We start from the raw sequence: 72,089 nt of genomic DNA on the forward strand, positions 1-72,089 counted from the left end.
GAAATATTGTGTGGATTAAAGGAAATAAATTAAGAGCTGAGTTATATAAATCTTGAGGGCTCGTTGCACCTGGAATCATTTTCATGGCAGTACATACAATTGGTCTTTCTCCTCTTTAAAGTATCCTGGCTGCAGAATGAAAATTGCTGTTTTGAGTAAGTACTATACAAATCTTTCGTTTGGCCACTTGAAAAAGGATTTTTTTTTTTTTGGAAAACATTTTTTTTTCCTGAGATTTACAAGAAGTACCATAGTATTTTTGGTAGAGGTTACCAAATTCTTCTGTCACACATCTTTAATCCAGGGCCAACCTTCTCTCCTTGTGCATTTTTCTTTAACTTTCACCAAATACATTTAATTTAGCCTATGCTTAATGTTCTCAGAAAATTTGGGGAGTTGACACAGACTGAGTTTGGTAGAGACAATCTGGATATGGTATACAAAGTTTTAGGCATTTTAAAAGAGGTGGTTTTGAGGACACTTAACATACTGAATTTGTCTGTAGGACAAGAGAAATAAACATTAGTTTCCCTTCATACTATGTTTAGGGAGAAAAATAAAAAGATAATAATATTGTCATTTTTGATCTCCCACCTAACCATAGCATACTTCTAAGTATTCTATGTACATTATCCAATAATGTGAGCATTTATTGGGCATTTAATATGTGTCAAACTCTAGCTAAAGCCCTTTAAGTATATTAACTCCCTGAATCCTTACCAGGAATCTGATTAGGTAAGTATTTTGTTATTTCACTTTGCAGAGGAAGAAACTGAAGCAGACAGAATTTAGAGCTCTTAAGCAGTTTCTAGCTTGCTTGCCTATACTACTCTATTCTCTTACTCAATATCTATAATATCCTGCAAGATGGGCATAATTATTCTTTTTGCATACACATGAGGACAGAGGAAGTTCAGCAACTGAGTTGCTTCCCCCAGAATATAGCACTCTATAGCTGGTAGAGCCAGAATTCAGCCCAGGACTGAAAAATGCCAAAGCTTGTGCTTCTCCGTCACAAGAGCTATGCTTTTTCTGGAAGCCTAAGTCAACACCTTTAGAGAGCTTGCCTACGATTGTGTGACTGGGAAGACTCTGGGGCCACAATCTGAAGTCAGTGTGGCAAGGGCACTGCGGTCTGTCCAGAGCGGTAGCCCATACACATGGTTCCAATTGGCCTCCGTACCCATGCTGCAGGGTCAGTGCTCAGAATGAATTGGGAATTTCAGAGTGGTTTGCTTCCCAGAGTGGACATGCGCCTTCAGACAGCCTCTTTGTGGAAATCCCGCTGGGACTTCCACATAACATACATATTTGTAATGCCTTCCCCTGCCTCAGGCTACAAGGGTGCTTTGTAGTCAGAACCTAGCTCATTTTAGTATCCCATCTGGTCTTTGGTGGAGCACATTGGAGAAAGTGAACTATAGATTAACCTCCAAGCCAGAAAATATTTTTATGGTTCCCATTTCCATAGGGTCACAAGGGTGTATGAGAATAGAATGCTTGGCAGGAAGTAAAAATCCATACTCTCAGAAATATTCTTCTTTCTAGTTCTGACTCTATCTCTTTAGACTCAGCTGCTTGTAAGATAAGAGACTACAAGCAGAGACCAGCGTGGAAAGCATCACACTGTTCCTATGGCAGTGGGTTGAAGAGAAAAACCTGCATACCCCAAGCTCTTCATGTTCAAGTCATATAGACATACAATTTCAATAATTGCCCGTGTAGGAGTATTATTATATTACGGGGCTTTCTATCAATTTGGAGGATTAAAATGACAAAATATAATAAAACATACATTAGCGGTATTCTTTATATTCTTTTGTGAATACAAATGTGCACACTGTTGATATGGCTCTTGCTAGTTTACATAATTTTCCAAATTTGTGAGCACCATAAGGTTTGTGCTCCCAACTGTCTTTCTTAGGAGGAATCAGCTCATGGATTGAGTGCCTAGTTTTCCCTCTTTTACAAGGTGGAGATTAATGTAGTTATCTACAAGTTAAATCTGGCAAACGCAAATAAGCCAAGTCATGTGACTCTGGCTCCCTTGCAGTTGAGATCATGAGCCCACCATGACCAGAAATCTTATAGATTGACCCAGAGTTCTTGACCCTGGGTGTGTAGGTCCATAAGCTGATGAAACTGATAGCAAAATTTTGTGTCTGTTAATTGTGGGAGAAAGGGCTGTAGCATTCACCAGAGTCTGCACAAGGCGTAGAGCCCACAAAGTGGGAGACAGATACATGAAAATCCCGCTAACATTCCTTTCTTTCTGTCAGTCAGATTCCAAGGTGACGAAAGCAACAACATAACAATAAGAAACACATATAAATAATTTCTTTTTAAAAAATGTTTCCTCTGGCTTGCCCAGGTAGCACAGTAGGTTGACTGTCCGACTCTTGATTTTGTGTCAGATTCTGAACCTGGTTGTGGGATCCAGCCCTGCATTGGGTGCCATGCTGAGTGTGAAGCCTGCTTGGTATTCCTTTTCTTTCTCCCTCTCCCCCTTTCCCCTGCTCTCTGTCTCTCAAATATAAATAAATAAATAAATAAATAAATAAATAAATAAATATTTCCTCACAGATAATGTTATTATTCTTTTTGTATGCAGAAGGTTTTGGGTGTCAATATGGGGATGTCTACTTCTTTTTCATGTGAAAAACATAACATAAAAATTCTGCAAATAATACATAAAGTAAGTCTATCACTGGCATAGAACCCTTCAGCTATTTCTTAGCTGGAAATGAAACATATTCATTGATGTTTCTATACAACATATTTTGAATGATTCAGACATCATTTATAAATAGCTACTGAAGGGTGCCTGGGTGACTCAGTCAGTTGAGCGTCCAACTCTTGATTTCGGCTTAGGTCATGATCTCAGAGTTTCATAAGTTGGAGCCCTGCGTGGGGCTCTGCATTGACAGTACGGAGCCTGCATGGGATTCTCTTTCTGCCCCTCCCCTGCTCCTGCACTCTTTATCTCTCTAAAAATAAATACACTTGAAAGAAAGAAAGAAAGAAAGAAAGAAAGAAAGAAAGAAAGAAAGACATAAATAAATAGCTACTGATGATATATAGTAGAAAACTACTTCGAATTTTGAATTTGGATCTTTTCCTGAGCTGGCGATATGTGGTACGATCCTCTCGTGAGGCTGAGTAGGGGCAGTGAGGTGCATTTCCCACCAAGGGCAAACAACCAACACACTTAGACTCTGTGCCCATATAAACATTCTGTTTTTCATATTTTACATATGAAAATACAAAGATCAGAGGAGTTAGGTGACTTACATAAGATCACACAGGTAGTGGTTGTTGAGAAGGAGAGTCCCAGGCAAGGCTGAGTCCCTGGCTGAGTTCAAAGCATTCCTTAGGACAAAACTTGGTGATAAGCCCCTGTCTCTGGACATCCTGGCTCCTGCTTCCTTTAAGACCTTCTGGGGAAAGCCAGCCATGGACCACAGAAAGATAGAGCATTTCTCTTGCAGTGTGATTTTCATCATGGCCATTTCCAAAGCATTTGAACTGGAATTAGTTGCTGCATTGAGCCACCGTGAACTTGCATGTCCCTCCAGGGAGACCCCAGCCTTAAGAGATGATTGCAATTGGTCCCAGGAGGAGCCTTCAATTCATCATTGGTCTTTCCAATTTGTGCTGTCCATAGGAATCCAGGACAGTAAAGAGCTAAATAAAACCTGCTGTCTGAATGGGGGAACCTACATGCTGGGGTCTTTCTTTGCCTGCCCCCCTCCTTCTATGGCTGGAACTGTGAGCATGATTCACACAAAGACAACTGTGAGTCTGTGCCCCCATGACACCTGGCTCTCCAAGAGACATTCCATGTGTAAATGTTGGTGCAGCCAACTTCACTGCTTTCCTCAGACATTTCTACCGGGATGTGAGGCCCATGAGATGGATGAGCACTTCCTGGTTTCCAGGACTCCAGAATTAATAAGCATCTTTGGGCACCACTTTTTTGTTAGCTGGCATCTGCCTTGCTATACAAAGTTACTGTTGGGGTGCCTGGGTGGCTCAGTCGGTTAAGTGTCCGACTTCAGCTCAGGTTGTGATCTTGCATTTTATAAGTTTGAGCCCTGAGTCAGGCTCTGTGCTGACAGCTCAGAGCTTGGAGCCTGCTTCAGATTCTGTGTCTCCCTCTATCTCTGCCCCACCCCTGCTTGTGCTCTGTCTCTCTCTCAAAAATAAACATAAAATTTTTTTTTTAATTCAAAGTTACTGTTAAAGGACACTTGCATATGCAATATTTGTCATACAATTCCATAACCTGTAAAGGCTGTCACTCCAATTCCCTAACTGGGAGATAATCATTTGTTAGTTGCCTCGAAATAGTGGACAGATTTTCATCATGGTCCCTAACATTTCCCTAACATTTCTTAAAGTACAAACTACTTTCCTCTGCCCTGCCCTCTCCAAAAAACTTTAAAAAAAAAAAAAAAACAGCCATATCTACATTGTGACCAAGTTCTATGTTTCTTAGTACATGTATCTCTACCAAGGGTTTTTTCTTCTTATTTTCCTTTAAACAATTGAACTCTATCTTCAGATCATTAAAGGCTGCTCCTAACATGGAATTGAGGCTAAAGCTTTGGGTAGAGAGTTGATCAAAATCAATCAAGAACTCATCTTTAAAAGGAAAGGAAAGGAAGCCTCTGTAAAGTGAGCAGATGAGAGGTCAGGGGGCAGATATTAGAGGTGGGGGACAGGACACTGAAGTATTGGAAGTGCGCATGTGTACCAGGGATGCTAGAAAAGAGGAAGCAAATGGGAAAGAAATTGGGCAAACAAAAATGGATTACCTGGTTGACGATTAGATGGGTCTGAGAAGCAAATTAAAAAGCTAAGTTGGAAGGCAAGTTTCTATCATCTATAGAAAGCTATAGAAGACAAGGACACCCCTTTCTTCTCAATGCGTGGCAAAGAGATTGAAGTGGCTTTGGAAAAAAAAAAATTCTATCTAAATTTCCCCAACAAGGGAGCTTAATAAATTATGTTTTCTCCATACCTTGCAAGTATTTTAACTGTTGTAAAAGAGAGAACACTCACAGCATATTTGGTTGTAAACCAAGTGATATAACTATGTATTGTAAAACCCATTGTTTAAATACATTGTGCATGTAAGTATGCCCAGTAAAACTGGAAAAACTTTGAAAAAAAAATTTTTAAAGATCACACAGCTGGTAAATGATAGAGTTGGGATTTAGCCTGAGGTGATTTTGGATCTCACACTCTTGTGCTTCTCACTGCCTCACCCAAGTGTGATGCGGCCCCCTCCACTGGAGGGTATCTTTCTTCTCTCTCCAACAATGCTGTAGTCATTCTGTCAATATCCATCTTTCTGGTTCTCTTTTCCATGTATCCATTGGTGATAACTGTCTTCTTCTGACTGACATATCCTTTCTCCAGCCATATCAACACTCGTAATCAGCTACGGTGAAGTCCGCACCCCAGAGCCACTCCCTTCTCTCTAAGTTAGGTATTTGTAGTCTGCAACTTTGGATTCCTATTTTGGAATTTTGCTACTAGAAGATGTTTGTTCTTCATCCCCAGGTTCTTAGGTTTACTTCCCCCCCGTGCTTCCTCCACAGAAAAGTAACACTAGAGACAGTTTGGGGAGGTGGAACAAAAATGAACATTCTGTGTAGTCAGTAAAAAAATGAGGCAAAGACAAGAGCTTCAGGCTTTAATGAAAAGAGAGAAAATGAGAAATGAATTAATAAAAATTGGGGGCCTTATATAGGTACTCACTTAGCAAGTAAATCAATCAACAGACATGACCCAAGGTTGCCCTTGGCAGCAGAGCTATAAAGATGAATTGAGGGAGCTTGCAAGCGTGTAGGGGGAACAATCACGTAGATATGGTCATACTGCTGTGTGGTCAATGCTCGGAGAGAATGGTGTACATAGTGCAAATGGCATGCAGGGCGCCAACTCCAATAGTTTTAAAAATTAAGAGTGGGGACTGAAAATTGACCGAGATGACACCTTATGTTTGTATAGTACTTTATAGTTTTAAAATGTGTTTGCATGCATTATTTGTTTGCTCTTCCTCAAGCACTTAGAGATAGAACAGATTATCTCTAATAAATGAAGAAACATAAGAGACTTGCCCCATCTCTTGTTCCTAGGTCCACACCTTCTGTTTCCCATGACACCATCTTCCCTTTATGGCATTTAAATGTGACGCCACTGGTGCTAATTAGAAAATGGGAGAACCTTGGTTGTTGTTTTATTTTCCTTTTTAAAAAAGAATAAATATTAAATTGGTTTGGACATGAACACTTCTTAACATTTTCCATAATGCCTGCACAGTGCTTATGACAAAATTGCAGCCTGACTAGCGGAGTGATCTTGCTGATATTGAATGCGGATGAAAAAGCCTCTGCCAGTCAAAGCCTAATGTGTCTAAAGGATAGAATTTGTCTTTCCTTTGAAATTTTAAGGAATCTTTTTCATGGTTAAAGGTTAAAGCTTGTCTCATTGGTTTCCTTTAAAAATATGTTTTCTAACTTGGGCTCTGTGTGTTATTATAACAAATAAAAACATTGGGAAAAGCTCTGGATGTGCTTTTTCCTTTAGATAAGTGTTATGCTACTAGACCATATGACATCATACTTGGCTCTAATGTTTGGAAACCAGACAGTATAAAAGATGGCAAGTTCTAGTAGCCATGTCATAACAGGGGATGAAATATAAAACAAGACTGACAAGAAGTTTGAGGAAACTGACTATTTTTTAAATTGTGCATTTATCATGACAGTTTTGGGGTTAATCTCTGGAACCAGCACAAGGGTGAATGAGGTAATAGTTGCACATGTTATGGATAAGATAACCAAAGGGGGGAAAAGCCCATTTCCAGGCTAATGTGCAGCTAAGATTATGTGCCTGATGGCTGGAAACTGTTGTGTGGTTAGGATAATACACTGTTCAAAAAAAAAAAAAAATGATGGTGATGGAATGGTGAGCAATCACATTGGATCTGAAGCTTTCTGAATGGGGGCAGGAAACAGAGTAGGCTGGAACACAGCAAGAGAAAGATTTGGGAAGCAAGAGAATAGGAGGTAAACTGCAAGACCCTCTCCCAGAAATGACATTATAAGGGTTGGTAATTAAAACTTCACTGAAAAGTGAAATCTAATGATAAAACCAGCTTAATGCTGTTCACGTGTACATTAGGGTAGGAGAGGAGATTGCAACATTGATTCCCATTCCTGACTACCCAGATGTTATTCCCATCACAGAAATGTTCAGAGGTCTTGTTTGGACCCACTTTGTTTTATTCCGTGGCTTTGAGGAAGGGGAAAGAAAGCACTGCAAAGGACGTGTTGACTGAAATGCACCATTAATTTCATGTCTCTTTTGTAAAAAGCACTTTTAAAGTGTGCCAAGATATTTTAAGTGTTTCAACAACATGCTTTTGTGACAATAGAGAAATGAGGGTGCACTTTCATGGTATCAATAAAAATATCTTAGTAATTTACGGAGTTGGACTAAACTCTAAACTGGGTCACAGGGAAGCTCCTTCAGTGTGAACAGAGATAGCAGCAACCTCTATTTTGTTCCTGAGCCACTGAGATCAGCGTAAACATGCTCTCTGATTGCTTTTGCAATCTGAAGTCTTGGTTGCCAGGGGGCTTGAGTTTCTGGAGGGCCTCCATTTTTGGAACTCTCTTCTTTTCCCTCCCCAACAGACCCCAAATTTACAAGCTTTGAGGTCTTAGAAGGAAAGCAAAAAAAGGCATATTTGTTTCTTTCTTAACTGGTGTAGGTTTCCAGATGGTATTAGAAGCTATGACTGGCTGAGAAGAAACATTTGTTTGTGTCTCAGTCTTGTCCTTGGGTCCACAAATTTGGCAAATGGCTCACTTTGAATATCTAAGCAAATAAACAAAGCATTTTCAGTATTTGCTGACACTCATTATCCTATCCTCAAACTTTGCCAGATGCAAACACCAAAGGCCAGTATCTCTAGGTTTTGTTCTATTCGGAATCTCTTTAGAAAATTGCACCAGTGAGAACTCCATGTCTGATTCTTTGTATTCATATATCTGTGGACATGGGATTCTACTGGTTGCTTGCTGATGAGTTAAGTTGCATATGTCTTGTTGACTGAATCCTGCAATGTCATGCCAGTGCAGCACTTTCACATGAATGTCACATTACTTGAAAGTTTCTACAATTCCAGTCATGGTGGGAGGCAGTCTAATAGACAAAGATGTTTTCGAGAGAAAAGTATCCACAATATTATGGAGGTATTGAGGAATGCACGTACCACTTTTCAAGTCTGTTGCTGCAAGAGAAATAATGAAGGAAGCAATGAGGCTTGATGGAAAGAGATAAACATGGCCTTCAAGGTCCACGGGTGTATGGCTTCAAATTCTGGCTCTGCCATTTCCTTACCTAGAGCACACTCTACGTCTCAGAACCTAGGTTTCCTTATCTGAAAGTGGGAAACCAACAGGCTTCACAGAGATGTTATGAACAGTAAACAGGTTAATACATGAAAAGTGCCCAGCACTGGGCCTGATATATGAAAGATGCTCAGCAAACACTGGTTCCTTCCTCCAAATAAGCAATAAAAGATCCACAGCTGGGGGTATAAGGAAAGCTCTGCCGATGGCCTTGGAGAGGAGTATTATAGGATGCATAGAATTTCAGTCTACGTGGTATGAGAAGCACTGTAGAGGAAGGAAGACGGAATAGTGTTAAGGAAGGAAGTGATTTGGGGAATACTATGCATTTCCATTGACTAACTAATGAGGGAGCTCTGTGTAGGGATGAGGCCAAGGAAGGCCTCCAAATGCAATGCTAGGAATTATCATAAAATTCTGAGAGCAAGAAGTATCAATGAGATAATTAGGGGGCACTGTATAATTGGAGCCATTCCAAAGGAACATTCATCTGGCAGCAATATATTCGTTGGATTACAGTGGGGAGGGACAGAGGCAAGGAGACTGGTTAGGACAATTGCAGAGTAGTAGCAAAGAGAAGTAATGAAGAGAAGTGATGAAGGTGGACACCGGTGTGGACCAAGAAAGGGAGGAAAAGGGCATGCAGGTGTGAGATGAGCGAAAAAGGAAATGGCATTGCTCCTTTAACTCCTGCCTAGAAAACACCCTTTCTACTCACTCTGTGTCTCTCTGTATTTTTCAGGATAGAATCTGGTTTGTTTTCAGGTTCCCCTCTCTGACTGTCAGGTCGGGAGTGTGCTGAGAACTGCATTTTGCTCATCTTGGTTATTTCTAGACTCTACCACAGAGTCTGAGAATATAGTTAGCCCTTGCAAAGAGTTTGTTTAGTGCAGGAACAAATGTTGAATAGATGTGGAAGAGAGACAAAAAAAAAATGGAATGGCAAGGGGAAAATAAAAAGAAAGGAGAGTAAAAGATAAGTGCTAAATTGAGGGGAAGGAAGTAAAAAGAAAGATGAGTGGGATGTTTTGGAACAGCTTGAGTTCATTCACAACCAGGACGTGGAATTGCAGCCATTAAAAATTAGATTAACACTTCCCTTCTTTTTTTCCTTTACGCTGAAGCCTTCACCCCATGCACTGCCCTTAATAAATAATACTTGATGAAGATGGTGATGATGTGTCCTCTTCATGTTAATCCAGGCAGTTCTCAGTTTATGAATGGGTTGGGTTCCAAATGTCTGTTGTAAGTCAGTTGTTTGGCCGTTGGAATGTATTTTTCCTTTGAGACAGTCAGCATAACAGTTAGCGGTTAAATTCTGCTTCACAACAGGCTATTTAATCCACAAAGTGTCGGAATTACAGTGCAAATGCACTGCAGAGTAGTAACTCCTTTTAGGCATATTACATACTCCTTGATGGTTTGCAAAGTGCTTTTGCATACGTTACAAAAATGGATTCTCTCTGCCTAATATTTTTTCCATGGAAAAATGTGTTCCAAGTTTTAAATGAGGAGGCCAGGAACACATCCTCCACCCACTCTGGTCTCCATGAAACGACTTGGCTTCCACAGACAGGCTCCCACACTGTCCTTCCCAGAGGCGCCCGCTCCAGGGGAGACCCTGAGACAGGGAGGTAGAGAGGGTATATGTCAGCACAAGAGGGCCCATGATGAGCATCGCCATCCCTGGCTTTCTAGTCAGAAGAACCAGTCTGTAGCTGGAACGTTCCACTCACCAGCTGGTAACCTTGTGTGAGTGTTCAGTTTCTCCTTATATAGAGTGGGGATAGTGATGCCTACCTCATGGGGCTTTGTGATGACTAAAATGTGATAATGAATGAAGGAGCACACAGCAGACACTCAAAAATGTTCTCTGGACCCCCCTCCCCACATGCCCACCACCACCAAACTCTGAAGCAAAATGGGTAAAAAGGGGCTCCTTCTGGGTCTATAGAGCAAGGGTTAGGAGCTAAGAGGCTCTTGTGGGGTGTTGCCCTGATGAGTAACCGAAAGGGGAGCAGTGAGGACTCAAGGGTGGTAATTGTCCCAGACACTAGTGGCAGCTGTGACAGCCATTTCTGCATCAATATTGTGTGGAGCTCTTTTAGAAGGGGAACCAGCTCGGGACACCTGGGTGACTCAGTCGATTAAGCATCGGACATAGGCTCAGGTCATAATCTCAAGATTTGTGGGTTTGAGTCCTGCATTGGGCTCTGCGCTGACAGTGTGGAGTTAGCTTGCTTGGGATTCTCACTCCCTTTCTCTCTTTGTCCTTCCCCCACTTGCATTCTCTTTCTCTCTCAAAATAAATAGACTTGAAAAGGAAAAAAAAAAAAAGGAAGGGGACCCAGCTCTGAGCTGGGTAGTATCCCTGTCACTGATATACCCCCGAATCTTCAGTCACTTAACACCGTAGAAGTTTAGCACTGGTGGAAGAGGGAAACAAAAGTGCTACCGGAGGATGTGCATTGGAGATTGGGTCAAGCCTGGAAGGGGGCTCCCATCACTTCTGCTCATAGAGCATTGGCTCACGTCATGTGACCATATGGGACTGCAAAGGAGTGGAAAGTGTAGCTTGTTACTTGTCCGGGAAGAAGCGGAAGTAGCTTTAGCGGTCAGCTAGCAGTCTTTGCAGCAGATGGGGGTAAGGGTGCTAAGTAGCTACTTGTTGGTACAAATTGTTTGCAAGTGACTAATTATAAGTAAACAAACAAGAACCACAGGACTGCAACTCAAGATAAACAAATGAGTCAAGCTGAATGAGCACTAGAGGATTTCCAGTAAGATAATGGCCTCAGCACTGTGGGGTAAACCTTGACATGTGCTCTAGTTTTCCTTCTTTGGCAGAAATAAAAGAGATTAAACAGATCAATATTAAACAGTTTTCAAAGTAAATTAAAACATAAAGATAATGATCGTTTAAAATGCCTCTACCAAGAAACTGTTTAAAATAATGCCACACTCAGTAATATAATTTAAGGTCAGGTATTTTAATGTATTGGCTCTGTGTGAAGACACAAATAGTCACTTTTCTTGGCATGGAATTCAGTGTATCACAGGCAGTGAGAGTTGCAAATTATGTATGCCCCTTTGTCCCTTTTTGCCTGGGTTTGTAAAACGATATTCTTTTCTAGAAGAAAAGTTGCTCAAAAACCAACTTAAAATTCCATCTAAATGCATCTCATTAAAAGTTCGGAAGCATTTCTTTTGTTGCATTGATCTAAATACTGGTTTGAAAGCCAATGACTAAAGAGCAGTAACTTTGCTTATTCCCAAAGAACAGGGAATGAGGCCATTGAGGGAGGGAAAATAGCTCTCTCTATGTTATAACCTAAGACATTGCAGTTACCCTGCAAACACGGGATCACTTGGGGCATTTCTCAACTTGGGAAGCATTTGGCTATTGGAGTGACTCTCACTCTTGGCTTCTTGGTAGAATCACCTGGGGAACTTTGAAACATTCTGATGCTCAGGTCATACCCTAGACCAATTAATCTCAGGAAGTAGGACCCAGGCACCAGCATGTTTTAAAGCTCCCTAGGTGACTCCAATTCACAGCACAGTTTGGGAAGCGCTGGTCTATTAGATAGGATTACCTGCTATATGAAAACAGCAAGTTCTAGTTAATCAGCTCAGATTTAATCATTTAAATCACATGCCAGACACCGTGCTTGGCCTTGGGGGCTAAGACATGGGTTCTGGCTTCAACTGTGTCATTGCTCTGGGAGAGAGGCTAAGCTTAGCAGGGCTGGAGGATGGGGGGGTAGGGGGCGGTGGTGAAGGGCTATAGACTGGGGGTAAAATTGGTTCAAATGTGCATCAGTGAAAGGAAGAGAAGATCATAGCAAATATCTGATAATAGTCATGCTTTGTAGCTGAAGAAACTGGGACATACATTTAGAAGGACTCATTAGAGGAAAATTTTATCTTAGGAGGGGATTAGAAGCTAGGACACCATTCTTGTGGATAGCACACCATTACTTTTGCTTATCTACTCCAGGCTCTCCTAAGGATTTAAAAACAAATAAACAAACAAAACAAAAACCCAAAACCAAATCAAGAAGCCTTTTTATAAAATTGCTTAAAAAGAACAATACACTTCTAGATAAAATTTACATAATATAATTTGTTTAAAATACACTGTAAAAAAGAACACTAACTTGTAAAAGACATAGTTTTCTCTTAAATGGTTAGAATTGAAGAGCTTTTGCCAGGCAGCAGGACAAAATTTTATTGTATAGGCCAATGGCAGCATTCTGATAGGGTTTTATTCTATAATATTCCAAAGATAATAAGATACCTGATAAATGATAAGCCATGGGTTCTTTTTATTTTTATGTTTTCATTTTATGTTTATTTCATGGGGTGGGCTACTCTACACCTTTCCCCAGGTAGGATCTGTAATTGCACTTGTTCTTGTTATTAGATGAGTAGGTGTCTGGAAAGGGGTGGGTATTGAGCCCCAGGTCTGCTCAGGATCCCTGGGACTGTGTTTTCTTGTCTGTGAAATGGTGATAGTAAATGGTTGAAAAGCTAGAGTATTATTATTAATTATTATTAATAGAGTGTTATTAACTCTAACAAATGTGAAAGGACCATACACAGGTTTTTATACTCATTAAGTGAATGCTAGTAGGTGCATGGGTAGTGGGAACGTGTTTCTTCTCTGAAGTGCATTTAGAATATCTACTTGATATTATGTGCTAGTTCCCCTTAATGAACTTTGCTCATTCCTTTCTCCATGATCTGGAAGTAGTCGTGGTAATGTCCAATAAAACTGAAATGACAGAGTTCTACAGAGTTCCTACAGTATTGATGGGGGTGGGATATCTAGGTATTAGTGAACAAAGCTAAATCAGGAAAGAATATAACAGTAATTTAGCAACAATTTTACATATCTCACAATAATTTAAAGCATAACACAATTTGTAGTACAGTTTCTAGAACATAACTGGATTCTCAAGTGTTGTCAAGACTACCATGAAATCAAAAGTTCATTCTATAATTCAATATTTTTAACAAAATCCACTTATCTTGATGATGTATAGATTAGTTAATGATAACTTTAAAAGGCAATTCTTTCTAGGTTCTGGGAATAACAGGTAAGCATAATTTGTGTATGAATTCTCTGTGATTTGACTCATAGAATAACAGACCTTTCAGTCTGATGCTGGTGTTTTAAATTTAAACATCAAGTCAGTTTACACATCTGGCCTTACTTGGTGGTTTTCTAACTTGCCAATGTTATATCTTAAATGTACTTATATTAATCATAGTTCAAAATAGCCACATCATTAAATAATAATTTTTTTGAAAATATATGTTCTTAGAAATGGGACATACACCCACTTCAGTTTTTGTTGTCAAATCACCGGCTGAGAAGGGGGTAGGGAGGAAAAGAATGCCAGATCTGCATTTCGGGCCATCAGCTAACTCCCAGAGTTGTTTCATGTGAGTCTCGATTTGGTTGCCAAAGGAAAGATGGAGACGCATGTGGCCGCACTGTCATACTCCCCTGCCAGCTGCAAACCTCATCACAGTTCCTGTGAAGTACATTTCCACAGATCAGGTTTCTGCCAGGGAAGACTTTAACAATCTCCTACTCCACTTTCAACCAACAACAATTAGTATTAGCAAATGGTTCAGGCCACTGCCTGGGATTACATATGATTTCTATTCAAAAAAAGACAAACTTTTACTCAAACCAGACCCACATGCTGAACACTTGAGCTCCCCTCTTAGATATAATAAAATTGAGACAGTTTCTATCTTTCATTTAAATAAAAAATCACTCTCACATTTGAAATCAAGTTGGCTGTCTTCCCTTGCTGGGTTAGCCATCTGGTAAGGGGGACTTTTGGAGGACTTATGTTCAGGCCAGGCGTTTAGGGGGAAAAAAATCATTATCCTTTTGTCCTTTTGTGCCTTACTCTTTTAATGTGGTTAAACTTTTTTTAAAGGTTTTCACAGCAGGGTTTTTTTTTCCCCCTCTTTCAGATAACACATATGGCAAATAAGTTAAAATCTTAATACATTTTACAGTCAAAATTTGCTTTTTCAGAGTTGCGGATCAGAAAAGCACAAGCCTGATTGAGGTCACTAAGGCTCATTGTAAAACAATAGAGATTCAAAGCATTCACTTACTCCATGTCTGTGGTTCTTTTAACACAGCTACATTATTTTTCAGGGTAAGGTATTTTTCAGGTAAGGTCAGTTTTTCCTTGCCGTGTGTTTCAAAGGCTTAGGATTTCCCCAAATAGATGATAACCCTAGCATGTCCAGGCATTTTACTGTTCTTCTCAGTTAAGTTCTTAAAAAAAAACAAAAAACAAAAAACAAAAAACAGGTCTTGATGGCTGCTATCTATCCAGTTACTCTTCTGGCGTTTTCTGCCTGAGTAGAGTCTGATTATATCAAACAGGAAATCTGTTCAGGACAACCACCTCATAGGAACCATTGTTCCTATTACATTTCTGGACTTTAGAAAATCATAGATAATTCAAAGTTACAAGTTTCCTGGAATTGAAGGTTGCTAAAGAGCTCATTCCTGTTTTACAGATGAGGTAATTAAATATCAAATAAATAAGATGATTTTTTATAAGCCCACCCAATCCAGAGTGGAGGGGGGCCTAGAACGTAAATACACCTTCTGCCTTTTATAACTTTACTCATTTTCCCACATCAAAATACAGATGCATTGCATCTTTGAATAGATTTTTTTTTATGATAGTGACAATTTGCGTGCATTTTCATAAAATGTTCATCATGAAACTGTGCAGATCTCAATTAGGAACCTAATTTGCCTCTTGCAAGTCATGAAACAAATAAATGTGGATATGAAACATAATCTTTATACCTGGTACCCTAGGGTCATGGGGAATATTTTATTTTGCTCCTTTGTTATTTCTAAAGAAAACATCCTGGTACATTTAAACATTTTCAGTTTAAAATCTTAAAATCAGTCAGTTTGATACTCGTTTTCTCAAGGGGAAGGAAGGAGAAAAAAATCAGCGGTGAAGTCGATGGCACGGAAAACCTATAAAATGGCTTTTAATTAAAATGTCATTTTGGCCAGGCTGAACTAAATTTCCCGAGATCTTCTTCTTTGTATGACATAGGCGGCAGGGGAGATGCTTGAGAGATTTGGAAGTGGAAAGGAAGCTATTTTGTAGCGCACACACACGTGATTGCTGATCTGCTGACTCACCTTGACATGAAGCAGTAGCTGGGTCTGTAACTGCTCTGCCTCCCCCGGTCTTCCATCAGCTTCTCTGTCTCCTGAGCCTGGCCTGTGTGTTTAGCTCTGTGACTGAGGGGTTTCTGTAGGACCTTGGATCCGTTTACTGTTGACTGTAACATGTTACCACAAGCATAGTCACGTAAAATAATTTCTTGCAGTTCTATACGTTAGATGTCTGACCCTGCATCTCACTGGAATAAAGATCTTTTTAAAAATCCTGTGTTTGTTCTGATAGGGAAAAGAAGTTTGCATAATTGAATTTCATGATGGTAGTATTGTTTCTGCCAAAGCTGGGAAAAAGTAAATGGTGGGGAAATTTTTAAGTAAATCTTTTTTTCCCATTATTTTTTTCTTTAAAACCCAGGATGCAATATGAGAATATTGCAATATTATGAGATTAAACACCTGGAATATAAAAGCATTTATGTTAATAATAGGCAAATTAGTATATTATATTATATTATATTATATTATATTATATTATATATTATATCATATTATTATATTATAATAATAATAGGCAAAATAGTAAATAGATAATCCTGGGAAATCAATTCGAACAAGTTGGGGTCTGGGAGTAGTTACTCTTTTTCATTAAACAACGACATTCTTCATGAAAGAGGTAGGGTTTGAGATTCATTTGTAATGAGGGGTGCCTGGGTAGCTCAGTCTGTTAAATGTCCAACTTCAGCTCATTTCGTGATCTCATGGTTCGTGGGTTCAAGCCCTGCATCGGGCTCTGTGCTGACAGCTCGGAGCCTGCTTTGGATTCTGTGTGTGTGTCTCTCTCTCTCTGCCCCTCCCCCACTCATGCTCTGTCTCTGTCTTTAAAAAATAAACATTAAAAACGATTTAAGATTCTTCTCAATGAATGAAGACAAAAAATTGTTTCTGGCAGCAAGCTCTTTTTCTCTAATGTATTGCCAATCCACTAGGAACAGCTAGATTTTTTCCTGTCCCCATTTTACCTGCTCGTCTGAATGTGAGTAGAAAGTGAATGCAGTTATGCAAGTGCAATCAAATCACGTAGGTAGTTTCGAAAATATAGTAGTGTAGGTATAGTCACAGAACTCCCATGTATAATTGGCAGAGACAAGTCCTTCGCATAGAATCTTGCAGAGAAACATTGGTACTCAGAATCACCTGGAAATTTAACCGTCTGTAAAAATTTTGAAACTTCGTGGATACCCACGAATCCAATACACATTGGAAAAGAGCATGTCCAATTTATCTTTTTGTCTAACTTCATTCAAAACTGTTGCATTTGTTGATCAGCTGGTGTGCCGATGCAGATCCCAAAAGAACATTGCTTCCTCCAAGAACACTTATTTAACCACCCACATCCTGGCCCGCGGCCCACTGGCACACTTGCCCCCTTTGTGAATCAGGAATAGAGTGTAAACTCAATCTGCTACACACACAATGGCACATTCCTGGTGCTGGGCTGTCTAGACCATTTCCTTCACACAGTGGCTCAAGGGTCTTTTTACAGAGCAATTACTGGAATGTTAAATTGCGGGTAGTGGCTTCTTCAACACATTCCTAACCCGGTTCAGACAGTGGCGTTTTAAGTGGCCTTCTTCCACAGATTAGTATGGTCATTAACGTGCCTCTTCACATTAGCTCTAAAAGTGAGTTTTCTGGCAGCTGAAGCTCTTTACCTCTCACCTGTTCTTTCCCTAGAAATGGAGAGGATGTTGTCTCTGCTCCTTGCTTTTTTGGTGGTTGTTTTTCTGGACTGAGATATAAGTATTCAGGGAAAAATAGAATATTCAAAGCACATGCCAGATACCTAGATACTCCAGCTCGCATGTGAGTTTTGAACTAGTTTGAGGAAATCCAAGGGTTTGAAAGGATAAGTAATGTCTCTGAATTCCTGAAACTATGTCCACGGCCCCACATTTATTAGCCAGCCTAATTCGTTTCCATTTGCCTCATTTTCTCATCTCAAAAAAAAAGCTCCTGACCAATAACAATAACAAAATAGGTGTTAAGAGTGAGGCTAAAGAGATCAGAACAGAGGAAATACACTCTGTACGTGTTAGATATTATGTAAGGTGCAAAATAATACATATTTCTTAGAGCTAGAAACTATGGATCACTTTATGTTTGGTTTAGGAAAGCCTATGTTCTCTTAGTTTTATAAAAATGTCGTCCTACATTTTCTTCTATTGTTTTTATTTCTTTTGCTTTGTTTGTTAACCCAGCTGTAACATATTCTTGGGCATCTCTTAAGATAGGCATCATATCCAATGGTCTCAACATCATTCATTGAATCCTCTTGTAGTTAATTTAAAAGATACTTTTACCACATTCTAATTCCCCCCTAAATAACTGGATTTGTTTCTGGTGCATTGACTTTGCCAATACCATAATGTTTTAATTATCGTAGCTTTCTATTGTGTTTTCATATTTTGAATATCAAATAAAAAACCTCTTGTCTATTCTTTTAGAGATGAGCTTTAGAATCAACTTATCATATCTGTTAAGGAATCCCATTTAGGTCTGGTTAAGATTATGTTGAATTTATAGATGTATCTGGACCAATTGGAAATTTCATGTTATTGAATCTTCCCGTGTAAGAACATAGTCTACTTAGGTGTAGACTACATTTAGAGGAGAAACAAAAAAATAAAACACCTCCACAATGCTTGAAATTGGCCAAACCACATGTCCCTTTTGTGACTTTTTCTAGGAGAGGTCAACTTATTAAATGTATTAGTTTTTAAAATTTTTTAAAAATAAGATGATTGCTTTGGCCACTTGAGTGTATAATCTCAGTCCTTTTGTATCACAGAATACTACTCAATAACTAGTTGTGACTAGATGGGAAGAGTTAAGTATTATTTCCAGACCTGTCAGCTTCTACCTCCAGTTTTACAACATCTCTCCTTGTGGTCAGTAGGGGGTGCTCCTGCAGCAACATGCCCTGTTTCAATGCCACTGAATCCTAACGAATTTCAAACCTTAGGAAGTATTGGTTTATAAATTATCAAGTGCAGTTCTCACACATTCTAACAGACTCACATCTGTGGGCATTTTATGTAGAAGACAAGTAATGGGAGAAGGTGAGATCTTCAAAGTGTCTTGTAATCGAAGAAGGCCTGTATTATATAAGCACAGAAGGCAGAAAGGGATTATAACAACTTGTGTTTGGGCTAACGAGTGGAGCCTCTGCTTTTAGAGGCTGTTCTTTGGAGCCCTGGTGCCAGCAGACTGCTTTGTGAGCTGTCAGTTTCCTGATCTTAGTCCTTTAAGGGCAACATTTTTTAAGTGGTGCTTTAAATAGGGGAGACCAGCTCAGGAGAGCAATGAGCTGGAGCTATGGAAGGAAATGGGTCTGGTTGCAGACAATCCTATGGGAAAATTTTTGATTCTATCTACCAGCTTTGGAACAGTTCCCCTCACTGTTGATGGTGGTGATGTTGAAACAAGCGTGTCACTCTCCACTTCCCCTACCAATGAGCCCAATGCTTCTTCCTTGTGTTCCCAAACCATTCAGAGTTTATTTCTGTTTTGCAAATATCACATTTGGTGATATTTACCTGTGTGTTTGTTTATGTCCCCTTGTCAAGCAACATGAAGGCAGGATCACACTATGTTGTCTAGCATAGTGTTTGGTATACTGTAGACAGTCAATAATTATTCGTTCAATGGATGATAGAAGGAAAGGAGGGCAAGTAGAAAAAAAGGAAAAAAAAGGTGTCATGGAGTAGTAAATTAATATTAGAGGGTGGGGCACCTGGGTGGCTCAGTTGGTTGAGTGTCCAATGTCAGTCCAGGTCATGATCTCGCGGTTCTTGAGTTCAAGCCCCACGTGGGCTCTCTGCTGTCATCCTGTCAGCACAGACCCTGCTTCAGATCCTCTGTCCCCCTCTCTCTGCCCCTCCCCCACTTGCACTCTCCCAAAAATAAATGAATATTAAAAAAAAATTAGAGGGTAAGTGAATTTTTAAACTGATACAGAATCTGGTAATAACAACAGTAAAAAAATTCACACAGAACATTGCTGGGTATAATCCAATACAAATGATAGCAACAAAAAGCAATTTGGTTCTTTTTTAAAATATATTTTTAAAGTTTATTTGTTTATTTTGAGAGAGAGAGAGAGAGAGAGAGAATGCAAGTGGGCCAAGGGCAGGGAGAGAGGGGGACAGAGGGTCCAAAGTGGGCTCCATGCTGACAGCAGAGAGCCCGACATGGGGCTCAGGCTCACAAACCATGAGATGATGACCTGAGCTGAAGTCAGACGCTCAACGGACTGAGCCACCCAGGTGCCCCAGAAAGCAATTTGTTTCTAATGAGGTTAGTAATAATATTTGCAATAGCAAACATGTAACATAACCATAAACCTCATTGTAAAGTGAAGAGACCCTTTGGTATTTATGTAGATTCCAAAGTTTAATTGCATAATGTAAAAGTGTTCTTATAATAGCAAGGTTCGGGAATGTAGAGTTTCATGTACAATTTTATTAAAATCATATATCCTACTGAAATTCAGATATGACAATGTTAACTCATAATTCCGGTTGTGACTCTTGCTTGAATAGATTTTTTTTCTACTACCTCTCTCTCTCCCTCTCAATAATGCATCAGCTAGCTATTCGTTGAGGAGGTTAGTTCAGGTATTTACATTCATGGGTCCTTGGGTTACCTTTTTCAATAATACTACTAACTTTTCTTATCTTCAAACAACCGCAAATGAGGGTATTTCTAGAGTCATCATTCTTCTGGATAGGTTCATTATCCAATTATCTACTCTATATGAATTTTTCTTAGAAAACCTAAAGTTAAACTGGGTGATATAAATGCTGTTTTGAGTAGAACGACTTTTTAAGGTGCTCCCACATAAAAGCTTTATGTTTAATAATTTGATAAAAATAATTGCATCATTTTTTCTGTATTCTGTTGATTGCATATATTTGCTTGAATAGACAGTTAAAACTATGAAAATCACTTGGACCAAAGGTTCATACTGACACTAACGTAGCATATGCAATGTAGCCAAAACCCACAGTATTTTATTTTAACATGTTAAGTACTTTAAAAAGCGGAGAGTATGATCAACATGATCATTGATTCTCCTAAGTACCCTTTGGGTCCATCTCACTTTGTTCATTTAGTGTTGATTAAGAAAATCACTGGGAAATTAAAGGAAGCTAATGAGGAAGCAAGCTCTGGGAGATTAAATGATTTTCCTAAGGATTATAAATCTGAAGATAGGTCCCTTTTCTTCCTTTTGTTTTTAAACTACCGGCCCAAATGCTCACTTTACATGGGATTATATATACTTTGTGAAAATTGTCATACGTTCTTGATATATGGTATCTCATTAATTTTATGTAATGTACTATTTACATTATTATTTATTATCTATGTTATTTGGTATAATATATTCAACTCAAACACAACTATAATTGACTTTTTAGATATCTATAATGATGCAATGAACGGAAATTAGGAAGGCAAAGTGAATTTCACTTTTTAGAAAAATTTCATTGAATCAGATTTTTTTTTCCCCTTGGAAGTTGCCTTGCATAATTTCTTTATATATTTTGGATATTAACCCTTTACTGGATTTATCACTTGCAAATATCTTCTCCTGTTCAGTAGATTGCTCTTTTGTTTTATTGGTTTCCTTTGCTGTGTAAAAGCTTTTATTTTGGTGTAGCCCCAATAGTTTAATATTGCTTTTGGTTCTCTTGCCTCAGGAGACATATCTAGAAAAATGTTTCTATAGCCCATGTCAAAGAAATTACTGCCTATGTTTTCTTCTAGGAGTTTTATGGTTTCAGATCTCACGTTTCATTCAGTCTTTAATCCATTTTGAGTTTACTTTTGTGTATGGTGTTAAAAAGTAATCTAGTTTCAATGGTGCTGGGAGAACTGGACAGCAACATGCAGAAGGTTGAAACTAGACCACTTTCTCACACCATTCACAAAAATAAACTCAAAATGGATAAAGGACCTGAATGTGAGACAGGAAACCATCAAAACCTTAGAGGAGAAAGCGGGAAAAGACCTCTCTGACCTCAGCCGTAGCAATCTCTTACTCGGCACATCCCCAAAGGCAAGGGAATTAAAAGCAAAAGTGAATTACTGGGACCTTATGAAGATAAAAAGCTTCTGCACAGCAAAGGAAACAACCAACAAAACTAAAAGGCAACCAACGGAATGGGAAAAGATATTTGCAAATGACACATCGGACAAAGGGCTAGTATCCAAAATCTATAAAGAGCTCATCAAACTCCACACCCGAAAAACAAAGAACCCAGTGAAGAAATGGGCAGAAAACATGAATAGACACTTCTCTAAAGAAGACATCCGGATGGCCAACAGGCACATGAAAAGATGTTCAACGTCGCTCCTTATCAGGGAAATACAAATCAAAACCACACTCAGATACCACCTCACGCCAGTCAGAGTGGCCAAAATGAAGAAATCAGGAGACTATAGATGCTGGAGAGGATGTGGAGAAACAGGAACCCTCTTGCACTGTTGGTGGGAATGCAAATTGGTGCAGCCGCTCTGGAAAGCAGTGTGGAGGTTCCTCAGAAAATTAAAAATAGACCTACCCTATGACCCAGCAATAGCACTGCTAGGAATTTATCCAAGGGATACAGGAGTACTGATGCATAGGGGCACCTGTACCCCAATGTTTATAGCGGCACTCTCAACAATAGCCAAATTATGGAAAGAGCCTAAATGTCCATCAACTGATGAATGGATAAAGAAATTGTGGTTTATATACACAATGGAATACTACGTGGCAATGAGAAAAAATGAAATATGGCCTTTTGTAGCAACATGGATGGAACTGGAGAGTGTGATGCTAAGTGAAATAAGCCATACAGAGAAAGACAGATACCATATGGTTTCACTCTTAGGTGGATCCTGAGAAACATAACAGAAACCCATGGGGGAGGGGAAGGAAAAAAAAAAAAAAAAGAGGTTAGAGTGGGAGAGAGCCAAAGCATTAGAGACTGTTAAAAACTGAGAACAAACTGAGGGTTGATGGGGGGTGGGAGGGAGGGCAGGGTGGGTGATGGGTATTGAGGAGGGCACCTTTTGGGATGAGCACTGGGTGTTGTATGGAAACCAATTTGACAGTAAATTTCATATATTAAAAAATAAAAAAAATAAAAAAATAAAAAATAAAAAAATAAAAAAAATAAAAAAGTAATCTAGTTTCAGATAAAAAAATTATATATATATATATATATATATATATATATATATATATATATAATGGAATATTACTCAGCCATAAAAAACGGGATCTTGTCATTTGCAATAACATGGATAGATCTCGAGGGTAAAATGCTAAGTGGAATAAGTTAACCAGAGAAAGACCAATATCAGATGATTTCACTAATATGTGGAACTCAAAAAATAGACCTGTTATTTGCCAGAGAGGAGGGGGTGGTGAGAGGGGTGAAATAGATAAAGGGGATCGAGAGTATACTTATTGTGATGGGCACTGAGTAATGTGTAGAATTGTTGAATAATTATATTTTGCACCTGAAACTAATATCACACTGTATGTTAATTATACTTCAATAAAATAATTTCAATGCTGCAAGTATTTTTGGAACATCTGCTCTGGAGGTACAACTTGCTCTATAGTCAGACTGCTAGGGTTCATTCTAACTGTTTCATATAGAGTTGGGGTACCTCACATATGGGACTTAACCTCTATAAGCCTCAATCACCTTATCTGGAATATTCTTTAAGATAATTACAATCACCTCGTTTAAGGTGGCAGGAGGATTAAATGAAATAATTCATGTAAAGCAATTAGTATAGTGCTTACCACATGGTGAACTCTCAGTAAATGGTAGCTATTCTAAAAATAAAAAATAATGGTAGCTAGTCTTACCATTATGTTAGGTCCATGGGCTAACATAAAAGATGTTTAAGACACTGCCTATATTTTTGAAGAGATTATAATATTAATAATATTTTTTTCTATTATATTAAGAACCTGGGCTCTGTGTAGTAGGTTGAAACATTACACATGATCAATATAAAAAATATTCCTACTGGGGCGCCTGGGTGGCTCAGTCAGTTGAGCGTCCGACTTCAGCTCAGGTCATGATCTCACGGTCCGTGAGTTCGAGCCCCACGTCAGGCTCTGTGCTGAGCACTCAGAGCCTGGAGCCTGTTTCAGATTCTGTGTCTCCCTCTCTCTCTGACCTTCCCCCATTCATGCTCTGTCTCTCTCTGTCTCAAAAATAAACGTTAAAAAAAATTAAAAAAAAAATTCCTACCTACAAAATGTACCTTTCATGTAGATATATAAATTATAATTGATATGCTTGTATTTTATTTATTTTATTCCTTTTATTGTAAAATAAAACAGGTACAGAAAAACACACAAAATGTATAGCTTGGAAAATTATTATAAGACAAACAGCTTGAAATCTCCACTCATGTTAAGAAATAGAATATTACTAGCTGTGATGATTAATTTTATGTGTTAACTTGACAAGCCACAGGATGCCCAGATTAAACATTGCTAAGAGGTGTATCTGTGAGGATGCTTCCAGACATAGTTACATTTGAATCTATGGACTCAGTAAAGTAGATCGCCCTCTTCTATGTAGGTGAGATCCACTGAAGGCCTGAATAAAACAAAAACTGGAGGAAGGAAGCATTCCCCCTTTTCTCCTGCTGAGACAGGAGCTAAGACATCTCATCTTCACCAACTCATAGACTGGGATTTACACCATTTGCTCCTCTGGTTTTCAATCCTTCTGACTGGACTGAATTATACCACCAGCTTTCCTGGGTACTCTAGCTTGCAGGAGGCAGATGGGCGAAGCTTCTCAGTCTCCATCATCACATGAGCCTGTGTATGCATATGCATATGTATATGTACATGTGTATCTATACCACCTATGCCTATAACCATAATCTATATGTCCTACCTGTTCTGTTTCTCTAGAGAACCCTGACTAATAACAGCAGCCTCTCCAGAACAACTTTCATGGAGCTATCCCAATCATAACACCCCCCTCCCTCTACAAGTAAGGAAGATCCTGATATGTGTGGTAAAGACCCCCTTGCGTTTTCCTTTGGTTTTAACACTCAAGTGAGCAACTTTGAACACTATGGCACAGTCTTTCCCATTTAAAACAATTGATACATCTTCTACACCTCTTTTAATCTATAGTAGTCTACAGGATTCTCAGCCATTTCTTACAATATATCTGTGAAGAACCCAGAGCATCTCACCTTTCCAGAGTCAACAATCTGAATTTTGCTGAATGCATATTCATGGTGCTGTTCAACGTGTTTCTCTGTCCTTTTGTACTCTTGCAGACTGGCAGCTGGATCCAAATACTTATTGAGACTCAGGTTCAATTCCTTTGGCAATATGATGGTTTTCATCAGGAGACACATAACGTCTGCTATTTGCTCATTTTTAATCTTTATAGCAGTGGATGTTCAAAGCGTAGATATATTATTTTATTGGGGTTACAAAAAGGTAATATTTAATTCTATTACTTCTTTTTCATTTACTGGTTGGCATAATTTTGTAAGAAAATGCTTTCTTCATCTACTATTTGGCTACCCAATGGTACATACAGTTCATAAAGGAGTGGCAGTATAAATGTTTGATTGTTTTCTTTTATTTACTCAATTTTTAGATAATGGAGAAGTTATCTGTTATTCTCAGGAGATGACCAATTAGTTTATTGTAAATATTGTTACAAAATATAAATATGTTTGATGGGTTTTAACTGATTATCATTTTTACCCTTCTTGATATTCATTGTCCTGTATTTGGCCGGTGGGAGCTTCTTTCCAGTTGGCTCTAGAGTCTTCTGATATTATAGAATGGTCTTCTTTTGCTCTTTGGTATGTCAAGATATTTTAGGTCATCTTATATATGCTTCTGACCTGGAATTGGCCATTTCTCCAAGAAGCCCCAATGTCTTTTAATAGGAAATGATACATAAAAACCACAATCTTAGCTCTAGGATCACTCACTGGCTTATCATCATTTCTAGGCTCTTTCAGAGAATTCATTCTAATATTTCCAATTCAAATATAGGGCTACAGGGTTTGTGCTTTACCTTTCCTGTATTATATCTGTATTTTCTTCTGTCTACACTGAAAATCTTGGTTATCAAAGATTGAGGAGATGATAGAATTCGATAGTACTCAGTTCCTTTATCCCATGTTACACAGGGGATAGTTTCAGAATAACAAAATTTATATTAAGGTCCCTATTATGATAATGTAAAGCCATTTAGATTTATTGCCATATGCAGTCTCTATTCTTCCCCTACCTTTTTTTTTTAAAGGTAATTATGTTGTATCTATATTATCAGGTCATATGTTCTTTATATTCTAGGATACCTTTCTTATTAAATCTTAGTTCTGTAGGTAACGGTGTATTAAATGCTCATACCCCCCTCTGACATATGTCAATGTCCTCGTCGTTTTAGATGTCTGAAGCTCATTCTCTCATAAATTCCAAAGAAAGATCCATGGGAATAATATTCCTTGAGTTCCTACATGTTGACAACAGTTTGTCTCTGGCCTTTATACACCCTCATTCTCTCCCCTCGAGTGTTACTTCATTTTTTTTTTTTCTGGTATAATGTGCTACTGTCAAAAATTCCAACGATAATCTATTTTTTCCTTATAAATCCTCTGCTATTTTTACATAGATGCAAAAATGTATTTTTTCCTGTTTTCTAAAGTCCATTAGTTTCACTAAATTATGTGCAGATATTGGTTGTTCTGAGTCAATATTCTCAAGTACCTGTGTTCCAATATGTAATTTCATTTTGTTTTAATTTTAGGTAAGTTTTCCTGAATTATACTGTTTGTGTTTATTCATTTTCTTGTTTTGTTTTTCTCGTTAGCAGAAACTTTTTGACTACCGACAATATTTATTCATATCTTTTTTCCCTTTCCCTTTTTAACCTCATTCTTAATCTGCTTTTTAAAATTGGGGTAAGCGGGGCACCTGGGTGACTCAGTCGGTTAAGCGTCCGACTTCAGCTCAGGTCACGATCTCGCGGTCCATGAGTTCAAGCCCCGCGTCAGACTCTGGGCTGATGGCTCAGAGCCTGGAGCCTGCTTCCGATTCTGTGTCTCCCTCTCTCTCTGCCCCTCCCCCGTTCATGCTCTGTCTCTCTCTGTCCCAAAAATAAATAAACGTTAAAAAAAAAATTGGGGTAAAATACACATTGCATTCAATATACTATCTAACCAGTCTAAGGTGTGCAATTCAGTAGCATTAACTACATTCACAGTGTTGTGCAACCGTCACCACCATCTCTCGAACGCTTGCATGGTCCCAAACTGAAACTCTCTACCCATTCTTCCCCTTTCCCTTTCCATTTACTTCTGATTTTCAAAAGTTTCATTCTCTTCACTTATATCTCTTTAGGCACTTTTTTGTTGTGTTTATTTATATTTGTGATCCTTTGGCTCTTGTCTTCATTTCTAAAATGGTATGTTTCTTTTATTTTCAATTTTTTTCTTTAAATCTGTCACCTCATTTCTGAATTTTTCTTAATCTGATTTATGTTGGTTTTGCACATCTTGTGTCATCATTTCCTTAATGCCTTTTTGCTTATTTGGAAATGCTACATTATATACTGACCTGTTTTTCGAGCATGTTTATAGAATACTGTAATTATTTATTTATGGGACTGTGATTCTACCTCTTTTTCTCTTTTTTCTTATAGTAACCTTCATGGTTTCTAAGGGATTTGACCTTCATGGTTTCCTGTTGCTTTTTTTTTTTTTTTTTTTAATGTGAATTCAGTTTTCCAAAACCTCTGGAGGAGGCTTGGTTCAAATAGATTTTCTTCTTTCTTTCTTTCTTTCTTTCTTTCTTTCTTTCTTTCTTCTTTCTTTCGTGTTTATTTTTTGAGAGAGACAGACAGACAGACAGAGCGTGAGCAGGGGAAGGCAGAAAGGAAAGGAGACACAGAATCTGAAGCAGGCTCCAGACTCTGAGCTGTCAGCAGAGAGCCCTACACGGGGCTCGAACTCACGAGCTGAGATATCATGACCTGAGCCGAAGTCAGATGCTTAACCAACTGAGCACCTATGCACCCCTCAGATAAAATTTTCTAGATTTAAAGGGCACCCTCAGAAGGCCTCGGTTAAACGCCTGGGTCTTGATGCTCAGGTCATAATCTCATGGTTTGTGAGATCAAGCCCCAAATCGCCTTGGGTTCTGACAGCACAGAGCCTGCTGGGGAGTCTCTCTCTGCCCCTCCCCTGCTCACACTCCCATGATCTCTCTCTCTCTCTCAAAATAAATAAATAAACAAACAAAACCCAATAAAGGGCACCCTCTTTCATTGTTTTTATGTAGTATTAAAAAATACAGTGGCTTGCTCTCTGAGGTTTCTTGGCTCTTTTGCTCTCTCACACTGTATCTAAATCTTCTTTCCTTTGTGTCTATTGTTCCTCTTCTGCTCAATTTTGTTCCATGCCTAGCACTTTCTGTTCACTGTGAAGCCCAGTGCTGAGAAGGATCTGCCTGGTCACTGTTAAGGGTTCATAAGATTGGAGTAGATTGCATTCAATACTAATAGGGTAGGCAAAATCCCTTCCATTTTGGTCTTCTCATCTCGGCCTGCTTTATTTTTTGGTATATGGAAAACATTTTTATTTTCCAGTGAATACCTGCTGCTCCTTTTCTCTGGTTTTTCAAATGCTTTGTTTCCTCCCTTTGGTTTCTCCCACAAAGATGGTGGTAGCACTCATATTCTGTGCCTACTCGTGGTTTGTCTTCCCCTGCATGTCTTTTGGGGTGTGTGGAGATACCTTGCCTGGGTTTTTGGGGAAATGTTGTTCATGAGATTTTTGGTTTTGCTATCTATTTGCATTCTCTGTTTTATCTGGTTATTTGAGAAGATCCAAAACCTCTGTGGCCACACTGGCACCAGTTTCCCAACATCCTCATGTATTCCCTTACAATTTGATTATTACTACAGCTTCAATTGAGATTAAATAAAAGCTGAAAAAAATTTTAAATATAGTCCAATTAATAAAAATGGTGATCTGAAGAAGGAACCTCAAGCAGAGTCTGGCTATGCAGGTAGTTTATTTGAAAGTGATCCCAGGGAGTAAGGGTGCAAGATAAGGATAGGAAAGTGGAAGAGGGAAAACCAACATAAGAGTGTGTTATGGAGATAGCTACATTGAAGGCAACTAACTGAGGCTGAGCCCTTTCACAGAGCTTTATGAAACGCATCTCAGAACTGTCTACCTGGGTGATAGAAGAACAAAGTATTTTTTATATATCTTCCCCATTTCCTACCGGGCAGGGGTGGTCTCTCAGGACAGGTCCCCCCACTTCAGAGCTGTGCATGTGTCAATACAGAGTGGATTCTCCTGGGCACCATAAGCCAGGTTCAGAGAAACCTGGACAGGAAGAGAGATCTGCTGTTGACAATGCGATGCATTGATTCCAACATACTGTGGATCTGGTCAAAACCTGTGTGGAACCAGCTGGTGTAGCAGTGGCTGGATTAAAAGATAGGATCATGAGGATATTGAAAGTGTCTCCCTCTCTCTCTGTCCCTCCCCCACTCATGTTCTGTCTCTCTCCCCCTCCCTCTATCAAAAATAAGTAAACTTTAGGGGCGCCTGGGTGGCGCAGTCGGTTAAGCGTCCGACTTCAGCCAGGTCACGATCTCGCGGTCCGTGAGTTCGAGCCCCGCATCAGGCTCTGGGCTGATGGCTCAGAGCCTGGAGCCTGTTTCTGATTCTGTGTCTCCCTCTCTCTCTGCCCCTCCCCAGTTCATGCTCTGTCTCTCTCTGTCCCAAAAATAAAATAAAAAACGTTGAAAAAAAAAATTAAAAAAAAAAAATTAAAAAAAAAAAATAAGTAAACTTTAAAAAAAAAGTGTTTCAAAAGGTGTTTACAAAGGTTGGGCGTAAGTTTAGTAAAATATCTGAAAACACAGTCTTCTAAATTAATGAATGCATGGCAAATTTTAGAGGAAATATTAAAGTACTTAGGGGTAGATTTCAGTCAATAAAACTCATTTTATCTAATTCTTTATGTAGTCAATCTTACTAATATAATTGTATTTTGAAGCATTTAAATATGTTCATTAACTGAAGTCTTTAGAACCTGTCTATGAGGGAATCACTTAGAAACTTAAGTTACTATCTCCCTTGGTGAATCATAGGAGATACAGCAATGCATGATCATTTAAGATGTGTGGGGGGAAGTGCATGTGTGTATATGTATGTATACATACATCCAATCCATATACATCTATTCTATTCAAATATATTCTTTTATCCAAACATTAGAAAGGGGCAAGAGTACCAAGGTTGTGATTGAAGATACTTTACCAAGCTTTCACACTCATCAGCTCAGGATCATGCCTTCTTCATCTTTCATTTATTTTGAACACATTCCAACCAGGCTTATACTCCCATTCTATGAAACTACTCTTATCTAAGGTCACTATTAATCTTCATGTTGCAGGATATGGTTGCTAAAAGCTAATTGAAGTGATTTAAAATTTAAATCTCTTGAAAGTTGACCAAATATTTATATGTTTCTGTATGTGATAAAGAATATTGTGTGCATACAACTATAGAACTGACAGAACAATAACCGTGGGTAAATTAGACTTACTTTAATTTGATTTTATCTGAGAGCACCTAGGTACGGTTAGTTTTTTAAGATAGTCATTAAAATTCTAGAAGTCTTTAATATTCTTACAGATGGTTGCTATTTATTTGGCAGTGCCCAGTTTAATTTGTTCTTTATCACTAACCAAATCTTTTTATAATAGGTATATAATGCATACAGATTTATTCCACCTATGCAACTACACCTGATTTAAAAAGAATATATTTTGTGCCCAAATAACTTTTTGTTCTTGGGAAAAAATGCCCAGTATTCCAAATTTCAAAAAATGATTACAGTAATATACTTGACATGTTTTGCTTCACCAATGTGGTTTATAAAATAAGATCATATTTATTTTTAGATGAAATTAGAATGACTGTTTAGCCCCCATCTACCCAGACTAGCAAGAAATCCAGTCCTTTTCCTGGGCCTCTCCAACTCAGATAGTCCCTAGAAACCCAAGATTGCTTACACTGGACCCTGAATAATGAATATCTGAGTAAAACTGGGATTCCGCAGAAGAAGGGAGAGGCCAACCAATGGGGTCTCCTAGTCACTATGACCAATGTCTTTTTCAAAATAGTTACACTCAGCTGAACATGAGCAGAGAATGGATGTCACTTCAGCTGCTCCTGTAAGGCAAGCTGATATGGAGATAATTAGAGAAAGAGAGAGAAAATTGAATGATTCTTGAAAGGTCAGTGAGTAATTTCACCTAGCTATCAGCAAGGCCTGTTCTGCCTACAGATTCATTTTCAATAGGATATTTAGGCTCAGTAGCTTTTCTGGCAAAGCTAATGGATTTTGTTTGATTTAGCTGTAATAGCTTGCCCAAATTACCTCAAGCATATTTATGAGATGCTTGGTCAGACTTAAGACCTTGGCACATAACCGAATTAACTGATTCAAACAAGATTTAGCACATAGCCTTGATTTAATTAACACTGTTCCAAATGCGATGTTTAGAGATTTGGCCCAAAGGAAAGCACAAACAAACCTATTTTGAACCAAAGAATGGCACAGACAACTATGAGGCAATAAAACAATAAATATTGGCTACATAAACTAATTCACTAGATTTTACATACATGTCAAACGAGCATAAATTATGTATCATTCTTTTCTAAGTTTTTAAACATACCAAATGACCCTGAATTGGGGCAAATCTTTTGGCTGTTTTGGAACTTAAAACTGGAGTGTTGGATTAGATTGATCTCTTAGGTCTCTAATTTTTCAGGCTTTAAGTCTTAATTTAAAAATAAATAAACAAATAACCTATAATTAAACTGTGACATCTTATTTGTCTTAGATTCCTCAGTGGCCAGCAGCAATGGGATCTTTAGTACATGCTTGATGAACTTAGAGTCCTTTTCACCAGCTTCTACAAGAAAAGGGAGGTTAATTAGAGTCTTTGTCCACAGACATAGTAAACCTACAGATTTTATTTTGATGAGTGCTACTATGCTTTTCAAATATCTCTACATGATCAAATAGCCATTATACTTGCCTACCTAAGTGACAATAAGTAATCAGAGACTACAGATATTCTTACAGCTATTGATTTTAAGTCAACTCAGTTCATGAAATATGAAACAGGTCAAGTAGTGAGCACTTGTAGTCATTTCCTTTATATAATGTATGTTAATTGTATTAAAGCTTCATTCATTTGATTTTCATTTATTTGATGCTTTTGATGGTTTACATAGTGGCTGGGCTGTATTTCTTCCTTAATTAACTCTTTCTTAAGTGTCATAATCAAGATTTCTGGGAGGGGAGCCTGGTGGCTCAGTCGGTTGAGGGACCGACTCTTTGTTTTGGCTCAGGTCATGATCTCACGGTTTTATGAGTTTGAGCCCCGCTTCAGGCTCTGTGCTGGCAGCACAGAGCCTGCTTGGGATTCTTTCTGTCCCTCTCTCTCTGCCATCCCCCTACTTGCACTGTCTGTCTCTCTCAAAATAAATAAACAAACTTAAAAAAAGATTTCTGGGAAATGTTTCTAGCATTAAAGAACAGTTGCATTATTATTTATTATGCATTATTTGTTATTAATTATTCCAGAAAATCTCACTTATGTATGAATAATCATAAACACAGTCAAACCAATTGCTAAAGTATAGGTAACTTTAGAAGGTTATTTTGAATCATTTAAAAAATTTAAATTCATTCAAGTGCATTTTCTTGAAAATAATCTATAATGCAGGGTTTTCACTAATGTTGACTGCTCTTCCTATCTGAACACTGAAATGTTTGAAAATTGTGACGAACTTTACTGTGGCAAAAATCAGAGATAGGTTATCTATCCCTTTTATCATGAGAAATCAAAATGAAAAGAAAGTGCAGAAAAGAAAAAGAAAAAAAGTTAAAAAAATTTACTTTCAAAGTGGTAATTTTTATCTTATAACTGAAACACTTTCCATGACTGATCAAGAACCTATCAGTCTCTTTGTAAGCCAAGATAAACTGTCTGCAGAAAATCTGACTAAGAATTCATCAAAAGGAAGGTTCCTAGGCAAACTCCACCTGTGGGTAGGGGACTGGTGGCGATTATAAAAGGTCCTGCACTGAGTTCTTCTGTGACATTTCTACAAAATTAATGAAATGTAAACTACTGTCTATATTCATCAAACTTTTAATCTGTTCTAAAAATGAGATGACACAAGTGCATATCAGATCAACATTTTGTTCTTAAGATTGTTCTTTAGTGGTGAACTTCCTACTCAAAGGGAATCTGACAGTCCTGAAAGGAAGGGGTCATCCCATTGCTCTTAAACAGGGAAAAATACATGGAAGGCTAATATCGTTTTAAGAAAAAAAATAGAAACAATTTAAAAGTAATACACTTCAAAATAGAGAAAAAAATGTTTTAAGTTAGTTTTGCCACTGTCAGTCTCAATTTAAGATATATTCAGAAACATATTCTTTTCTGTTTTACCCTAGTATTTTATTTACAGAGAAACTTACTAACTGATGCATTAAGTTTTATGATATTGGATCCAGGTTGCTATAGGAAGTAATCAAACATAGCAGGGCTTAGCAGGAAAAAATAATAGTTCATTTTATCTGCCTGTGTTATCAAAAAACTGCTTCTTTAGATGTGAACTGGTCATTAACATTAACATTGGTTTTTGATTCCTGTCTGCTTTTCTGGAGTATCTGTTAGTTTTGCAGGTTGCTTTTCTTTGCTCCTCTATGAAAGCCTGTAAACAGTTCAGTGTAGAAAATTATCTATTTCATAAGAAATCTAAAACCTGAAGCTTCTTTGTTTTTATAAATTACAGCTATAGAACACTTCATAGGCTTAATACATGGGAGAAAGAGTGTCCAGGTCAGGCAACTAGATGTTTTCCAATACTTGTAACATGTAGACAGAATAGTATCAAGACTCTCAAATTCAAAATCATTTTAGAAAAGCATATTTTTATACAGAAAACAATTTTTAGAATATTATTCAATCTTGAATAATACTTTCAAATGTCCAAGTTGCCTCTTTCTCACGGTTATGTTGCAAACAGAACAATATAATGGCAACTTATTATGTTTGTTTACATCTTAGTTTCAGTATCTGCAACACATATTACTGCATTCACGTGCATAGTGTAGATCTTCAATAAAATATTAAGCTGAAAATCATATGCAGATGACAATCTATTTGTTGCCTTCTAATTTATAAACTGCTTATGTACTGCTCCAAGGTGCAGTATACTTCCTCATAAATCCGGGGAAGGTTACCCTTTGAGGAGAGGGATCAAAAGATGACAAGCTGTGGCCCAGTTTGAAGCTCAGAATCCAGACGAGTGAGGATTTTAATTGTGGATGGGAAAGACCTGGTTCTGTCGTGGGCCTGCAGAATGTCTTGAAGTGTTTTTCAATGTTTTGGGTTTGGCAAACCCAAAGTGTGTTTTGCTAAGCACTTTTCTCTTCATTTTAAGCCCATGTGTATTATAAAGGAAATTTAATCCGTATGTTTTTGATTCCTTTACACTTAACTCATCAAAATGTTGTTTTGTAAGAGCTATTTGATGTCTAAGGAGACTTTGAGTCTTTTTATAACTTTTAAAAGGCTTTTTCCCTCCTTAGAAACAGGAAGTCGTGTTTTTCTAAGAGTAAACTAACTAAAAAAACCTAAAGGTTAGTATTAGAAGACTTCAAATGTAGGCTGAATGTTATACTTACTATTGCTTGATTTCTTCTAAGCATTTTTGGTGTTTCACTCATTTAATTCTTGCAACTACCACATGAGGTAGGTGCTGTTACCATCTCTACTTTAAAAGAGAATTTAAGTTACTTGCCCAAAGGTCACACAGCTCCTAAGGATGGAGCTGGGATTTGAAACCAGACAGTCTGGGTCCCTAACCATTATACTAAACATCTAACCATTATACTAACCTGCTTATTTCCATAGTGTTATCCTGGAACTTAAAACTTTGGACCTTCCTTAAAATTAATTGGGTACCAATACTCTACTAGATGCCAAAAAGATCATGTTCTTGCCCCTAAGAAAGTTAATTTTTGTAATGAGCACAAATAGATAACAAAACAAAACACATAAACATGACAGAACACAAACACGCACACACACACACACACACACACACACACACAAAACTGGTAAATGAAATACTACATTTCGTCAATATCATATTCATTCAACATGTATTTATAGAGTATCTACTAATGGCAGTCTCTCTCCTGGTCTCTAGAGAAGACAGTAGCCATGGATCATGTAACTTCATGAATAACGGGTTGTATTCCTCCCCATAGAGGAGACCACTGGGGGGAATGGAAAAAATGCTTGACCTGCTTCGGATATTTTCAACAATGATAGAAAGTCAGGTGGCAACTAGGATGACTTATAACAACCCATCCAGCCTGCGTCCTTGGGAGGACAAGTTTCCTATGGAAACTACAGTCAATTCTGGTATCCACACCTGCTTGCTTTTCTGGTGCCACTGGGTATTGTCTTCTGAGCACAGATCTCCTTTTCATCAACGATGTTAAGAAGCTAATGTTCCTGTTTCTGTAAAATGCCATTTTTAACTCTTAAAAGTCTTAGCTAAGTTGAAGAATAGGATACCTGAAAGACATTTAGGGAATTTCACTCCTGTGAATACAAATTGGCATGCTTTACTGCATCCGAATTATGAATAAAAAATTATAGCAAACACTTGAGGAAACTTAACAGTTAACTCATTCAGTTAATGTTTATTTGAAATATTTATGGGTGTTTTTATTATAAAAATAATACAAACATGTTAAAAACAATTTGGAAATCAAAATTAGGTTAAAAAAATGAAAATCTACCCCCCCACACACACACAAGCGTAGCTGACATATCTGTTGATTATAGATAACCAGTTTATTGTTTTTAAATGGCTATAATTAATTGTCTTGCTTCTAGTTATGTGCTTCAAAAATTTTTTTTCTCATTAAAAGAAAAAGAATAAAATGTTTTATTTTTAAAATAAATTATCATAATAGAATTTGGAAGCTTGAATTTGGCTTTCTTTTCAATTTGAAGAAGGTTATATTTTCTTAGAAGAAGGCCATTTGAGACTCTGAGTAATCAGAATTACCAGGATGTGGTTCTCCATAGACAGAAGTCACCCAGGAAAGTAGAAGATGAAAGTCATGGGAAGAGATGTGTGGTGTGGTACAGAAAAGTCACTCAAAATGATACCTTTTCCTCTGGAAATGGGTCTTGGATTCCAAATCAAAACTCTTTTGAAATGAAATGGAATAGACACTACCAGCTGTATAAGGCCCAAAATGTGGCTAGAAATAATAAAATTTGTTAAGTGTTTTACAAAACTATGTTTTTCTTCCAAGCCCTCAAAGGAAGTCCGAGATTAACTGTATTTTAGGAGCATTACTTTTCTCATCAATATTGTTTGTAAGAATGAACGCCTTTAAAAGGTTTAAACTCTTAAAAACTTCTAATGCTCGTGTAAAGAAAACTTTAAAATAAAATATGCTTAAATGCAAGCTAAAAGTGTTAAAAATTGTCAGTTATCTCAAAGAAAAGAAAAAGCATAATAGTACTTTAATTTGTGTTAAAAAGTAAGATAGAAACATACTAAATAAAAAAATCAGTGCTTTTTTAAAAAATTAATTCACAAGTTAGCTAACATACAGTGTATTCTTGGCGTCAGGAGTAGAATCCAGTGACTCATCTCTTACATATAACACTCAGTGCGCATCCTAACAAGTGCCCTCCTTAATGCCTGTTGCCCATTCTCCCCACCCCCACCCCCATCAAACCTCAGTTTCTCTGTATTTAAGAGCCTTTATGGGATGCTTCCCTCTCTGTTTTTATCTTATTTTTCCTTCCCTTTGCCTATGATCAAATTCTACGTATGAGTGAAAACATATATCTGTCCTTTTCTGACTGATTTACTCACTTAACATAATATCCTCCAGTTCTGTCCACGTTGTTGCAAATGATAAGATTTCATTCTTTTTCATAACCGAGTAGTATTCCATTGTGTATGTACCACATCTTCTTTATCCATTCATCAGTTGATGTATATTTGGGCTCTTTCCACAATTTGGCTATTGTTGACAGTGTTGCTATAAACATTGGGGGCCATGTGCTCCTTTGAATCAGCACTCCTATATCCTTTGGATAAATACCTAGTAGTGCAATTGCTGGGTCATAGGGTAGCTCTATTTTTAATTTTTTGTGGAACCTCCACACTGTTTTCCAGAGTGGCTGCACCAGTTTGCATTCCCACCAATGGTGCAAGAGGGTTCCCTTTTCTCCACATCCTTGCCAAGACCTATTGTTTCCTGAGTTGTTAATTTTAGCCACTCTGAAAAAATCAGTACCTTATAAAGACTTACATTTTTAATCTTTCCATCAAATACCTCCCAGTAGCCAGAAGGCTCTTGTTTCACGCGATTCTCCAGATTCTGCCATGGAGCCTGTTTTTGCTTTGAGGATTCTATTCAAATATCAAGAACATTTTTTAAAATGAACTTTCTTTAAAGAAAAAAAAAAGGAAATCCCTGAGCCATGCATGTTTTCATATTTGAATTATCTTATTCAAATAAGTACTTTTTGCAGTTTTATTGCAGTTTTTCATTTGTCTTACAACAGTTTTCTCTTAAAACCCTTCATTGTCCTTCATCGTAGTTGCCAGTCTATAGTCCTCTCTCTCCACTTGTCCTCCACTTGCTGGAAGCTGAGAGAAAGCTTCTCTAGGTGTACAAAGTGGGGAAATGGAGTTTATTCAGAGATTAAGAAAGAATCTCCGCCCTATTTTAGCTTTACAAGTATAAGACGTTCTCTCTCTCTTAGCATTTTTCTTCCTATAATACAAACTAGAACAATGAATTCTTGTGATTCTCAGGCATCCCTTTATTGACCTCCCTTTATCAACCTTTATTCTTTCCCTGCACTTTCCTCAAGGAAAAGAAAGGAAAGGCAACTAGATGCAGTTGGCTTCTAGCATGGCTCTCAAACAAACGAGGCTCTCACAGAACAAGATTCACCCTTTAATCCCATCTTTCCAATGATGTTGTGTCCTCACCTTAAAAAAATCATGAGTACCAATTTTTAACAGTTTTAAAACTTCCTACTAAAACTGCCTACTGAAAAAATAAATACAGATACCAATTCTAATGGGATGAGATTGATAACCATGTCACTATTGCCAGGATTGTCTGGAGTTGGTTCCCTGAAATGGGTGGTGAGAGTTCAAGTGATTTAGTTGCCAAAACAATGAACTGATTCTACAACCAGTTTATGCATTCTGGCTTTCAAATCCCAAGATCCTATGTCTCCATCAGAGTAGGTAGAGACAATTGTGGGAGGTCCCCTGCTTGCCTCATCTTTGTTTCCATACAATGATCCTGGCTCCTCTCTGCTCAGGAAAGGAAGGACAGAGAGAGCAGGATAGGTGTATAAGAACTGTGGGGAGGATGTAGTTCCTGTAACTTCCTTTCTACTTAGGCCCATTGTCCACCTCACTGTATCACCAGTATACTAAATTGAAGATCTCCTGAAGACCTCTTTACATTTGAATGGATTCCTTGCTCATCTAACTCCTACTCTAGAGGCAACTTAGTCCATCTAGAAATGTGGCTTACAAATGCGGTTATTGAAAAGAAACACTTTGAAAAGAAAGAAAAAGATTAAAAGAGTGAAAAATTCAGTTATTCAGTTTATATGTTCCCTAATCTGAGAACTGATTGTCAAAGGTATTGCACAGTTAACCTGGAAGGAAGACTCAGGTTAAAAAAAGTAAGACCACTTTATTCCCAACAAGTTACAAGTATGAAGCTCAGGTTTTACAGACTTCTTTTATAATTTATTCTTTGATTTTCCTGGCCTCAGTATAAATTAATATAGTCAGGAGCGCATTTAGAAAGTTGAGGCTATGTCAATTTTTATGCTTCAAGTTGTATTCAAATTTTTAATCTGAAACCGGGTAATTTGGAGAACGTGTCATTTTCCATGTAGAAAAATGTGTGTGTGTGTGTGCACATGCATGTGTGTGTTTGTGTCCAAGGGGCTCTAACTGAATTGAATTGGACAAGGGGCTCTAATACACAAACATGGATTGACCAAGTCTGGAAGATCTGGTACCTTTTGCTTTGAGTTGAGAAGCTCTGGTGACTAGTCCAGTGAATGTATGAAAATGAACAGTAAGGAAATGGCTTTCTAGTTGTGTGTGTAATTACTACCTTAGGGGGGTTAAATTTCCAGAAGGAACCTGGGAATTTACAAAAATGCCCAAGGAATTTGATAATATGCTTTTCTTATTGGCCAAGGAAATTGTTTCCCTCCATATGTATTTTCTATTTTGTCTTCTCCTCCTCTTCTCCTTTCTTCTTCTTCTCCAGTGCATTTATCTCTCATTTTTACAGTCACACACTATAAGTCTGCTTGCCTTAGAAAGGATGAATATCCCATAAAATACAAACAGTATGTGAGTACAATGATAGAGGTGAAGGACTTCAACATAAATATCAATTCAAGTGAGTTCTTTCCCTCATTGAACTAGAGTAACAAGTTCAAAAACAGGAGGCAGTTATCTGTCTGGTAGAGCAAGACTGGGTCTAGATCCAGGGGAGAGAAAGGACATACTAGCAGTGACAAACCCAACTAGGAAATGGGGGAGCTTTCTTGAAATTGAGTTTGGGTTCACCGAATCACAAGACGGCCCTTACCTTCTGAAAGCCATTTCTTCTCTTTGGATAGGATTACAACACTATCTCTGATAAAGTTTTCTTCTCAGTAGAAACAAGGTAGTAATTTTCTCAGCATGGAAATTGAGTGGGAGTGGCCAAGGCACCCAAAGTTTTAGAGAGTCTCTGAGAAAATCATCTCCCAGCGATGCTAAAATAGCTGACTGCAGGGTCTTGAACTATTATGTATTTTTCTACAGTTGTTCCTCTGGCCTAGGCCTGTGGCAGACCTTTGATTCCTGCCTTAGGAAAGATGTAACTGGTTCAGTAGTAGAGGGAGAAGACAATGATATTGAAGCCCTGAAGAACAGAAAGTGTGGGCCCTGGCATTTTCTCAGCGCTCTTTATAAACAAGTGTGTGGACCACAAAAACAGCTTCCAGCCTGGGAAGAGGCTGTAGAGGGTGAGGCCCCAAATGGAAGTGTCTCAGAGTGGAGGAGGAAGCTAACTGGAGACAGAAGGTGATGAAGATAGCATGCAGGCAGGGATTGCTATGCCCCATTTCTGGAGCTGAAATGAAAGGGTGAGGATAGCTATGTCGCAAAGGCAGGGGGAAAGGAAAGAAGAAAAATAGAGTGAACGTATTTGTTGGTTACTTATTATGTGTTAAGCTTCATACCAGGCACTAGAAAAGTGTTAAGCCGTTTAATCATTACAACAACTTGACAAGAAAGGGAATTTTGATTCCCACTCCATACATCTCCATATCTGAGAAATCTAGATTTCTAATAGATTTCCAGATAATGAGTTTTGGAGAACCCTTGTAATTGAAGCAAGAGAACAGGGTAAGATTTGAACCCAGAATTCTGTTCTTAAGACCAATGATCTACGTATAGCCCATGAAAATGCAGTTCATTACAGAAAAAAATTTCCTAGTAAAGAGTTCATCTGACAAAGCACATAGAATATCTTTGGAAGGAAGCTGACTACTTTGACAAAAAAAAATAATACTCAGTGGGTCACAGGCAATATGAATTAATACAGGGGGAAATGTTCCCCCTCAAATAAACTTCTTAGTATATTGCAGTGGAAAATACTGTGGTGTTACAGTAGCCTCATTGACCAGACACACAAAGACTCACCAGCCAAGTTAAGATGCATGAATCACATGATATATTGAGTCAATTTAAAACCTCTAGCCAGAAACAAGGGGGAAAGATGGGGTAGATTAACACACTTAGGATAGAATCCAGGGGGGTGGAAGGATATCATTATCTGAATCCTTTTTGCCACATCAACCTTTCCTGCTGACTGAGTGGTTACAAGGATCAGAGCTGAGAGTGAACAGGGGGCTCCAAAGACAGAAGATGCCCAGAACCAATGTACGCTTGCTCTATTGCAAAGATGCAGGAGAAAGCACACAAGGCCAGAAAGTTCAGAGTTCACTGAGTTCAGAAGCTCATTGATAACTGATGACCAGACACAACCTTTACCTTTGAATCCATGGCCAAACGAGGTCATCAATGGCTGATGAAAGGAGTCTAAACTGTCATAAATATTTGCTATCTCATAAGGTTTTTTTTCCTGCCATGTTTACTACCACCAATGTTCTTCCTTCTTCTGTGTAGACCCAGGTTTCTACTTGATTTCAGTTTCCTCTTCCATATTTGTGTGTGTGTGTGTGTGTGTGTGTGTGTGTGTGTGTGTGTTTAAATTCTTCTGATGAATTCTATAAGCTCTTGCATATCTGAAAAAAATCTTTATTTTACCTTTATTTTTTAAAGATACTTGATATACTTAGAATTCTAGGTTGACTTTTTATTTTCAGTACTTGAAAGATTGATTCACTGTTTTTTGGCTTGCATTGCTTCGAGAAATTTGGCTATCATCCTTTTTCCTCTGTAATAATATATCTATCTCTTCCTCTGATACTTTTAAGATATTCTCTTTATTACTAGTTAAACAATGAGATTATTATTTGCCTTAGTATAGTTTTATTCGCCTATTTAAAAAAAATTTAGTGTTTATTTATTTTTGAGACAGAGAGAGACAGAGCATGAGCAGGAGAGGGGCAGAGAGAGGAAGACACAGAATCCGAAGCAGGCTCCAGGCTCCAAGTTGTCTGCACAGAGCCTGGCATGGGGCTCAAACTCACAAACCATGAGATAATGACTTGAGCCAAAGTTGGATGCTTAATCGACTGAGGCACTCAGGTGCTCCTATTCACTATTCTTATGCTTGGGGTTCATTAAGCTTTCTGGATCTGTGGATTTGCAGATTTTGCCAAATTTGGAAATATTTCAGGCATTATTATTGCAAATATTTCCATCTCTTCCTGTCTCTCCTTTTCTTTGGGGCCTGCAATTACAGGTATATTAAGCTGCTTGAAGTTGCTTTCCCACCATTTCCAGATCCTCTATTCATTTTTGTCACTCTTCTTGGTGTGTTTCATTCTGAATAGATTCTATTGCTCTGTCTTCAAGTTTACTAACCTTTTCTTCTACACTATCTAATCTGCTGTTAATTTTATCCAGTCATTTTCAACCTGGAAGATCAATTTTGGTCTTTTTTTTTTTTTTGGTCTTCCATGTCTCTCTATCATGCTCATGTTTTTCTCTGTCTTCTGTAACATATGGAATATGTTTATAATAACTATTTAAATTTCTTTGCCTACTAATTCTGTCTTCCATATAATTTCTAAGTCTATTTCTATAGACCAATTGTTCTTTGGGTTATGAATTATATTCTTTTTTTTCTTTGCCTGTTGGGTAATTGTTAAATTGCATGTCAGATATTGTAATGTTACTTGTTAGGTTCTAGATATTTTTCTACTTATTTAAATATTGTTGAGCTTTGTTCCAGCATACAGTTAAGTACTTGGACATAGTTTTATCTTTCAAGGCATATTTTTATGCTTTATTAGGCGGGAAGAGAAAACCATTTTTGTCTAGAGCTAATTTTGACCCACTGAGGCAATCAGTACCTTTCTTAGCACTGTATCTGATTTCTTGTCTATTGTGGAGTTTTTGTTTTTTTTTTTACTGGTTGATGGGAATACAAACTCTTCTCAACCTTATATGAGCTCTAGTATTCTGCCTGCTTCTTCCCTACAGTTCATTCCCCAGAATGAGGCAGTTTTCTCACATGTGCTGACCAGAATTCAGCTGAATACCCAGGGGGACTTTGTGAAATTCTCTGGCTGTCTCCCGTGAAGCTCTCTCCTTTCCACAAAACTCCTCCTCATGAAGCTAATTCCTCTCTAGTTCTCTACCCTCCAAATTCCAGCTGCCATGGTCTCCCTGAATTCTTAAGTCTTTATCTTCAACTCAGGGAAGCCGGTGGGCTCTCTCTGAATCTTCCCTCCCTACTCTGTGGCCTCAAAACTCTCTCTATAGATTCCCTTCCAGTCTCCTGTTATTCCCATCCGTGTAAGGCTCACCACATTTGTTTTCTTTTCCCCAGGGATCACTGTCCTGTGCTGCCTGTTTTCCAGTGTCTGAAAACCATTAATTCATGTGTTTTGTTCAGTTTTTTAATTGTTTAAAGAGAGAAGTCTCTGTTCCTTCCTTTAAACCAGAAGTGGTAGTTGCCTCATTAATCTTGGGTGGCTATTTGCTCCTTTCACCCTTTCCTACCTATGCTCAGCACACATATGCTCTACTTACTTTATCTGTGACTCAGATGTCTTGAAAGCTGCTTGCTTACTTACTAGATGTACATACTCATAATAGCAGAATAATTTTTTAATGGTTTCCTTACTACACAAGTACTACATATTTATTTCAGAAAAAGTAGAAAATAAGCAAAAAGAAGAAAGCAAAAATCACCATTAAGTCTTCTATATTGAGGTTAGTGTCTTGACATTGGCATTTTCTGACATACTGACTTAAGTAGCAGAAAAGAGCTTTAGAGAAAAAACCTTACTACTCAGTCCACAGTGTGGGGAGGGGCAGTGACATTTCAGAGATAGGGAATACTTTTATTAACACCATCATGTTTCTTGATGAGGTTTCTTGCGTGTATCATATTTGAATAAGTGAGAAAAGAAATAACTGAATTGTTCTACCTAATAAAGAGGAAAATGTGTAGTTCTCCAGGGGTTGTCCTAAAGCAGAGAAGAAGGAGAGAGAAAAAAAGGCTTAGAAAAAAGAAGTCTATGATGAGGGCAATAAACTGGGGTATAGGAGAGAAATTCCTTGCAGGCAAGAATTGTTTAATGAGTTCTTAGAACATATATATAATATTTAATTAGACATTGTTATTTGTATTGTGCTAAAATTCCCCAAATCTTAACAGTCTTCTTATGCCTTTGATACTTTGGGGAAGTGTATTCATTTAATGGATATTTACTGGGCATCTACTTTGTGCCAGTTACCATTCCGAGTGCTTGGGATACAACAGAGATCCCTGCTCTTTGGAGCATGCATTTGATTAAGGATCAAAGACTATAAGAGAAAAATAATAAATATGTTATTTAAATTATGTTTTATAGGGGCACCTGGTTAAGTGGTTAAGTGTCCCACTCTTGGTTTCGGTTCAGGTCATGATCTCACCGTTCTTGGGTTTAAGCCCCGCATCAGGCTCCATGCTGACAGTGCAAAGATGCCTAGGTTCTCTCTCTCTTCCTCTCTCTGCACCTCCCCTGCTTGTTTGTTCTCTCTTTCAAAATACATAAATAAACATTTAAAAATAAATAAATAAATAATGATTTATAAAATAATAAGTGCCATAGAAAAAAAGGAAGAGTAGAGCAAAAGCATGGGAGGAGGTGGGGGTGAAGATAGTAGCTTATAATTTTATACAGAATGGTCAGGATGAGCAAAGACTTGAGGAGATGGGGGAGTTAACCATATGGATATTTGGGGGAAGAGTGATCCCATAAGAGGGAGCAGCTGAGGCAAAGGCCCTGAGGCAGAAGCTGCTTTTCATGTTAAAGATCAGCAAAGAGGTCCGCTTACTGTTTCATTTCTCATAATCAGAAAAAGAAAATAGATATGTGCATTCACCCCAAGTGTGCTTTGGTAAATCCACACACTTTAGGGGGGAAATGGTATTTGTGTTATTGATTCTATGTTAGTAGTTAATCTCATAATATTTTCGCTCTAAGCCCCAGTCTGCTTATACAGTATTAGGTTCTTTGTAACTTTTTGGGCCTCCTTTTTTTGCTTCTTCCTTTCTAGGATGTCTTTCCCATTTCAGGCATTGTCAATCAACAGGCATTGACTACTTCTAACCCTGGAGTAGACATCTGAATCAGGCTGGAGCATTGCAGGACTTCAAAACCTTGGCCTTAATAATTGATTCTGGGATGAGCAAGTTACACAATCCAGGCATTTTCAAGCCCTTCTGAAAACTGATGTGAACACTGGCAGGTTGCACTCCTTTTTAGGAACACTGGCTACAAAGATGATGTAAGCCTGGTGGATGTTTTGCTGATATGGAAGGGCTTATTGATGGAAAGCAAAACTGAGAGGGGAGAAAGAGAGAGACAGAGAGATAGAGGTAAAGAGACAGAGATAGGGAGACAGAGCCAGAGAGATACAGAGACAGAGCCAGAGAGATAGAGACAGAGATAAAGAGGCAGAGACAGAGAGGCTGCAACCAGCAATATTTGAAGCCAGCACCATCCCCTTTGATTACTCATAATGTAAGCTAATAAATCTTTTGTTTAAACCAATTTGAGTTGTTTTTCCATCACTTGCAATCCCAAAGATCTTATTAAATGAGAATAATGTAATGCCCTCTTAAAGAGTTTTCCCCAGAGTATTTTTAGGAGCCCCAAGAGGGATCCTTAAGTGCCTCTAGAGCTGGTCTGGGTTGTCCCTCTTTGTTGCGATATTGGCAGTGGCTCAGGGAGGCTCTGCTAGTCTCACTGTGAGTTAAGCCTGAAATCTGTTGGCAGGGGAGCCATTGTCTGTGCAAAGTGGTCTGATTGCTCTGTGAGGTTGCTGAACATGAAGAGAGAACATACTCCAATCTGTGTTTTCATTTAGAAGTTTCAAAGCAAGGCTCCTTGAGCCCCAAGCTGTGACTAAATAGAGTGGAAACCACCCTTTCAGTGGCCACATTCACCCGTCTTTGGAGAACCTAAGCCAGGTTCTACACCTGGGAACCCTCTGCCTGTCTTCTCTGGGCTCCACAGCAGGGTAGTTCGTGTGCCAGTTTCCTTCCACTGTAAGGAGACAACTCTTAGGTATCCCAACTATCCCACCTCTGGTTTTATTTGGCTCTCATTTGGTCTTCCAAATTCAGCTGACATGTCTGCATGGATGCAGTCACTGACACTGTTCTATTTATTTTGTGTTTTATCCCAGGAGGTACCTCATTCTGTTATAGTTAGTTAGGGAAGAGAGCCACTGGGGGTGGGGCTGGTGTGGTCCTTATCACTGCCATTTTCAAACCCTGACTCTGGTTCAGTGGGATCAGCCAATGGCTACGATGTGGTATGTATTTAGATTGCTGAGGCTGAATAGCATTGAATGGGTCAGCCTGCCATGTAGACTGATATTTGGTTTTGGGCCAGGTCTTTTGAGAATGACAGACTGCTTAAAATAAAAGACAAAACCAAAAAAATAAAGAAATAAAAACCCTCCAGTCTCAAATTAAGAAACTGACGTATTGATTACTTGTCAAGCTAGACCAGCATTTTCACAAAATACTCGGCATTATGGTAATTAATACTATAACAGATGTATTTAGCAACCCTTATGGGCAGATGCTATGATACGTACCTTCTTACTCTGGAATGGAGATATACAATATACTCTCTAAATTTGCAAGTGAAATCTGAAACAAGGGGTTGAGTAAAATCTGGTAAATCTTGGAACCTGCCAACAAGTTTCATGTTCTGTGAGGTCAATCAAGTTCAGGATTATGTATCTGGCTTGAAGGTCTGAGCAGTAGTTGGTGAATCAAATACGACAGCACACACATAGGGGTTTGGCTGTGAAGAGGGTAATAGATGTTAGCGTAGCTCCCCCATGCTTTTTGATAGAGAAGCAGCATTTGACACTATTAGACATTTAGTTTAGGAGCCTACAGAAATGTAGAGTTCACAAGGATATCAAGTATTGAAGCATTTTTTTCCCCTGTAAACTTGAAAGGTTGTGCTTTCAACTTGCCAGATACAGGCAAAAAGTTAGATATAATTAGCAAAACCCAAACACCTGGAATCACTCAACACACCTGGAACATCCCAGTAAAACACACGTTTCAGGATTTGTGACCATACCTCCCATTTATCCTTCCTTTTTACCTTGTAAGGTTTCCTCTCATCTCTCTCAAACACGCTCTCTGAATGTCAAAAGAGAGCCCTCCACTTTGCAGTGAGTCTTGTATTACCACCTTCTGGGTCTTCACGCTCAGTCCTGGCGCTCATGTCCCACACTGTGATGGGTTTGACCCACTTTGGGCATCAGGCAGATGACTCGGCAATAATGGATTCCAGCCTGCAGGGGAAATCTCTACCTCCTTCCTCTCGCTTCTTTCCCTGTCCTGCTGCACCCTCCAAAACATGTTGAAATGCTAAAAGAATGCAGAAGAACAAATGAGAACTTAAAATGAAAAAAGACACTTGATAATACTTTGTTTTTCTTTCGTAATACCGTGTGTTGAAACACACATGTATTCTGAGTAGCTGAGCACACTGTTTGGCGCTGTGTGTGGAAAAAACATCCAGTGATGTGTCAGACACCCCAACCGGCCAAGAGAACTGCTGCTTGCTACTGATGCCATGTGGAGGAACATTTGGGCCAAGTGGCCAGTAGTCCGGGGCTGTTGCTGGCACACCGTCCACACCAATTGGGACTGTGCGGCAGCTTGGTGTCAGAGGAGTGGTGCAGTACTTAAGTACTGTGCATTCACAACCTGGAAGTCTACTTCCTAACTTAAAAGCTTTGCAGCCCTCATTGATGAAGTACAAGTCTTTGTCTAGGTTTTCCAGTTTTCAAAAAAATCTCAGTATTTTTATTCATTCTTTTATTAAGTAATATGGATTGTGTTAAGCAGGAGCAGCACCCGGAGAAAATGGAAACACTGCAGAAATGAACAAACCAATCAGTAAACGTTTGTGCAGTTCCTCAAATGGCGGCAAAGGGGGGAGGGAGGCACGGAATGACAGGAAGCAATTCCTTGTTTTTTTCTCTGGGGACTTTTCCACATAAATTAGCATAAACTGCTGTAGGATTAAATGTTTTGGTGTGCCGCAAGCTTCCCTGATTTTAGCAAATAAAAAACATCACACTTGCCTTTATTTTATTTTCTTCCTCTTTGCACCAAAAGTTATAAACAAGATTTTCCTCTCTACCTTTTTTTTTTTTAAGATTTTATTTTTAACTGATTTCTATACCCAACCTGGGGCTGGAATTTACAACCCACAGGTCAAGAGTCACACACTCCACCCACTGAGCCATCCAGTGCCCCTTTTTTTCCCTCTCTCATTTTTAAAAAATTTTATTAAAATTTTTTTTAGTATTTATGTATTTACTTTTGAGACAGAGAGAGAGAGCCTGTGCAAGCATGAGTGGGGGAGGGGCAGAGAGAGAGAGGGAGACACAGAATCTGAAGCAGGCTCCAGGCTCTGAGCCATCAGCACAGAGCCCAATGCGAGGCTCGAACTTAGAGCTGAGAGATCATGACCTGAGCCAAAGTCAGATACTTAACTACTGAGCCACCCAGGTGCCGCTTTTTCCCCTCTTTAATCAAACGTTCCTCTCTAGGTTTGTTACAATTCACAAAGTGTTTTCCCTCAAAATCAGGGCCGTCAAAATCTTCTCAAGTGGGAAGATATCTTCCCCATAGAATGTAGCTCCTTATTATTTCCTGTTTCTGTGTGAATTCTATCCAGGAGAGTCCCAGATGCTCATGAAGAACTTTTCAGAAGGTAATCTGTGGGGCAATTTTGACTTGTAATGGCACGTTACTAGCCCATATTCTGCCACTTCTCCTCAATGTCCATGGCAGATGTTACTTATCCACTGTGGCATACCTCCCCACAGATTTTGAGTGTGCTTCACAATCTTCTTCCAGTGGCGTGCTCCAGACCACTATGACCAATCAGAGCTGGTATACAAAAGGACTCTTCTTGGGGCCTCTGGGTGGCTCAGTCGGTTAAATGTCTGACTTTGGCTCAGGTCAGGATCTCACGGTTTGTGGGTTCTGGCCCCATGTTGGGCTCTGCGCTGACAGCTCAGAGCCTGGAGCCAACTTCGGATTTGCTCTCTCCCTCTCTCTCAGCTCTTCCCTGCTTGTGCGCTTTCTCTTTCTCTCAAAAATAAATAAATAAACATTAAAAAAAAAAAAAAAAAGCACTCTTCTTTGCCAGCCCTTGGCCCCAGTGTTTCTGGTCAGCCTCAGCCCAGCTGCCTACTCTAGCTCTCCTGGGTGGAAGGAGAGAAACAGGAATCCCCTTGCTGGAAGGTGCTTCAAAAATATTTATTTCCAGAGCTCCCTGAATCAAAGAAGCACCTGGCTTTAGGGATTCTGGAAGAATAACATCTGGGAAGTCATTTCCAGCCATAGGGAATTTCAATTCCAAGAAGCTGGGAGGAGACAACCAGCAAGAGAGTCTCATAAATACTGGTCTTACAGCCTGCTATGATTTCTTGTTTAACTGAGCATCATTTATCTCCATTCTTTAAAGGACTCAGATATAACCCAGGATGCCCCTACTACAAAACCTGAGTTTATGGAAGACAATGGTAGGCTTAGAATTAGCAAAACAGACTATAGCTGTCTGTCAGAATGAAAAGAGGGAGATTGAGGCAGCTAGACAGCATGGAAAACCTCATGAACTGCACTTCATCAATAAAATACTTTTGCTCATTTAAACAAGCCAGGGACTACAGTTAATTTTTGTCCTATCTATGAAGAATGTAGGGTAAATTAGGAGGGTAAATCAGATTATGTTGTATAAGAGAACAGATTGTTTTACACATTTAGAAAAACACATGCTGTTGAATAAACTTGAGAATATAAAAACTGTGTTTTATTTAAAATGTTCTCTGGGACAACTGGATGGCTCAGTCAGTTAAGTGACTGACTTGGACTCAGGTCATGATCTCGAGGTTTGTGAGTTTCAGTCTGGCTTCGGGCTCTGTGCTGACAGCTCAGAGCCCGGTCCTACTTCAGATTCTGTGTCTCCTCTCCCTGCTCCTCCTCTGCTCATACACACTTTCTCTCTCTCAAAAATAAACAAACGTTTCAAAAAAAAAATAAAATGTTCTCTAATGTAGACTTTTCCATAACCAGGGCTAGTCTTCCCCCAAGTGTTCTGAATTTGTTTTTCCTAGGAGAGATCTAAAGGGCTCACTCTGGACTTAGCAGAAAATAGGTAACCTCCTACCCCATAGACTCTCATGTTGACTGGCCTGATTACTGACCCTCTTCCTCATACAGCTGGTACTTAGTTCCCTTCTGCTCCCCTCTTCATCTTCTACACTTATCAGAATCTTTGTCTCACCTCTTCCATGTCCTCTCTTTTGCAAACAGAACATTGACTTCCTTCAAGCTCCTGACCCTTGGCTTCGTTTCCTAGGATACCTGTAGTGGCATCAAGGAGAAACTCTGCCCTTAATTCATACAGCCTGAAATACCTCATTTTCATGTCTTTCCCTCAGTGTTTTCTCCCACAAGGGCAGCCCAGTCTTGTTTACGAGCCTGAACTCAATATGAGGTTTCAATATAGAACATTTCAAACAGATTTATCACTTAGGCATGTTTTTATTTGTTTATTCTGAAATTTCTTCTCACTTTCCTTATGGTGTATTTCTCCCCAGTCTTGGTAATTTCACTGACCAACCAACCAACAATAACAACAACAACAAAACAACCTTAGGGATCTTCTTTTAAAGTTGTTAGCTATTAGTGAATTTTCTTTTCTTTTTTTTAAATAAATACTGTTTTTTCCTTTTTTAATTTTTTTTAGAGAGAGAAAGAGAGAGAGTGAGTGGGGGAGAGGGGCAGAGAGAGAGGGAGAGAACCTCAAGCAGGCTCCAGGCTTAGCACTGAGTGCAACATGGAGCTCTATCCCAGGATCCAGGGATCATGACCTGAGCCAAAATCAGGAGTCAAACACTCAACTGACTGAGCCACCCAGATGCTCCTAGTGAAATCCTCATAATTTTTTTTAAATGTTTATTTATTTTTGAGAGAGAGAGAGAGAGACAGAGACAGAGTGTGAGCTGGGGAGGGGCATAGAGAGAGGGAGACACAGTATCCTGGCTTCCAGCTGTCAGTACAGAGCCCAATGCAGGACTCAAACCCACCGACCAGGTGATCATGACGTAAGCTGAAGTTGGCTACTTAACCGACTGAGCCACCCAGGTGCCCCTGAAATCTTCTTTATAAATATCTCTAATAGCACATGAGAATGATCGCCAGGTACAACTTATTTCTGCGTAAGTATGTATTTTATCTGGCAACTCTAGTAGGAGTTGAGGTGCTTTGCCTTGACACAACCGTTTCTGGAACCTGGCAAACTGACGAATGCTGACAGTACAAGGATTTTTCTTCTCTGAATATCTCAGTATTTCAAGGACTAAGTCGCAAATATAAAAGGTATACACAAATGGAGCACAAATGGATCACAAGAAGTTATTCAAGATTTCCTAATTACACAGGTTGGACCGCCTCTCTTTGACCATTAAAGTAACGTGTCTTCAGGGAAATCTTATCTGAATTTCTAGTCTAGATTATATTCCTATTTAAACTCAGCCACAGTAGTTCCCTCTTGTGGGCTTTATCACTATGATGATAATCATATGACTACTGGTGTGATTATTCATTTACCGTAAGGCTTCACAAGGGCAGGGATCTTGTTGGTTTTGTTTGGTGCTCTACTCCAGTGCTTATTACTATATCTGACAAACAATAAGTGATCAGCAAATTTAGAAGCTACTATAGAAGATCCCATTTTCTATAGAAACAATACAAAGAAACATCCAGAGGTATAAATATGACAATAAATATGCAAAACACATAAAGAAAACTTTAAAATACTTCTGAAGGGTACAAAGAAAATATAAATAAGTGCAAAGTCATACCATGTTCTTAGATAGGAAACCTCAATTACCACAAAGAGGTTGACACACACTGAATTAACTTACATGATGATTATGTTCTCCAAACTGTACCAATGGATTTTTCTTAATGTTTATTTTGAAGAAGAGAGAGACAGAGAATGAGCAGAGGAGGGGCAGAGAGAAGAGAATCCGAAGTGGGGTCCAGGCACTGAGCTGTCAGCACAGAACCTGACGTGGGGCTCGAACTCACGAGCCATGAAATCATGACCTGAGCCAAAGTCGAATGTTTTATTGACTGAGTCACCCAGGCACCCCTATGCCAATAGATCTTTTTTTAAACTTGAAACTTCTAATGTTTGAATGAAAGCAATACAAAAAAAGAAGGGCCAGGAAAATTTTAAAACAGCAATAAGGAGGGATTATACCTCCCAGGTAATGTATCATGAAAACGTTAATAATTAAATTCTGGTGCTGGCACAGGAACAGGTAGACAGAACAATGGGATAGAGGAAAAAGCTGAAGTTGCATCACAAATTAATGATAAACAATGAATTTTTCATTAAATGATGTTGGAGCATCTGAGTAACCATCTGGAAAAAAATAAAGTTGAAACTGTACCTCATGTCATGTACATCAGTATACACTACAAAATGGATATAGGAAATTTAAGTGTAGAACTGGAACCATAAATGTAATAGAAAAAAATAGCAACATTTATTTGTGATCTTGTGATCTTTGTAACTATGTTAGGATCTATAAGCCATAAAAGAAAGATTGATAAGTAATCAGACCATATTCAAAAATTAAAAAAAAAAAGATTTCTGCATGGCAGAAAGAAAAAAAAAACAAGTAAAAATAATCCCTTCTGCAAAGTAAAATATAACAAAATAGGGGGAAAACCCACACAATTATAATCACGGAATAAAAAGCTGATCTCCTTATATAAAGTTCACCACTGCAGTTCAACCATTTCACTTTTTTAACAATGGATTTTAACAATGGAAGATCATACCAAGAGTTCCTAGAAATTATCAATAAAAAGCCCTAGACTAACAATCCAATAGAAGATTGACACGAAGTTTTTGGTGAGGCTGTGAGGAAACAGGCAGACTCACTCCTATTGGTTGGAGTGTAGACTGACAACCATTTATGGAAAACAACTCAGCAAAAGTTGCCAAAATTATACATGCATCAATTATATAAAATACATGAAAAATATAAAGTTATGGACTTTGACATGGTGACCCAATGTTCATTTAAAAGAGACTATACCCATATTAGGGTATACCCATGTTAGAGTATATGTATATAGTGGGACACTACCCAACTTAAAAAAGAATGACGTCACTCTTATGTTCTGAAGGAAGACCTCCAAGATCCTTATGTGAAAAAAACGCAAGGCATGAAACCAGGTGCATAGTATAAAAAATATTTTATGTATGTATGTATATGTGTGTACATGTGTGTACACATACACATGTGTACATATACATGCATAATGAATATGCATTAAAAAACTCACAAAGGATACCTAAGAAAATTCTTACGAGTGTTTCTGGTTAGGATGGCTTGAGAATGGCAGGAGGGAACTAGGTGATTACAGGACAGGGGTGGGTAAGAGATAGATTTTCCTTGCGTGACTTCTTATTGTTCATTTGATTTCTGGAAGATGTTAGGGTAATACACATTTAATAAATTAAGTATATAAATTGAATTTGAGAGAAAAAAATAACATCACCTAGAAAAAAGGAAACTGTTCATTCTATGAAGTCACGTACCATGGATGGAATAAAAGTACACCTGAGGGGCATTTGACTGGCTCAGATGGTACACCATGAGACTCTTGATCTCAGGGTTGTGCGTTCAAGCCCTGCACTGGGTGTGAAGTTTACTTCAAAAAAAGTTTCAGAAAATTAAAGAAAAAAAAGTGCACCAGAGGAATACCAAGGCCAATGTCACAATGTTTTGTGTTCTTTTTATTTTAAGCTGCCTTAAATCAGTTCTGGAAATAGAAGACAAACAAATAAATGTGTATGTTTATGCTAACAAACTGCTGGTTAATCTCAATTTATCTAGACATGCAAATAATTCCTTTCAATTAGGAAGTGTTTGGGGCACCTGGGGGGCTCAGTCCATTAAGTGTCCGAGTTCGGCTCAGGTCATGATCTCATGAGTCCCATGCGGGGCTCTCTGCTGACAGCTCAGAGCCTGGAATCTGCTTCGGATTCTGTGTCTCCCTGTCTGTCTGCCACTAACCTGCGCACGCTCTATCTCAAAAAATGAATGAACATTAAAAAAATTTTTAAAAATTAGTGTTTTTCACCTCAGAATTATGTGAAGACTCGCTGAAGGCTGAATTAGTGCCCTCTCTTAGGAGATGTTCACTGGGGTTTCACACTGCTGAAGGGTGGAGGGAAGGCATCCTGGCCCTTCGTCCATCAAGGAAAGAATCTCAAAACTAAATAGAGTAAAATTCATTAACTTCTCACTAGAAACAAATCTACTTCAAGGGGAAACATAACATACTCTTCTTCTTCTGGACTGTGCCCATTGTGGCCTCTGTCTCTGTGGTGTGAAAGGAACATCGCAATCAGAAATCACTTCTAATTAAGCGTAAGCTTGTCACTGCGGTCACACCATTTTATTTAAACAATTTGGAAGATCTAGAGATCATAACACAAATTTTCCTTCTTATAAAACAAGCCTCTATCTTAGGCTTACTCTTTGTGAGAGCGTACAAAACCCAAACAGAAGTTTCCTTGAGATCCTGTTTAAAATAGAGGTCCTGATGAAATCCACATGGCTTACATTCAACCAAAGTGACGTTGATTGACAGGGCAAAAAACTTTAATAACTGGCAAGAAATAGGACTTCATTGTGGGTTGAGGAAGTTTACCCCCAAATTACGAGACTGAGATAAAAATCTTAAATTCCTTCAATTTTTACCGGAGTCATTCCTAACTCCTGTCTTCCTTTGACATCAATGGCTAAATTATTTTGCCCCTCCTCACCTTGCCGGGAAAGCCTGCCCAAAACCATCTTCATGGTCATCACCTCTTGGATGAACTACTGTGAAGTCATGAATGGAGGTACAGAGACAGGGAGGAGGAGGGGGAGGGGGAGGGGGAGAAGAAAGTGGCCCCAAATGTGCAGAAAAGACTCTAAAGTTTTGCTAAGTCACTTCAGGCCTTGGGTTTAAAGAATTTCAGGAAGCCATCCCAGTATCTTTTTCTTTTTTCTTTGATAGTGATGTTAACATTTTCTAGGAGATGATTTAACCTAATATTGTTACCTTAATATATGTTCAGTTTCTTTTTTTAAGCAATAAAACTGTTCTCAGGAGATCTGTCCATTTGACTCTTCAGAAGGGTTACCATTATCAATGAATTTGCATTCTCCTTCATTCCCTACATTTGAAATGACTATGTCTGAGGGAGAGATTCATAGTGCTTTCATTTTCTGAAATAATTACATGTGCGTGTATAAATATTCATAGTATTTACTTGTTCCTTAATATCTGTTTCCCTTTGCTAGAACAAAAGCTTCATAAAAATAGGAGCTTTGTCTAGCAGTGAGAGCTAAAATTAGTGGCCAAAACTCTAAGTAGAAACAGTATATTTGTGTAGCCTCCGAGGGTCTCTCCAAATTTACTAAGGTAGTGGTTTTTAAATATGACCACAAATTCAAGATGAAACTTATTTCCTCTGCCCCTGAGTGTGCACAGGATTTAGCAACCCACTTTTAAGTGTAGACTGGAAAGGCAAAATCCTAACTATATAGTGGAGAAACCTGTCAGACACTACCTTAGTCAAGCAATTAAGGTGAATATGACAAATCATGGTGACATCGTGTGTCACCTGATATATAGGTAGGGCACATCCTCTCAGTGGTATTCTTCCCCAAAATTTATAACTTCAGTCCAATCGGGAGAAAACATCAGACAAACGTAAATTCAGAGACATCCTTCACAATATCTGAGCACTATTTTTCAACCATCTGAACATTACAAAACACTACAAACGACCAAAAAACCTGTTAACAGATCGGAGGAGGTGAGATACTACATGTACCGTGGCATCCTGGATTGGATCCTGGATCAGTAAAAGGACATTAGTGGAAACACCGGTGAAATCTGAATAAACTATGTTACTTTAATGAAAAAATAAAAGGAGCATTGTCTGTCCTGTTGCCCTCCTTATCCTCCACACCTAACACAAGTCTTGGCACATAGTAGGCACTATATGAATATACTGAAAGATAAATTTGGGGAGTGCCTGGGCGGTTCACTCGGTTAAGTGTCCAACTCTTGATTTCAGCTCAGGTCATGGTCTCACGGTTCGTGAGATTGAGTCCTGTGTAGGACTCTGTGATGGCAGTGCGGAGTCTGCTTGGTATTCTCTCCCTCTGCCCCTCTCTGGATCTTGTGCACTCTCTCTCTCAAAATAAACATTAGAAAAGAAAAAGAAATTTGGGTTCAAATCCTAATTCTATCAGTTAGAGTTTTCTGACCTTGGGTAAATTAATCTAAGCCTCAGCTTCTTCACCCATAATAATAGCATCTTTCTCATAGTGATTCTGTTGCCGTTGATTAATGCTTAGCAAAATGCCTGGCACATGGTAACAACTTGTAAAGTGTTAGCTGTTTGTGGCTGCTAGCTAGCTCTGTGCCACTTGTGGCTTCTTTCAGAAAAATTTGTGACAGGACAATAATTTTAAACGTGACATGTTGTATACTTGGTTTACTTGGTGAAGAATCTTGTTTTAAAATTATACCTAGGGGCACCTGGGCAGCTCAGTGGGTTAAGCATCCGACTTGGCTCAGGTCATGATCATGTGGTTCATGAGTTTGAGCCCAGCTTCAGGCTCTGTGCTGATGGCTCAGAGTCTGGAGCATGCTTCAGATTCTGTGTCTCCCTCTCTCTCTGCCCCTTCCCTGCTCGCACTCTGCCTCTCTCTCTCTCTCAAAAATATATAAACATTAAAAAACCTTTTTTAATTATACCTAAATTCTCAGTGCCTGTTTTACTATCAGTGTTTCCAGCCATTGCTTTTCTCTTCATCAGTTCAAATTGTTGATACCTGAGCTCTGACAGTTTAGCTGATGTCTAGGTTTTTATAAAGTTAATGAATGTGTTGTTTATAAACACCAGTGGGTTAATTGTCCTAGAGATTATAGCTAGTCCAGACTGTTAATAGCTGCTTGTAAACTGAGGATAACAAGTTATACCAGTTGAGTACTTAAAGCATGCCTTCTAATTTACCATTCTGAACTGTTAACTATCCAGACACTAAAAAATATATCAGGGTAGGAAAACTTAGGGGAACTGATTTCTACATTGGCTAACTGTTTCAAAAGCTCAGGATTAATTTTTTTTAATAGAGCCAAACAAGCCAGAAATAACATGGAAAAATATATATGACAAATATAATCAAGGAATAGGAAACAGATATTTACAAAATAAGAGAAGACCACACCCACTTCTATGATATATTTAGGAATTTGAAAAGCTTGATAAAAACAAGTATTCTGGTTTTAGAACACTCGATGAGTATAGAAGTAGAATATTTGAATAGACCATCAGCTATGAAAAATAATTCTAATAGAGAGCTACCTCAAAAAAATAGCAGGCACAATACGTTTTTTTACCTGATAGTGCATTATTATTTTAAACTATTGAAGAAAATAATATTCATAATGTTTAACTGTTATAATGAAATTAAAAGATAGAGTTATCTTTTTAATTTTATGATGCTAACAAAATTTTGATAACAAAATCTAGCAAATATACCTTCAATAAGTAAATTATATGAGTTTATCTTTCAGTTACCTAAAAAGAGTGACAAATGTTAGAATTTATAAATTAAAGAATCAGTCACCCCAAGCCATTGTGTTTCCCCAGGAATGAACAGACGGTTTGTATTAAAAAAATCAATACATTCATCAGTAGGTCTGATAAGAACATCCATGAAATAATTTCAATAGATTTTTTGAGAAAGCATTTGATACCACTTAATAGCTATTCCTGTTTAAATATTTTTTAAAAGTTAGAAAACTAGGTTATTTCCTTGTTGTAGCACATCTACCTTAATCCATCAGGTAACACCACTATGTTTAATCGTGAAATAGCAGACATTCCTCTCAGCATGTTCATGATCATTATTATTTAATTTTTTCCTAAATGTTTAACCAATGAAATCAGATATAAAAAAATAAATAAAATATTACAACTGGAAAGGTGATTATATCATCATTTCAGACCATATGATTATATACCTGGCAAACAAACCAAAAAATGAATGAAAAACCTTGAGAAATAATAAGAATATTAAGTAAAATTATCAAACACAAAATAAAAGCAAATAGAATTTTTATATTGCAAAAACAATTAGTAGGTATTAAAAATATGACATTGTAAATAGCAAAAAAAAAAAAAAAAAAAAAAGAAGAGAAAATATACTGAAGTAACTTCCAAAGGGATTATGAGAACTATCTAAAGTTAGCAAACTTTACAGAGTAACAGGAAATCTTAATACATGGAGAGATATTTCTAGATTATGTTGGAAACATTATAAATATGTTATTTATAAATTCTAAATTATTTTATAAGTTTAATGCAATCTTAATGAAAATAATATTGATTACACTTGTTATGATTTTGAAGATCATCTGGAAGTATTAATAGGCAAGAAAAGTTAAGACTGATAAAGATGCCTTTGGGGCACCTAGGTGCCTGAGTCAGTAAAGTGTCTGATGTCAGTTCAGGTCAGATCTCACAGCTAGTGAGTTCGAGCCCCGTGTCAGGCTCTGTGCTGACAGCTCAAAGCCTGGAGTCTGCTTCAAATTCTGTGTCTCCCTCTCTCTGCCCCTCCCCCACTCATTGTCTCTCCCTCTCTCTCTCACTCTCTCAAAAATAAATAAACATTTATATATATACACACATGTAAGGCTGATAAGGATACCCCCACTCTACCAGATATTAAAATGTATTTTAAATTATGGTAATGAAAGCACAAAGAATACAATGCACATTACTGAACTAGGCCTCTGTATGAGACTGCTAATTAACAACACCATTTCCAGAGTAATTAGAAAAAATAATTCTGACAAAAAATTATTGTAAGAAACAGCAAATGTAATAGAAACAGTGGATTACGAAAGCCGGTGGTCTGTAGTACCTTTTTTTTTTATTTTTTTTTCAACGTTTTTTATTTATTTTTGACACAGAGAGAGACAGAGCATGAACGGGGGAGGGGCAGAGAGAGAGGGAGACACAGAATCGGAAACAGGCTCCAGGCTCCGAGCCATCAGCCCAGAGCCTGACGCGGGGCTCGAACTCACGGACCGCGAGATCGTGACCAGGCTGAAGTCGGACGCTTAACCGACTGCGCCACCCAGGCGCCCCTGTAGTACCTTTAATCAATTTTCCCAAATCCTCACGCTAATCCAGACTTTGGTGATAAACTCTGGTCATACTATACCTTAGGAGTCAGATGAGGTATATATGCAATGGGGTGACTGATCTTTAGCAGGATGGGAGTGTGTGTGTTTGTGTGTGTGTGTGTTTTAGAGACTGTTTTATTGTTGAATAAAACAAGTGAAAAGCAAAGAGAATATTAAAATAATATTAATAAAATATATGTGGGGGATGAAGGGGGATGATACATTGAACCCTTGTATGCCCCCCACCCAGATTAAAGCATAAAATATTACTATTTCCTTTGGGGTCTCCATGCACTCCCCATCTATCTCTATTCATCCCCTCTCAGAGGGTAATCACCTTTCTATATTTCAATGTATTTTTGTTTGCATAAACAACATATCACATATCTATTAATCATATCTTTCATTCAATCTCTGTCCTGAGATTTACCTATAGTGTTGTATGGAATTAAAAATTGTTGCGTTTACCTGTTGTGTAATATACTTATTTCTTCCATTATATATGTATATATATAAAAATATTTATATAGATAGATACACACATAAATTAAGTGTGCATGAACAGCACATATCTCTCCATATATAGAGCCTTATTTAATGTATTTCAATAAAATTTTATGAATCTCTCTATAAAGCTCTTATACATATTTTGCCAGATTTATTCCTAGGAAATTTATATTTTTGTTGCTGTTACATATTGAATCTTTAAAAAAAATTTTTTTATGTTTATTTATTTATTTTCGAGAGACAGAGAGAGATGGAGCATGAGCAGGGGAGGAGCAGAGAGAGAGAGAGAGACACAGAATCCAAAGCAGGCTCCAGGCTCTGAGCTGTCAGCACAGAGCCTGACATGGGGCTCGAACTCGTGAACCATGAGATCATGACCTGAGCCAAAGTTGGATGCTTAACCGACTGAGCCACACTCAGGAGCCCTCTGAATCTTTTTTTTTTTTTTTTTTAATCCATCATTTGGAACAATTAGTATTTTTGTACTTACCGCTACAGATAAACTTGGATTAGTACTATTATTTTGTACTTTCTTTTCTTACACTTTTTCTGTGTTTCTTTTGTAACTTTTTCTTGCTTTCCTTTGAACTGATGGAGTATTTTCTCTTATTCCATGCCTTCTATTTGTTGGGAGATTAAATGTGATATTGGCATTCAGATTGGTTATTCCTATCATTTTAGCATGCATTTGTAACTTATCAAATTCTCCATTAACCGATATCTTTTTCAGCAGCTGAACACTGCCAGGCCCCTTAGAAAACTGGAACTCCAATCAATTGACTGCACAGTTATAGATCTAATTTGGTCACCTCCCACCTCTCAAAAGACTCCTGTCTGGCTTCCTCCTCATTCTTTCATTGATTGAAACCTCTCCCCCTGGTCACCACTGGCCTCCTTACCACTAAACCCAAAGGGTAGTTCTCAATCTTCATCTCATACAATCTAGCAGAAACATTTGAAAATAGTCAACTTTCCACTTGAAGAGTTTTCTTTACTTGAAACACCCTCACGCCATGAAGATGAAGCTTTAAGAGGTATAACAGTTAGACACCCTACCTCTTCTGGGGAGGAGCAAGTATCAGGGTGGTGGAATATTCCTTTGGTTTTCCTCTTCCCTCTCTGGACCTGCCTCCTCAGTCACCTTGAGGCTCATCCCTCCTCATGTGGACACTAAATTTCAGAAGTTCATCAGTCTCAGCTCTACGGTCTCTTTTCCCACTATCTACTTTCTCCTTAGACAATCTCCTTCAATGCCCATGGCTTGACTTTTGCCTCGTAAATAATACGACTGTAAGTTACAAATCTATTTCTCAAGCAGAGACCTCTCATCTGAACTCCTGACTCACACATCATGACTCCTCGGCATATCTGCCTAGATGTCACAAAGATTCCTCAAATTCAAGATTGAGATTACGACTGCCTCCAAGTTCCCTCTCCTCCCAGTGTTCTGGTCTCAGTGAAGGCACCAGTATCTGGTCCTTCACGTACATAAGTGAGCAACTAAGGAGTAATCTTGGGTACCTTCCACACTCTCACCTCTAGTCTACACTCAAGGCTTGTCAACTATTACTTCTTTAAAGTTTTAAAAATTCATCAACTGATTTGCATTTAACACCTTAGCCCAAGCTGCTTTCATTTCTTATCTGTACTATTTCAATTCTTACTAAACGTAATCCTCCTACATTCTCTCTTCTTGTATTGCCCAGCCTGTTGGGTTTTGAAGTAAACTTCAGAAACAAATTGGATCCTCATTGCTTACAACCTGTCAATAGTTTTATAATGCTCTTAAGATAAAGACTCAGATCTATAACATAGCCCTGAGGCCCTACATGGTCTCACCGAGCCTTTGTCTCTTTCTCTCACTGCACCTCTCAGTCTTTGTATTCCACCTACTCTGGCTTATTTCATATCCTTGGAATCAGGCCCTCTTTGTGGCAGTTTCTCTCTGTCTGGAAAGCTCTTCTGTCGTTCACCCTAAATTCTACTCTTCTGCAGATCGCAGTTCATGGCATTTCTGTAGGAGAGCTTTCCCTGACGTAGATTCTTTTGTTTAAACCTCTCACACCACAGATGCTTCCTCCCTCTAGAACATTTATTTCCACTGGACAGAATACATTCATTGAGTGATTATTTAGTGAATGTCTGTGTTTTTGCTCACCATTATATCTCCAGAATTTAGAACAGTTGCCAGCACACTGTAGGCATGTGTTCAGTAAGTATTTGCTGGATGTGTGCATGAATGGAGATTGTCCCATTCAGACTCCTGGTACCTGTGGCACCTACAGCATGGACTAGAATAGATGGCAGCTGAGTAATAGATGCCACTCCTTCAGTGTCCCATCGGTTAATTAACCCTACTCTGTCATTCTCCTGTTTTGGTTTTCCAAAGTTACAAAGGACCGATAGAACATATTACAGGAGGAAACCCACAACCAACGTGACCAAGGTAATTTTTGTAGCAAAAGCCTTTTCCAAACAAAGTAAAAGAAAAAAGTGTACACGTATTTTTCAGCCTTACTGGAATCGATCAGTTTGTCCTAGTTTCCTGAACCTGTGACCTAAAAATACAAATTCATTTGAACTTGGGAGAAATCCCTATCATTAACTTAAATGCAGCTCTATGCATTTCATATGCAGGAACACAAACCCCCTGTTTAAATGGCATTTTACATCAAAAAGAAGGCAACCTTGTCTTCCTACAAAATGGTGGCAGTCTCCATATTAAGTCCGGAATTCTCTTCTTCCCTTAGTAATTACATATATGTTTTAAACTACTTAATTTTCCTTTTCCTATTGTGTTCCTGGGAAATCCAGTGTTGACAAGAGTAGACTTTCTGTTTAGTGACCACAGGCTCTAATTCTGTGGCCATTGTGTATCAGCATGTCCCTGAGCCTTATTCAAAGGGCTGGCTTCTCCAAATACATGGTCTGATCTTTTCTCTGCATTCTCCGTTCTCTGCAGGGTCCCAAGGCTTCTTCTTTCTGTGTCCCGGTTGGTTGCTTCCACTGCTGTGTGTTCTGGAATACCTTTGATCCAAGATCCTACTCTTTAAAGAATGTTCCACAGGGTCCCCAGATTTTTGTCAGTTAGATTCTTGCCTGAAAGTCTCCAATTACCTTTCCTGATCTAAATCCAATACTGCCTGATGAGTCCCCCAAAATCATTTACATAGAGAGTGTATTTCCTTTCTATTTTTCATATCCATTTAACTTGACCTCTAGGCATTGAAATTTTTTTTCTTGAGTAAAATTCTTTCTCAGAGTAAGTCAGTGTGTCTTTATTTCTCTTTCCCTCTTTCTCTTCTATCCATCTCCCTTCCTCTCTATTACCCTTCCTTCCCCCCTCCCTCCCTTCCTTCCTCCTTCCCTTCCTTCTCTTTCTTTCTTTCTTTCTCTCCTTCCTTCCTTCTTTCCTTCCTTCCTTCCTTCTCTTTCTATCTTTTCTTTCTTTCTTTCTAATCCATGCCACCCAGTTTGTGAAAGAAAGACTAAAAATCCTGATTTAAAAAAGGATCCTCTTTTTTCTTGATTCCCTGGTTCCTAGAGATAGAGTTTTATGACATATACATTTAAATTTTTCTTCTTAGTCCTCAAGTTTGTAATAATTACACAGATTTTTTTTCTCTACCTTAATATACCTAAAATATAATGCACATATTTTATCATAATGATCCCATTCTCTTAAATGATTCATTGATGAAGTCCATCTTCTTACCCGGCTAAAGCCACAATCTGTATTAGCATTTATGTAGTGAATAATTTTATGGTAGTTTGAGAACACACGGTGGGGCCGGGGTATTGAGTACCCCAGGAGCCTGTAGACTACATAATGAATCCAAGAACCACTAAATGCCATTAAGCATATGAAATGCTCGAGAGTAGCCATTTAAATGTTCCAAATCTCAAACACTGGTGCCCTGAAATTCTTGCAGAATTTAAGTATCCTCCTGCCCCTTCTGGCATTCAAATTCTGGTAATCTAGCGCCATCCTGCAACACAGTTACAGCCACAATATGAATCATCTTAGCCCACAGGAGCCACCAGCTGCCTCAGCCACATTCTAAAGCCAGGTAGGCCGATTGTGCTGCAATTGTCTATGTCAGAGGAAAGAGCTTTGATCTCCTCATTGGATATTCTGGTCCCCAAAATGCTAGTGCCTGAACTTATAACCACTGGACTCCATGTGGCAAGACAATGAACTGAGATTGGAAGTGCCGATAACCTCCTCTCTTCTGGAGTTTTGGCAGAAGGAGGATACATGCAGGAAAAAAAGAGAAATTAGTACAGATCTCATTATTTTTTGTGTGAATTCAGTTACTGCCAAAAAGACTGGAAAAATGTACTTTAGCCAAGACATGAATTGGATACTCATGAATTGCTTCTCTTTCTTGGAAGTGTGGAAATAAACAATGACCGATCAAATGAGAACAAGCAAAAGCTATTTATTCAGAGCTTGCTTAACAAGAGAGTCAGCACTATCATTTTCATGTGGCAGAGACTCAAAGGCTGGCAGAGGCGTGGGAAAGCTTTATGGTAGAGAAAAGGGAAGGCTTCGCGTGTGCCCTGATCAGAGGCTGTTGGTGTGGGGAAGTTGTCGGTGTGCTAACTAGAAGTGGGACATTCTAGTTAAGAGTTGTGTTAAGTTGATTGGTTAAGAGTGTGTACTTGGCTTTCTCTGGTTGGTCCTGAGGCGGAAGTGGAAACAAAAAGTAGGGGAGCTGTCAGTTATTAATCAAGTACTGGTCATTTGGGACCCATTGTTAGAGGGGTTATTGTTTGGCTTCCTGGATTATTACTAGAGGTAACACTCGGACTTCTTACAAGTCTGACTTCTGGCAGGTTGGCTTCCTGGCTGCTTATTACAGATAAAGGGGTTGTTTTCCTGAAAAGCTTGCTGCAGGTTGTGGATCATATTTCCATTGTTATATGTGATCTGGGGACTGTTGGTATTCAGTCTCTCAGAAGTACGGGAAGGCCAGAAAGAGGGAAGGATATGCCCCTTCTCTATTGTTATCTTACACTCCCAGAGAAGATGCAGTTTTAAGGGCAGAAACTTAAATGTGAGGAAGGGAGCATAAGTAGGTCCCACGTGCCCACCAATCTTGAACAGTCTTGAAAATTCCCATTGAGGATTTGTTCCCAAAGTAATCAAGAAAAATAGTGTACAGAAACAGAATCACAAACTGAATTTGAGTTCAAATATGTGTCTAGCACAGAGAGGGTTTCTGTATGAAATAATGTTCCTTGTAAAATCACTAATGACACATTATTTTGTAGTACCTGGGGACTGGGTGGTAAGGTATGGTATGCATATGAGTCTGCCTGACAAGGACGGGGAGGGCGAGATCGAAAACAGGGTCCAAGAGATGTGACTTGATCCATCAGAGCTCCATATAGTTTGGAGAGACTTGGGAAATGCCACTGTTAATTTGACTTCTGAAATAGACTCTATTAGTAGAGATGCAAATATGTTGGCCGTTCCTGTGACGCACAAGTGAAATCTCAGCCTTGCTACTTTTGATTTGTGTTTCTGATCATTCTGTTGATGGGCTGGCTTTAGCAGAGTGTGCCCTGGTTAATATTCATTGTGATTGATTTTACAGTCTGACCTCAGCCTCAGCAGACTGATGGCAGTGAAAATGAAAAGTATTTAGGAGACCAGCCAAAATATCTATACTGCCCCTATGAAAAATGGAACCCCAAATGCCCTGATATCCACTCTAATTTGCCTGCTTTACCTGGTGTTAATTGCTTCCTGGCCTTCCTCCTTAGAATGGGCCTTGAAATTTCATATCCTGTTCACTTGGAAGTCCAGCATTTTAACCCTTTCCACAGTACGGAAGTGGACACGTTTTCATTTTCTTTTTTGGGTTTTACTAAAGACAGTTCAATTAACCTTTGAGCAGTAAGTTTGACAACTCTGATGTGGCATCTGGCCATTTTCTTAAATCCGCTTCTCCACTGTACTCTCTGGTAAAATCAGGAACTTACCATGAACGATTCATTTATTTCCTAAGTCAAATCAAAGGGAGCTTGTGCAAGAGTTGTATTTTTTAAAGCTTATTTTTAAAAAAGGCTCTCTCTCTCTCTCTCTCTCTCTCTCTCATTGTCTCTTTTTCTGGTAATGTACCTATCATCCTTTTTTTTATTCTATAGATCACCTTGCATACATTTCTCATTTATCTTGTTTCTCCACAGAAAACTCCTCTGAAGATTGAAAAGAAAAAAGAAAAAAAAAAAAAAAAGCTAAGCAAGCAAATTAGTTTAAGGGCCTTTGGACCACCCTTTTATGTACACGGTCTGTTCCCCCAGAGCGTTTTGAGACTGCACTACTGCCCTTCCTTGTATTTAATGAGACCTGTGGGCAAACACATGATTCAGTGGAAACTAAGAGGCAGAGTTTAAATATGCTCCGATGACAGCTGGCTTACTTGTGCGAGCTGTTGCAAAAGAACTTTACTAATGGTTCAAGCAGATGGACAGAAGGAAGAAAACTAAATGTTAGAATGTGTGAGAGGCCAAAGGTCAAGGTGAATGAGCCTGGTGATTTCCTGAGGTCTGTGGGTGTTTTGTGTTGCAGCCTAAATTGAGGATTGTTTTTAATTTGATGCATTTTTCTAAACTTTAAGTAGGTTCATTAAACCAAAAAAAAAAAAAAAGTTCCAGCTCTTCATTTACCTCCCAATTAAATTTTGAGTTTTAACTTCTAAGATAATATAGCACTTACTTGTAAAGTATAGGCATTTATAATACATTTTTAAAGGTAAGATCAAAATGGTTTACATAACAGATACTTTTTACAAAACATGATCTCTTGCGTTTTCTGTTATCAACAATGCACACGTACTATATCCTTTTGCTTTTTGTTTTTAACTTAAAAATAAAATTTCTGCTGGGGCAGGGCATTACAAAACAATTTAAATGTACTGCATAAAGAATAGCTACCATTTGTTTCTTTCTAGAAAAGTCTACCTTCCAGATACTTTGCTGAGTTTTAGGTTAAAAATCCAAAGGCATTTTTTCTATTTCTTATGATTTTGTAACTATTATATCTTTCAGCTTTAATCAAGTTTTATTGAAGCCAAGACATTAACTAACCTTTAGTTTGACAATCAAACCCTTTAAAGCAGGTCATAAATTTAAAAGGAAGATTGTTTTGGTTCCAGAAAGGAGATTATTTTGAAAGCTAAAATATATGTACCACTTATGGAAAGAAACAAAGTAAAGCTTTGTTGCCTAAGGTACTTGTATGTTTCTCTGGGTCAAGGATTGAAGCAGGTCTCCTCAAGAAGTGGAGACGCCTGCAGGCACCGCCCCAGCTGCGGGGGACTGTGCCTTTCTTCCAGCAGGGATGCCACTGGCATTGGCAATTGCCCCGGCATCAATTATTTGTTTATTTAAAAATAAAATTTTAATTACACGAAACCCAAATTTTCAGGGTGTGTAGAACATTACCCCAGCAATTAGACATATTGTTTATCACCTTGATTTCCAAACCCTTTCAGACTAAAATTCATTTGGGAGTCATAAAAAATTGCCAGGACCGGCCATTAAAAAAATCACCTCAAATCACAATTAGCAGCTCTTTATTTGAGGTTTTAATACATACACGGAGGTGCCATTTGTGTTGCTATTTCAGGAATAATTCGCCAGGATGAGGTGCATTCTAAAAATGAGGGCACGGGCAGAGGTCGATGTACTTTAAATCCAAACACATTCGAAATTCAAAGTAACATCCTTCCTTTAGTTGGTTGATTTTTCTTGCACTTTGGTTTCTGGTATCTACTGGGTGAAGTCTTTGAAAGTTATTAATTCGTGATTAAATGGGTTCTTTAGATGATGGGAAAGGCCCCAAAAGAAACATAGAAAAATAAAACGCCTACAGAAGGAAGGGATACAAGTAAAGTGGTTACTACTTTGTAACTGCCTCCTGTTTCCTGTGAAAGACTTTGACTAGAAAATTTTTGTAAACACTGTATTTAATAAGGGAAATACCTAAAGAGAAAAATGTTAGTTGTGCTGATTGAAATAATTCCTTCAAATGGCTCCAACATAACAAACCATTTTTATGAATAAAAAGGTACAATCTTTGTTGACAGGAGACTAGACTGAGGAGCTAAGGAGTTGAAGAAGAAACATCAGTGAACTTGATTATATAAGCTTAATTTATTTTTAACATGATTTAAAAATATTTTTAATATATAATATAAATTATGTTTTAAACTAATATCTAGTCATTGTGGTTGGATTTTTACAATTTTGAGCTGTTGCCTTTTAATGTTTTCTAGAAACATGTGCCTGGGGTGCCTGGGTGGTTCAGTCAGCTGAGCATCCGACTCTTGATTTTGACTCAGGTCGTCATCCCAGGGTCGTGGGATCAAGCCCTGTGTCAGGCTCCGTGCTGAGCTTGCAGCCTGCTTAAGATTCTCTCTCCCTCTCTCTGTCTCTGTCTGTCTCTCTCTCTCCCTCCCTCTGCCCCTCCCATGTTCACATGCTCCCTCTCTCTCTCTTTCTCTCAAAATAAAAATAAATAAATAAGTAAATAAAAACATGTGCCCAGAAAATTTTTATCCCTAACGGTGAGTAAGGACAAGGCTGGTGCAGTGAAAGGAGCAGTCGGCTGGGCTTCTGACAGATGTGGCTCCACTCACAGCTCTAGCACTGACAGCTTTTGTGAGATTGGGCGAGTTCTTTAACCCCTTCGGAATCTTCGTTTTCTTTTTTAAGTTTATTTTTGACAGAGACAGAGTGTGAGCATGAGCTGGGGAGGGACAGAGAGAGAGGGAGACAAAGAATCTGAAGCAGGCTCCAGGCTCTGAGCTGTTAGCACAGAGCCCGATGCAGGGCTTGAACTCGCGAACTGTGAGATCATGACCTGGGCCGAAGTCGGATGCTTAATCGACTGAGCCACCCAGGCGCCCCATCGTTTTCTTACTTATAAAGTGGGGATGATACCTAATGGCAGGGCTGTTTTGAGTTTTAAGTGAGATAATTCATGTAAAACAGCAAGATCCGTTCAGCAAACATTCGTTTCCCTTCTCTTTAAATCAAGTGATGAAACATCTGTTCTGGCACTGTGCTAAATGCTTTATACCTATTTGTCTTGTGTACTTAAAGCAAAACAAAACCCAAAACAGGAACTCATGAGATCATTTCTCCAATCATCGGACTTCAGCACTGAGGAAAGCGAAGCATGGAAACACCTACTGAGGTGGCTTTAATCTGGATCTGCTTGACCCTACAGCCTGTACTCTTAGCCACTGTGTATGCCGTGGAAAGAGACTGACCTATGACCATACGGAAGAGGTAGTAATGACGTAGGGGATGACCGAGTAAGGGACCAGAAGGATTTTGCATTTTTGTAATTCTCTTACATGTATATTGAACTCTGTTTGGAGATGACAATGAAAAAAGTATATTATAAATGTTCAGTTATAATACATGGATACAGAAAAGAAAAACTTATCAAAAACCAAACAAACCAAAAAGGAGTAAGTAAGGTCCAAATGGACAGAATGTTGGAGAATCCTCTAAAATGAGGTTACTGTGAAGGGTGCTGGGTGGCTCAGTTGGTTAAGCGTCCAACTTTGGCTCAGGTCACAATCTCACCGTCCATGAGTTTGAACCTCATGTCGGACTCTGTACTGACAGCTCAGAGCCTGGACCCTGCTTCAGATTCTGTGTCTCCCTCTCTCTCTGCCCCTTCCCTGCTTGCGCACTGTCTCTCACTGTCTCTCAAAGATAAATGTTAAAAAAAATTTTTTTTAAATGAGGTTACTGTGTTGTTAGCATTCTGGCATTGTTAAACATGTTTCTTCAGTCCATACTGTATTCATCAGACTAGGATAGGTTATGGTGCAGTGACAAATAGCACCTAAATCACAGCAACTTAATACAAAAGAAGCGTTATTTTTCTTTTGTGCAAAGTCTACTGGAAGTCTGATTGCCTTGTCAGACCAATTGTGCAATTGTCCTCCATGTGGTCACCCAGGCGCCCATTTGTTTTGATGTCAGGGCTCTGTCATCTCACCTGTCCTATGACTGCTTCAGCAGGGGAAGAGAACAAAGGAGGCCTTTCCTGGATGATTACATTCTGCCAAGTCTTCCCAGTCCATCAACCAGAAGTGGGTACAGGGCCTGCCTGGCAGCACTGGAAGGAGGCCTGCATTCTGAGTGCCACTGGTCTGTCGTGTACATACGTAAGAAGCGTTGATAGGCTGCTGTTTATTCTCAGATGGTAACATTTAGGACTATCTTACTGAAATGATTCCTATAAACCAAACACCTTCATTTAGTAGAAAAGTGCCACTTCGATTTCAACCATTTCCGATTAAAACACATTAAAGTACTTAAACTAATTTTAAGTGGCCGATGTTATCTGGAAGTGATTTTGAAAACTGAATATTCATTATCCTTCAATGTAATGTTTGCTCTGCTTTTTCAAGCACTGGAATGGGATCATACAGGAACAAATCTGTAAAACAACAAAACAAAAAGCAAAGGAACTGGTTTTCACCCTGCCACAGTAAACTGGTGGGACTCGGTTGATTTTAGAGATCGGGCCACTGGTGGCAGAATGGGTGGTGAGAGAGACGCGAAGGTTGGGACAGCTCCAGGGCACACGCCCTTGCTTTGGTTCTTCCACGGTGTGAACCATCAAAGCTCTCCACCTCCCCCCTATCTGAACAGTATTGCAGATTACCTATGGCTTGTGTGGCAGCATTAGCAGATAATACCACATGAAGCAATTCACATTTCGGTAATGTAAAAGGCAAAGCTATCTCATGGTCACTATAGAAAGTGAAACATTTTTTGGTAAAGAAACAGAACGGTGTACGTCAATTTGGATTTTTAAAATAACTGTTGATTACGGTGGTCCTTCGGAGATTATTTTATTAGTTCTTAAGAAAGCAGAATTTACTTCTTTGTTATAGGTGTGGTGAGATTACAGGCACAGAGGAAGGTGGTGAAACTTACTAGTGGTTTAAACCACTTGTTTTGCGTGTCTTTTGGGTTTTTGTTTTTAACAGGTTAAAATGGTGCATTTATGAAATGTAGTAAGTAGGGGCACCTGGGTGGCTCAGTCGGTTAAGCATCCTCTGACTTTGGCTCAGGTCGTGATCTCATGGTTCCTGGGTTCAAGCCCCGCATTGGGCTCTGTGCTGACACCTCAAAGCCTGGAGCCTGTTTCAGATACTGTATCTCCCTCTGTCTCTGCCCCTCCCCTACTCACACTCTCCCTGTCTCTCTCTGTCTCTCTCTCTGTCTCTCTCTCCCTCTTTCAAAAGTAAATAAACATTTAAAAAAATTTAAAGTAGTAAGTAGACCATAAAAAAAGGTTATTGCAAAACTTGTCAGCTAAGCACATTTACTGAACACTTAATAGCTATGATTCCAAAATGTAAAAGCAACTCAGTAGATAAAGCAACAAATCAACTAAGTGAACAACTAACAAGGCAGTAAAGGCTTTGAGTTTTGTCCTTTAATTAGTTGGGATCGAAGACTGTACACCACGAGATTTGTACTTGTGGCTTCATTTCCAAAATGCCTTCTTCCTAATACTTTTATCTATGAAGTGCTTCAGTAAAATATAGGTCCATCATCAGAAAGTTTTACGGACCACAATCTCCTGGTTCAGTCGTCTCCAGTTGGGTTCTGAAACCAGTGTTTTCAAATAATCCCCGCAGTGATTCCCGTACAAACCAGTCTTGGAAACCATGAGTCATTTAGAGTCCTCCAGAGAGGATGGCACTAAGACAGATGTAAGTACTTTATGGCAACACTTTATGACAACTTTTTCACAACAGGATTGCTTTTAGGCAACCCTGCAATTTGGCAGGTCACACCCTGTCCAGGGTTTCTGATTTTTACCTGCCCTACAGGTTGTGGGGATTCAGGCTCTGCTCTGCATGGGCTCTGGTTTGCACCCTTTGTTCCTCCATCTTGCAGCAGTGTTATCTTGGGCTAATCGTGAATTCTCAGCTCTACTTGCCTTGTCTGATAAAGGAGCTAGTTTTATCCGTTTGGTAGCACTCCAGAGAATACTCATAAGACAGAACCCCATTCAATGCCTAGCACACAGTAGGTGCTCTGTCCCATCTTACTCACAGTAGAAGCCAAAAAGCCCTCCCCAGTGTTAAAAAAATTCGACTGAGTAATTTTAAAGATGCTATTGGCTTTATTCAGTGACTCACAAATCGGGTAGCATTCCAATCTAGTAGATAGAAAGGAGCTCTGAGAAGCTGTACAAAATGAAAGGCTTTTATAGGTGCAAGGAATCAAGAACAAGGAAGCCACACTAGGCAACAATGACAATAACACCACCAGCAACAGAACAGACTAGTTATTACAAAGTTACTTTCCTATAGGGAATGGCAGGAGTCTATTAGATCAACTGCTGACCAGGGAATTTCTGATTGGCTGGTTTAAGACTCCAATTCTGAAAGAGCCAAAAACTGTAATTAAGTCAGGTCTTGGTTTGGTGATGTGAGGCTTAGCATAAGTGACTCCATTTGGGACATGTTGTCTTGTTTTTGTTTTTGTTTTTTTATTTTTTTTTTTACATTTATTTATTTTTGAGAGACAGCACAAGTGGGGTAGGGGCAGAGAGAGAATGAGACAAGAATCTGAAGCAGGTTCCAGGTTCTGAGCTGTCAGCACAGAGCCTGACGCGGGGCTTGAACTCACGAAC

General features: G+C 38.6%; 1 pseudogene; it reads left to right on the forward strand.

The window, feature by feature from the left end:
* The first annotated feature begins 3,453 nt into the window (after positions 1-3,453).
* Positions 3,454-39,955, forward strand: LOC122220718 (annotated as a pseudogene).
* The last annotated feature ends 32,134 nt before the right edge of the window (positions 39,956-72,089 follow it).

This window comes from Panthera leo, chromosome B2 (genome assembly GCF_018350215.1).
Source record: "Panthera leo isolate Ple1 chromosome B2, P.leo_Ple1_pat1.1, whole genome shotgun sequence".
NCBI classification, from domain to species: Eukaryota; Metazoa; Chordata; class Mammalia; order Carnivora; family Felidae; genus Panthera; species Panthera leo.